Here is a 72089-nt window from a genome sequence, read left to right as displayed (position 1 = left end):
GTCTTTTTAATATACTTTATCCGATTTATGACATTATTTATGTAATGTTATATGTATATATTTAACATTATTTATAAAATGTTAGTTTTTCAATTCTCTTGTAGATTTTGTCAGACAGCTTACCAGATTTGTATTTCCAGCTTGATTTTACTAATCGTTGTGTTCTTATGTTTCACTTTTTGGGCATCAAGAGGAAATGTAACAGTTAAAAAAAAATCAGATAGCTGCTCTGTTTTTTTTAGTAAAGCCTATTTCAAAATCTGATTACTAAAATTTGGTGAGACTACTTTTCTCCAGTGGCAGAAGGAACAGCCCTTGGGTCTCTGTTAACATTCAAATCAGTTATTAAAACTGAGAAAAATTGCAATGGCACAGAGGAATGTACTGGCAATGACCAAAACAGTTTCTGCAAGGCAGGGAAGTTAGCGAAGTCTTCCCATCCTGGATGAATATCTGAATAAAATGTTCATGAATGTACAAATTTACAGTTTCCAGTCTAGCAGATAGGGCATTGCACTTTCTCGTGTAGTGACATTGTTTTCACCAGTATGAACACAAGAATATTTGTCAGATGAGAGGAGCATGTGAAATTGTTGTATGTTGTAGGACATTTGCATCTCTTCTGGATATAAGATTGTCTGGTTTCTAACCAGATCCTTAATTTCTAGTTTATAAGATAATAAGCGACTTAAAGCCAAAGTAGGCATTTCAAACACCTCCTTTATAATTACTGTATCAGGTTGCATTTGATAACACTGGTTACCATTACAGGGACCCCTAACAAGTCTCTGATATAGAGGATGAAGACTGAGATGGGGTCTCTCAACCTTCAGCAGGGGCATCGCTGTTCTCTTGCCTTTAACCAGACAGTTTTCATAAATAATAATAAGAATAAAAACAACCAACAACAACACTTCTGTTTTTCCTCTCAAAGCAGTTTGAATCATTGACCAATGAGTTTAAAGTCATAGTAAAAACTTGCCTGGGAGAAGCAGTTTGGGCAGCCAGGCCATTTCCTTCTCTCCTGGGAAGTGACTGAAACAGCCTTATGGGAAAAGGGGTTGAAAACAGCGGTTCTGGGAAACCCAAAAAATGAGCTTCTGTACAAGGCAGGTGCAATCAAATTTTCTTTCTTTTATTTTATTTTTTTTTTCCTAAAAAAGAGGTGTTCACTTTAAATTGTACATTAAACAAATGTTACTTTATACTAGGATTGATTTTCCATATCAAGATAAGAACTCACTGTTAATAGCACAGTGTGGATGACTAATTACTTCAAACCAGCTACACAACAACTAATATGGACATCTTTAGAAAATGCTGGAATTCATTTAGCCTTGGCTGATTTATTCAATTCACTAAGAAAAATCCAGAGATCTATTACAAGATGAAAAATAGTGAAAATTACATCAATTATTTAAATACTAAGTTCTCATTTTCAAAAGAAAATGTCTGGATGGGAGTGAGCTCAGTCTCCCACCATCGTCTTGGGAAAGATGCTTCATGATCCACATCTTGGGAAAGACATTTCATACTCCACACAGCTTGCATCAGGGCAGCTGAGTTTAAGATTAGGTCTCGCTACTATTCACAGTTTATATTTTATCATTTATATCTGAAAAGCACAAAGGTTAAATGACTAATTTAAACTCCTGGTGGAGGCAGGATAGGGCTGTGTCTCCAACAGCACCAGGCAGGCTAAATTGCAGGTCCATGGAGGCTGCTGCTGATAATTTTTCCTGTGAGTTATCTGCAATGAAAATCTGAGAAATTTTGGCTCGGTCCCATCTCTCACACATGACTACCAAGGAATTCTAAATGACCAGGTACCAGCTCCTGGGTGGCTAGAATTAATTAACTTTTGTGCCTTTTTATTTCTGGTGATTTACTAAGATTTTGTAGCTGGGGAAGATTATGAATATACAGCTACAGAAATACGCTCTTGGGAGCCCTTTTAATTCAATTCCAGAGAGGCTAAGCTATGCCTAAACTACCCCCAACAGATGTCTAAGTAACCTAAAAGAATTACAGTTCCAGAGACCCCTCATGCTCTGCAGGCCGTCCATGCCAGGGCTCCACTATGCTCACGGCTGGAAACTGTCTCCTAGCATTTCAGCTATGTCTTCCCAGATCCCTCCTGGTAAGGCTCATGCTCTTCATCCTTCTCGCAACATACATGAGAATGGCTAATTCCCTTTTTCTTTGTAAGAGTCTTTTAGAAATTTTATTTGTATCCTCCTGCATTTGTCTTCATCTTTGGGTAACCCTCTCAGATCTGTGGTCTTGCCACCTTGCTCTTTTCTCCCTCCTCTGGGAGATGATTCCCTCAAAGTCTTCTCCATTTTCCAAGTGCGTTCATAATTTCTAATTACAACTTTGAAATCCTAAATACAGTTGTCAGAATAGCTTTTCAAGTTATTTGCCGAGAAATGGAAGACAGACAGAACTGTAACTTGAAAAGTTACTTTTCAGACTGAGTCCACACCACTCTGCTAATCCAATTTACATGATTTTTAGTTGGTTGCGGTGGATGAAGCAGCATGAAGGTAAGCTGTGTGATTGAAAGGTATCTTTCATAAAAGCGGGGGATAGGACCTGCTCTCAGCATTTCTCTGAAAGCTCTGCTCTATTAGCATGTGTTATCCCTGCTGGAAAACAGTCTCATTCCTTCTCTGGGTGATTTGCTCCTGTGAGGGTTTTTTACTGCCAAGTCACAAAGAAACAGCAATTCTGGAGCCTGGTTTTCCTTGAAAGACAGTGCCCATTCTTGTAAAATATCTTATTTCTGAGGTAGTTAAAAAAAGGGGAAAGTTTACTCCACAGTGCCTATTTTGAAACCAATTTTTATTCCAAAAACTGTTATTTCAGCCATTTTCCAGTGATCAACCCTATAATGTGAAGCAATTCTGTATCTCATTTCACTGTGATTTTAGATGCGTGTTTTGAATTTCCATGTTTTCTTTTACTTTTCTAGTGAGAGAAAAAAAAGAAAAATCAGAGAATTTTAAAGGAGCATTGACCTTCTTTTGCTGGCAAGGCTTGTCACCAAACCTTGCTATCCTTCCCAATCCAATGAAATGAAGTTTTTTCAACTTTAGTTATAAAAATACTATAGCCTTAGTACAGAACTCAGAGTTTTTTTCTCTTTCTTTTGCACAAATTCAAAATTTAGATAAATTTTCAAATTGCAGAGAAGCAAAGTTAATCATGGTACATATAGGATCACCTTTGGAAAGCATAGTAATAACATGCACAATTTTGTTTGCATGATAAACAGGAGTTCCTTTGCTTCTTACATAAAGACTAGCAAATCAAGTGCTGCTACTCATCTAACCAAGGAGGGGACAGTGGGAATGACACTCAAGTGCCTGAGGCATTGAGGATCTCCTTGTTTCACAACCCCCTTAAATAACCTTTAATAACTTCTGGAGACAACACGTCCCTCCACACAGTATTCACCCAGGGAGATAGTTTGGTGTAGCCCAGCATTGGAATCTCCTCCTGGTTTGAGCATTTTCAAAAGAGTTAGTGCACCTCGTGTCCTCTTTGGTCAGTGGAGGGAACCGAGGGGAAGGTGGTCTCTTCCAGGACACTGGCTGCTTCATGAGCTTCTTACAGCATGCTACTGGAGCAGCTTGGTATGTTTCACATAGCAAAAGGCAGGCAGAGGAGAGATGTGTTTACTGGATTCAGACACTGCAAGGGTGGGACGGGGCAAGCAGAAAGGATGGAGCTATTCAAGCTATAGACACCATGGGCATACGAACAAGTGATGTAAACTGGCCATGAATGAACTTACACCAGGAAAGAAAAGTTTTCTAACCACATGTGATACAAATTCTGGAATAACTCCCAGCTAAATGCAGAAAGCACATCTGCTTTCAAAGCAGAATTTAAACAATATATAGGAGGGATGACATAAGGTAAGCATATAAGCTGCCTTACTTACACGTTAGAATTTATTATTCAGGGGATAGTCTGAACTGTGACACAGGGCGCACATCACCCAAGGCACATTGCCAGCTTCCCGTCAGACACTTTCTGTGTCAGTGGCCCCTAATGCATGGCCGTATGTGCTCAGCTGGGGAGGTCCACCCTAGCCAGTGACCAGATGAATGGGGTATTATTCAAGGATGAATGTTTGAGATTGAACTGGGGAAGCCAGGGTTTTAAAACCATACTTCTGTATTTCAGGTGAGCAACTGTGTTTTCTGTTTGGATCAGCAGACAGGCTCTGAGAAAAATCTCTTGGGTTGATAGGACCTTGCAGACAAGGCAGGTAGGAAAATGCCTGGTTTGAAAATCCTCCTGTGGCTGAGATAAGAGATAAAGCTCTGAGCAGCTTAGTGGCATCAGGCTCTTTCTGGCTGCACACACACTCCCCAAAGGAAAAGCAGATGCTGTGAGGAGTGGGAGGGGTGGAACACAGGCAGGTCCATCTGAATATGAGGAGAAACTTCTTTATTTTGAGGGTGACAGAACACTGGAACAGGCTGCCCAGGGAAGTTATGGAGTCTCCTTCTCTGGAGACATTCAAAACCTGCCTGGATGTGATACTGTGCAAGCTGCTCTGGGTGAACCTGCTTTAACAGGTGAACTAGATGATCTCCAGAGGTCCCTTCCAACTGCAACCATTCTGTCATTCTGTGTAACAGTGACTGATCCAGGCTGGGGTGAGATTTGTGCCACACATGGCCTGGGGACAAGCACAGGAGGTCAGGCACCTTTGCTTAGTGGCTGTGTCTGCTGCCCCATCCTACTTTCAAACACCCATAAAGCCTTCAGGAGAGAGATACTTATATTATTTCTCACTTAACATTCCAGATATTTCCAAGGTGCTGCAACCAAAAAAGGTCTTTCCTTCACCTTCTGACTCATCCTCCCCTGGCGACACTGGAAGAGCGTCATCTGTGTAATAAAATCAGCTGAGCATCCCCAACAAAAGTGGTGTCAGTGGAGCTGGTAGCCAGGTCTCCCACCTCGGAGTGGTGCAGTTCAAGCCCTTGAGGCCATCGAAAACAACAGCATGAAAACTTAAGTGCATATATGGCTCTTGCAGTAGGTTTCATTCTTCAGCCAAATAAGATATAATCATGTTTCCTTTATGTGCTTTTAAAGGCCCTAATCCCTGCACGAATAAAAATAATTTCTCTGGTAGATTAATGTAAACACTTCATTATACAATCAGAGTTTTTACGTTTGAGCCAAAATATTTATGATTTCCATCAGCAGGAAAATACATAACAGATACCTGCCCATTATTAATCATCTTTATGTTAAGAAAACCTTTCATTTATGGTTACCAAGTACATATTGTGTGATTAGGCTATTTTAAAATGTGATGAATGGAAATTTTAACTCTGTTCTGCCAATGAAGCAATTTTTATACTCAGCTCATATTTACCTTATAAATAGCAAAAGCTGACTGCATTAATACTAATAGAATCATTTGTTATTGCTCTCTCAGCACTCCTCATGAAAGCTGGCTTCATTGGATTTAAATCCAGTCAGAGCATTTGCCTGAGAAGGTATTTGTGTGCCATTAACACCCCCTTCCCATGCCAGTATTGGGGTGCCAGCAGGAAGGTGCATTTCTCTGCATGCTATTTCCATGTGGAAAAAAAAAAAAAAATCAGTGTTCTTTTACAGGTTAAATTAGACTATTTCTCCCCTCCTCCCCTTGCTGATTTGAAACGCAGTTTTCACATTGATCTTCTGGATAAAGCTCAGAGGCACCTGTATTACATTTAGTTGACTGTTTATATATCCAGATTTCCACAAGAGCTAAATCAGGACATCTGGCTCACTGCAGTCACAACAATCCTCCTTTCCCCACTTCTTCATATGAACAGCATTTCCTAGGGAGAGCTCCAGGCCTAATGAGATGCTATGCTAGTTAGACAAAAGCTGCTGGGTGATAGTGTGAAGTATGCTGCTAGCATGATTAACTCACTGCAAGCTCTTTAAATCACAGAATTACTTTTCTACCCTGAAATACATTTCTATGCTCAACTCCTTGAGCAAACAGAAGACTAGTTATAGGATGAGGGCTGAAATTTTCCTCTCTCCTCTTAGTTTCCAATAGTGCTTGAGGCCCTGATGTGAGTGGGGATACAGAAAACCCCAGGGCCAGATCTTGCTGTGGACCTCCAGCATCATCTGGAACCATTCCCCAGCTCATGGGAAGTAGGAAGTTGCCAGTCTCATCTCATCACACTTTGCTTTATTTGTCCTTGGATAATAACATCATATGCATACACAGGCAGGGCCACATGCACACGGGGTTGCACTAAAAGCACTCCAAGGAGAGTCAATGGTCGGACGTTGATGTAGCCCGCACCAGGCCCTTGGTGTACGGTTGTCACTGACCCTCAATGTGTGGTTGTCACCAGACTTCACTTGATTTTTCCTGTGGGGTTGCTGCCTGGTTCAGAGCTGGAGTGGCACAAGTCCTGCTTTGGGAACTAGCTGTTCAGTATTTTGTTTTTTCCTTACTGCCATACGCGTGGCCCCAGGCCTTATTTGCATGCTAGCCAAACCCTGTTCTCAAATACTAATTTCCTAATACCTTTTTTTCCTGTGGCATTCATTACCTCGTAATGTGACCGCCTCACAAATATTAATTAACTTACATTCACAAGATGCCTGCGGCAGTGAAGAGGCACCACTGGCTTTGCTTTCACCCCTGCTGAAGCATGATGTGGCAGATGCAAACTGCTCCCTGTCAAGGGCTGGCCTGAGGCAAGTTTGCACTGGGGGCAGGAAGAGTAAGAAGGAAACCCTGGTGAATTTTGCTCCAGTGTGTATGTACTTAAGAGCCCTGCTGAACCCCTTAGGTTGTGCAGGAGTGGCAAAATCCTGCCCCACCTGAAGTCAGAAGGAGATGCTCTAGCTGAGCATTATTCTCTGTCCTTTCCAACATGTCAAGGCACTGGGTTAGGACCACAGCTTCTGGTGCCCGGGGATCAGCATCGTAATGAAACCAAGGGGCCTATCCCCATCCTCTTTGTAACTCCTGCAGCCTGCTCATCACAAGCATCAGAGCAGCGAATTAGATTGTTGGTGGCAGAAGATGGCATCTCCATCCTTTAGAACAAGACTCCAAACAACTGAGCAAAAGTGAAACAACAGACAGCTGAAACCCTAACTTTGAGTTTCCGAGTATCGTGCTTTATTAACTAGTAGAGAACTAAATATGAAACAGTTGGTAGTCACAAAGTGTAGTTTTCAGACTATCCTCAACAGTGTCAGCGTTGAAGATAGAAGTGACTGAAATAGACTCTCTGTTGCTGTATTCTACCCCTATGGTTGGTGGAGGGAGCTGGGCAAGTTGGGTTAGACACTTGGGCATGAGCTGGGTGAATATGACCCTTTTATCCCTTAACTGCAGAGATCAAGGCATGACCAGCCCAGTTTTTTCGAAGTCTGAACAGCTCAGTGCTTTCTGGTGTGGGAGATACTTAAACTTACCTTTGTGCCATAGCAGACAGTTTGGTTGTGGCACGGTATTATCAGAGACACAGAGAAAATCACCACCTCTCTGTGAATGGAGTATGTACGAAAAATAATGAGAAGGACACTGCAAATGGGAAGCAGCAACCCTGAAACTGGCAAATCTGTGGTGTTGTGTTACTGTTCTGGAACATTCTGCTTACCAGAAACGCATCGGCATCTTCGCTTCATGGGTCCTCTCACATTTGGACTCCAGACACTTCATTGCTTTTTTATATTTAGTTTTATGTGCATAGATGCTCCGTGACAGTCAGATTCTAATTAGACAGTGTTATTTAGAAATGTAAGGTTTCCCAAAAGACGACATTTGAAGTATCTTGCTATGGTAATTGGTGCTTTTGCTCGTTCCTAGATTATAGACTTCATAATTATTTCACATCATCTTCCTGCTAGTTGGCAAAAATCTGTTCACTTTTTTGATGGGGGCAGGCAAGAGACCAGCTGCTTATTTATATATATTGGTTTGTTATGCTGAGAAAAAAGAGACATACAATAGCACAAGGTGTCCCATTTCATTTTTTCTGTCTTCTCTTAGAGTATGCATTAGCTGCTGCTGGAGATAACCACAGCTTTCTCCCTTCCAGGTGTTTCAAAATGTCTCCCTTAATATTATGTATATACAACCAACATACATTTCATAATCAATACCTTGACAAAAGAGGTTTTAGAGTTATTTTTTTCTGAATGAATGCTGCCATTATTTTAACACTGAATCATACTTGCTGGATTTTGCATTTACATCACTAACCTGATTTGTACAGCTGCTGAAGTAAACTTGGAGAATTATATTAGCAAGCAGTATCTCTAACCCCTTTCATTTTTTTTTTTTTTTAGCTCCATTAGAGCAACAATAACAAAATACCCTTTAAGATGTTGTCTTTTTTCTCTAAATCACAGTATTCGATGGAACTGAGATGAGTGTACATGGGCCATTATTCCATGGGACGTTAGATTGCTTCAGAGGTAAGTTCTGAACAATGAAAAGTTCAAATAAATAAATTGCAGATCACAAAATCCCCTCATCCTTCCGCCATGTTATTTTCTTCTGAAACTTCAGCTTGATTTCATGGTTACAACAGTAGTATTAAGATGTCTCCAAAGCAACAGTTTATTTTTTTTAAGGCAAATGCAGAACATGGCTTTTGGTTTTGTGCCAGTTTACACTGTCTCACAATTACCTTCAGTTCCCCAGTGCCCACAGTTAATCAAAAATCTTTGGGACAAGGATCTTTTCTCTAATATGTACAATGTCTCTCATGACCTGGTGTCCCTAAACACTAAGGTACCATGCATCATTATTAATTAAATACCCATGCATACAGTCAGGCCAGGACAGAGATTTTTGCAGAGGCTATTGGAGGTTGCAAGTACTTCTTTATAACAAATCCCTGGGGTTTAAGTAGAAATCTAGTACTTCGCTGAAAACCATGAATTTTAACCTTATTGCCAACCTCCATCATCTGTCATTAAAACTGTACTTCACAGAAGCTCATAACTCCAAATGTTTCAACTATGGTTTCATTGTCCATTTTATTGCTGCCCAGCAAGCATAGCAAGCTGTAGAAGCTTAAAAACAAGATTCTCAAAGACTTTTGGGACTAGAGACAGGTGAAGTTATCTCTTGTCATAAGACCTAAAGAGCTGTTGTGAAATAGTGTCATTCCGTGACCCTATTTCAAGAGAGCACCTGGAGAAGCTTGTTTCTGCAGTGGCATGTTTTGCTGGTGGCAGCCTGCACCCAAGGTGCAAGTGTGTTCAAAAGAAACAAACAAGTAAAATACGGCACTGCAACATTAAATAAGAGTCTCCTGGTCTCCCTTGCTTAACTTTGAAGTTGTTATGAGCTTTCTGTTGCTATCATAGAAATGCAGGTGGAAGAGAACAGGTGTGTACATTTCCAGACCACTCTTGTGAGGAATAGGGAACATTTCCAGGGACTTCCAGATCCAGTAGGTCCTCTCTGTCAGGCCATCCCCCAATTAAAGGAGAGAACATTCAGGCTAGACATGAGGAAGAAATATTTTACAATGAGTGTGGTAAAACACTGGAACAGGTGGCCCAGAGAGCTGGTGGATCCCCCATCCCTGGAAACACTCAAGGCCAGGTAGGGGGGTTAGACTTGGTGACCTTTGAAGGTCCCTTCCAACCCAAACCATTCTATGATTCTATGATTCTATGATCCTACCTGTGGGATAAAGGCTACAGGGAGCCAGCTGGAACCCATGGCACTCTCCAGTTCACTAATGGAGGGTGGCCTGGTTTTGGTCAGAAGAAGCAGACCCAAAGCTTGCTCCTTACTACAGACACATCCCAAAGAGCCTCTTTTAAGTGGCTGTAAATCAGGTTTGAAGTTATGGCTGTGACAACCTCTGGTATGAACTCTCATGGTTTGTAACCGATGTCCAGGATCACCCAGGCAATGTGGGAGAGGCTGAAGCAGTGAAGGCCAGCCCAAATACGCAGAGGGAAATGGAAGGGTACTACAGGACCACCTCACAGGACACCAGGCAACAGAACAGGTACCCTTAGAAAGGGTCTCTTCCTAGAGACTTTTTTTTCACCAACAAATCATTTTGCATTTTTGCACAAATCAAGGTGATTACAATATTCCTGTCTTGTGTCTTGGACCTTAATTATACTTTCAATCTTCCTTTCAATCACTTTAATTAATTCATTATTTATTTCTCTCAGAAATTCGAAGGACATGTCTGTGAGAGTAGATAAAATGGAGCTGAGATACTGGATCAGATGCTGGCATGTGATTATCCACCACGTTTAAATGTGGGTGCAGTGAAAGGGAATTTGGGGAATGTCCTCTGCAAACTCTGCCAGGCCACTTGAGATAAGGCCAGAAAGTGAGCTCTGGTCCCTTTATTTTATTTATAAACATATGGCCACTGAGCCCAAAATTGTCATTCTCAGTGACTCCCTATGGCTGGGCCTGGGGACCTGGTCTGTTTGCAGTCACTTCCACCATAAACGTCATGTGCGAATTTTGGACAACGTACCTGGATGCATACTTCATTTCAGTGGTAGTACAGCACACCAGGCGTTCCTGCAAGTTTGAGAAGTGTTCATCTTTGGGTACCAACATGCATATTTATAAATTGACCTCTTATCTCTCAAAATTCCAGTGCTTCTTTCTGTGAAGATACTCCCTTATCTTGTGGTGGGCTTCTCTGGATGAAACATCTAAGTGAGGAGAGGTACTGCAGCAATAGGTGGCTCCGTTGCCTAACTATCATCTACTTAATTGATTTATGAGTGCTAAGATCACAGTCAACTCTTTTCAGATGCTATCTACATATCCTGTGTTTGTGTGTGATGAGGCAGAAGGGATCTAGGATCTCAGATGTTGTAAATCAGGCAAACCTAAACATATTTACACAAGCTGACCATTTGAGTGAAGGCCGCCAGGGTTTTGTTATGGTCCCACAAAAGCTGTGCAGGCAGAACCGAGGAGGTGACATGGGTCTGGGAGCCGTGAGAGACAGGGCAGGACAGGAGTCACCAAAGGGAACCTCATTCAAACGGCAGCCTAGCAGGCAGAATAGCTGGTGTCTTCAGTAAATCAGCCAGCTGCTAAGTTATGGGCAATCATTCACCTAAAATGTGCTTTCACTAAGCCTATACATCTACCTAGTATAGGCTCAAGCAGTTTAATCGTACACCTCACATTAGTATCTGACAGGTGCAACCAAACCTGCCCAGGCACACTGTACTGGGAATGGATTTGGGGTGACGTTACTGAGTTAAGAGGCAATATGTGAAAGGGGAATTCACATTTATTCAGAGCCAAATTAAATTTGTTCAAAATAGCACAGGTTTTAAGTTCTTAAGGCTCCCAGGGTGCTTAATACATTTTAAATGTGTGATGATGAATTAAACATTCCAAGATTTTCCCTGTCTCGTACTGATGTGGGTCTGAGGGGAGATAAAAAGCTGGATTTTATGTCATTGTTATGTAATTAGACTTGTCTGGCCTTTCATTAACCAGCGCAATTGCTCCCTTGGACCTGTCCATGTAGTGTGATTTGTAATTCAGCACAGAATAAGTTTCCTCAGCTTCACGTAATTGCTCAAATTTTTATTTGTCAACTATTGTAGATCACAAGCATTTTCAGTTCTGCATAGACAGGCAAATGCTGCTTAAAACAACCCACATCCTGTAATTCTTCCCTCAGGAGCTTATACGTGAACATTTTCAGTGTACCGATTAATGAGACCACACTTCCCTCTCCCACTCATCTGATTAAAATATTTAAAGGAATACTAGACAAATTCAGATTGTCTAATAAGTACTAGACACAATCTTTGCTGTGTTAGCTGACTCTTGCTCATCTTGATAACAGACGGAGAAGGAATCTCAACAAATCAGAAATCTGCTACTGTCTAAGTCAGGAATGCTCTCCTCCAGTGAAGGGAACAAGCTTTAGCATCTGGTGAAGAGCTGTCAGATTGGACCAAATATTATAAAACAAGTGATGAAATAGGCAACAAAGCTATTATACTGTGTAAATTAAGGAAGCAACTCTCGCAACTGAACTTTTAAAAGGTTGATGATTGGGTCTGCCAAAATGGTAATAGTCTGTGGTTCAAATGGAAAAGAAGTCCCAGTGCAAGGATTTGGGGGTCTTGGCATGAAATCTGTCAACTTCACCATTTGCATGTGATAAACGTGTCTGACATTTGGTAATGCGATGTTAGCACAGTCAGCAGGCTTTGCCCATTTCAGCTGCCAATATGTGAATCACACAGATTCTTCTTGTCAAAGTCAATGGTCTCTCTTCATCTTCCCATCATTTTTGATACCAGCTGCACTCTTAAACACATGACTAATCTGTATACTCCTAGGAGGGGTATAAAATTTACGAGAGTGGAAGAGTGAAGTGCATTAAAATGGGCCACTCTGTTAATAAAGAAAAGCATTTCCGCTACAATGACAATTTAGGAATCCTAATTTTCATATATATGGACATGAAATTAATGGGCAGACGTGTGCTGTTCTCAGCACACATAAGCGAGTATGTTTTGGGAAGGCATGGATATGAACCAAGAAACAGTGACTACTGTTACAAGTACAGGTCCTGCAAATATATATCTACATACTGATTTTAAACTACCTTTAAACGTCCAGTGGAAGAGGATGCATGAGCTGACAGCGACATCCAGGTCTTGCTGCTCAGTTCTGGGGCTTCTCGTCTCCCTGCGGAGATGTCCCCTCTCTGGTGGGTCCTGGGGTCTGCGGGGCGGGAGCAGGTAGCAGGAGGACGACAGGCATTGTGATCTTTGATGCCAGCGAGCTAAATGTGAAAGTGAAGGCATTAATGGTCCTAACAGGTTGAGGAGCTTGAGGTGCGAACCTCTGCCCTGCTACTGTAGCCAATGTGGCTCTGAGCCTTTGTCAAGCCACCCTGCAGCCCTGGCTGGGCACATGGGCTTTCCATAGAGCCCACCGCCAAAGTGAGTGACAGGAGGAAAAGTGAAGGGAGAAAGGAGGGTGAGAAGAAAAGGCCAGGAGGGGTTCAGTGAGAGGAGGTGGAGGGCAGGCAGTGGAGTAACATGGACACAAACAAGCAGGTGGAGCAATGAAGCCATGGGTGTGCAGTGTGCCCGGTACAGCTCTCATGCCTCCAGGCTGCTCTGATCAATTCACCACCACATGGGAGAGATGCTGAAGACTTTCCCCTGAATCGACAAGCAAGGCACAAATAGTTTCTGATGCAAAACAATAATAAAATAGTTGATTTTTACAGAGAAACAATAATATCCATTAATCAAACAAATGGCATGCTCAGGAACTGAGCAGTGTGGGAGAGCAAACTGATTGCAGGAGTTGTCTATTCCTCTTGCATCTCTCAGCATTTCAAAGTGTACATAATACCGAGCTTTATTATTTGCTAGCCCTTTAAGTTAGAATTGAAATGCAATTAAAATAACATTTGATAGAGTTATACATTTTAATTAATGGCCTGCATTACTGAGAAGTTGGAAAACAAAGAGAGCATTGCCCACTTGCAATGAGTAAATCAAGACAGATGCATTCCTGGGTGTCCATACATCAATATGACGACATAATCTAGTAAAGCGAGAAACCCATCTCTGCTGTAATATCACTCGTTTTGCTTCAGAAATTTAGCCCAACGGGTGCATATGATTAGTTGAGTGCTAGATGAACAGCCTCAGTTTTTAAAAAATAGGACAAAATTTATCTAAAGATTCTCCTACAGGGCTCCAGAATGAAAAGGATCTCCTGTGAGACTCGGCCCATCAAACTCCCCTCTCCACTGTGCTGCTGCTTCTTTTGGTTTCTGTCTCTCTGAGCTGCCAAACTGGTGTCTCAGACACAACAATAGCAGGTGGAGGGTGACAGCTACAAGTGGTGTGAGCCCTATGATGTAAAGTCTGGGGTTTGCTCCAGCTCAACAAGTTGCTTGGAGCCTGGACCAGCATGTGCTCTCCCCAGCAAGGATGGACACTCCTGCGAAGGGTCCTGGCTAATCCCCACTGCTCCCAGATCATCCCTCTTTTGGATGACAAGGTGACCCGCTTAGTAGATGAGGGAAAGGCTGTGGATGTTGTGCACTTGGACTTCAGTGTAGCCTTTGACAGCATATCCCACAGCATTCTCCTGGAGAGACTGGCAGCTCATGGCCTGGATGGGTGTACTCTGCGATGGATAAAGAACTGGCTGTAGGGCCAGGCTCAAAGAGTTGTGGTGAATGGAGCCAAATCCAGCTGGTGGTTGATCACGGAGTGGTGTCACCCAGGGCTCAGTACTGGGGCCAGTTCTATTTAATATCTTTATCAATGAAAATCTCGGTGCTGGTGAGGCCCCACCTTGAATACTGTACTCAGTTTTGGGCCCCTCATCATAAGAAAGACATTGAGGTGCTTGACTCAGCAGGAGACAGAGACCTTCGTGTCCAGACCAAGAAAGTCCTTCCCACATATGTGTGCACGAGAGGAGTTGCATGTGCATTGGTTGGGGGAATCAAAGAGAAGGAGACTTTTTGCAGCCTGCCTTCTATCACCTCTGCCTTGTCATTAAAAATGGTTGGAAAATATTTCTCAAGTGGAAAACAGTTGTTTGTATATTTTCGTCTTTGATTTGGTTTGGTTTCCCCCCCCCCCCCCCCAGCATTTAACAGCTCTTTTTAAATGCATCACCAATGTTTTCTAGCAACTGGCAGTCATAGTAACATGTGCCCACTTCAGAGTGCATGATTTATGCCTGAAATCAGAAGAAAGTGGGTGGCCCGTAATCCACACCTGCATATTCACTGGGGAAGCTGCAAAGCTGAAGTACTTAATCTTTTGGGAAGCCAGCTTGAGCATGCAGATCTCCTCCTGACAGCACCTTAGCAGAAACTGGAATATCATATCATCACTCAGACTTGTGAAATGAAGCCCGATCAGGCTTCTTACCAGTTCCATTTTATTTTCTGAGGTACCAAAAAGCTGGAATGGGGGAGACACACATGAAAGGTTACTGGCAGCGGAAGCAAAGGGACCTAATTAGAGGCCTAGGTAAGCGCACCAAAGTGAAAGCAGGGAATTTGGATGAAACAAAAAGACTCTGTGTCATTATTAAAATAAATGTGTTGCTTTATAAACCATGATAAACCACTTAGTAGGGTTATGCTGTATTCTGAACTTTGATTGACTCACACAGTTATGTATTAATTGCCAGCTTTTGTAGCAAGAAAAACAGTCAATCTGAGTCCTCAATCTACGTGCTACCATTGATGCCAAGGAGAAAATCCACTTCTCTAATGATCAAGGACTGAAAGTGAACTTGAACTTTTCAAGAACCTGAGATGGAGTTTGAATAAGAATTCTTGATGAAAATGTCATGAGCCTTTGGGTCAGGTATCCAAGATGACATGCTAAAAATAAAGGAGGATTTCTTCCCTTCTTTTGTCATCTGTCCATACCACTGTGGACACTCAGACCTGACCACTTTCCACCTCAGAGCACCACCCCACTGGCCGCCTTCTGCACATTCGCTGCTTTTGTCCTGCCTATTTTGCAGGTGGAAACCATGAAAACCAGCTGCTGGTGTAACTGGTAAAGAAAAGGCAAGTTCATCCAGTTGGTGTGCTAGAGAAGTGGGAAAATTGCATCATCCTGAACTGACAGTGAAGAAAATCCATTCATCTGCAGTTACCTTTTGAATCCAATCTGCAGGAGTATTTAAGCAGAGCATTTGTAATGGAACAAAATCAGAAACAAGCTAAATATGAGGGGTGAAATAATTCCCCAGGAAGCTACTGGAAGGTCTTCAGTTTCAGCATTTTACCCTTTAAAAGCTTCCCTCAAGAATTGCACCTCCTTTTCTGGCAGCAAGTCCTCACAGTGCTCCTTCACCCATTGCTCACCATCAGCACTGGTTATTTTTGTTGCTCTCATGTCCTGTCCTCCCAGGGGCTCTACCCACTGATGTGTTCCTCAGAGGTGGCTCTGACAGAGAGGTAGCACATGTAATGTAAACAGGTAAAGTCATTTCATGAGTATGTCTGTGGAAGAAACAAATTACACACCTAAAGCTACTCATAGCTATTAATTGGTGCTTGCTAATTGAAAATGAAAAGACAATTTCTTTCTGGACTTCATCCCTTTTTTTTTTTTTTCCTTTGTAAAGCCAGACAACTTGAGTGTCTATCCTTCAAAGATAAGCCTTCAGAGGAAAAAACAGGACCAAAAATGTGAACTTCTTAAGATTCGAGATCTGGTACAAAACAGTAAGCCACAGCTAGACTCAGCTGGGAGGACGGTGACCCCAAAAGTCTGTTTGGGTCCCCACTCCAGCCTTCCCCTAACTAAAGCCACTTATTGTTACAAGGCACCACTGATTGCATCCACCCTCAGGAAACCCCAGTACTATTGACTGATTTCTGGAAGGAGAGGACAGATACCCTACATGTGCCCTCTTCTTACACACCTTCCCTACAGCCATGCTGTCTCCTGGCAGAGCCCAAGCACTGAGCTTGGTGGACCTTTCTCTGGACTTTTCTAGGGTCTCCACTGGTGTGCCAGGCCTTATGTTGCTGTAACAAGCCCAGATTTTCTTCTTGCTGCCTCCGAAAGTGGTACCTGCTCTCCTAGATGTTGCATGCTAGTCTGTGTTGGTCTCAGTTCTGCCTTCCTGTTTGCTTATTGCTGAGAAGGATTTCAGAGGTGTAGGCAAGCCACTCACTGCCCACGAAGGACCTTTGGGCTTGGTGCCCATCACCCACAGCCACGGCCAGATGTAATTCAGCACTTCTTCAGCAGACTGCAGGTTAATGGCAAAGCAGCTGCCCCCAGGAAACTGGAGCATCCAGAAAAAGAGGGGAAAAAAGGACTCCAGGATAATTAAGATGACGCCTTGCAGGACTGACCCGCTGCTGGGCAGAGGGTCCCTTTGCAGGGTCAACTATGCTGATAACACCTGAGGTTTTCCCATGGGCAGCTCAGGGGCTGAACAGGTTAACTGGGAAAAAACACATAAGATCTTTAAAAACAGTATTTGTGGGCAGCCCTGAGCTGTGTAATAGAAAGAAAATCCGGCAGACGGCTGTGTAATCTTGTGATATTTTGAAGAAATCGTGCCCCCTGCTGATTTAATTAGTTTTTTTTTTAGCCTCGGCTCTAAACCTAGTGAGAACATTCAAACATACTGATTAGCGTTCAAGGTCAATAACTCAGATGTCCTGCTCGATAGTAAAAATCTTCTCTTTCAACTCTGAAATAAGATGCTTATTATTGATTTTTTGGGAGCAGAAGGCAACAGATGAACGGCATATCCTTGCAGGCCCAGCCTTTCTGAGACCATGCCTAGCATTTTACATGCCCTTTGTCACATTTAACAGTGAAATGAAAGCCTGGAATAACAATTCAAAAATAAATTTGTGACCAGGGGATTTGCCAAGTTTATAAATCCCCCATGGATGTTTGTGACTTACCTGCATGGTAAAATCATCTAGCCCACCTACAGAGGACACTCATCAGCTGCCCATTTAAAACGATCAAGAGTTATTAGTACAATAAAAAGGGATTGTTGTGGAAGAGCAATCACTGTTGTTTTATGAGTTGTTGTTTTTTTTCTATACCCCAGTATCTCAGATCAGCTCTCCCAATTGCCAGCAGCATAAAACAAAATGCATGTTTTTTTCAGAAAACCTCAGCTGTGTCAAATCTGGCTAGCATGAAGGCTGCCCCCAAAGCTCCTCTCCTTGCAGGTTGACCACAAAAGCAGGAAAGGAATAAAACCCAGTGGCGTGCTGCCATGGGGGTCCAAACTGAGCTCCCGGTCAGCCCCTTGCTTCCATCCTGCAGTGGGGCTGGATGTGGGTTCACAGTCCCCACTCTGCTCCTCAGGCAAGGACCATCGAACCCCCATTTCCCATTGCCCCATTCCTATCCAGCAGCTTGGGGTCACTGGAGCTATGGCACAGAGATGTTCCTGCTGGATTTAAGCTAGTGCAACATTTCTTTCCTGTAAAATCCTCCTTACTGTGCTTTCTGAGCCTGTATTGTTCTCTGCTATGGTTACTGCAACTCTCTGTGACGTTTTCTTTTGCCTTTCCCACTCGCTAGACTGCAAACCTGCCTTCACTAGAAGGTCATTGAGTACCCTCTAGTGGATATTTTTGGAAAATATAACTCAGCTTGCTCTTTATTGGTCTTCAGAGACTTAGCAGCAGCTCTCTGGGAAGGCTTGTGTTTATAGTTAAGATACACAGGGGATGGATTACAGTAAGTACAACACATTCCAACAGTTGCAAACTCTTACAAGAGCTCCTTCTCTTTAGCTAAATCAAACATGAAGGGCAAACAAGATTAAAAATCAATACTTCAGAGAGAAACTGCTTGAATTTTTTTAACCAGTAAGTGTGCACAAGGGCAAAAATACCCGTAAGGAAAAATCAATCTGCCAATAGCATTCATTTTCAGGTTTTGGAATAGCCTGGGGTGGCATCAGGCTCCCAGTTTACATCATCGAAGGACAGGCTGGAAATTACAGCAGGGAGGTCCTGGGAGGAGCAAGGATACATCCCCATGATTCGCCTCCTTACCATTTATTTATTAGCTTTATTAATGATCCGTTTTTCAAAATTAGCTAATGCATTTGCTTCCTGGGAACTGCATGTGGCAGGTTAACCTTCACAAACAGCCGAACTCCCATTAAGCCTCTCATTCATTCTACCTCCTCAGAAAACAGGATGAAGAGGGTCTTTTGCCAGGGCAAGGACAGGCCTCACTTGCCACTTACCATCACAGGCAAACCAGACTTCACTGGGGGGAAAAATATTTTATTCTGTTGCCAAATAAAATGAATTCAGGTAATGATAAAGTCAAACATCAAAATGACAGCTTTCTTCTCCCCCTTTTCCCAGGCTCAGCTTCATTCCCAAGTCCTCTCCCTCCTTCTCCCTCAGGCTGCACGGGCAGGTGGGGAACGGGAGCTGGGGTCAGTCCGTAACAGTTCCTCTCTGCTGCTCCTCCTCCTCATGCTCTTACCCTGCTGCAGCGCGGGGTCCTCCATGGCCTGCAGTCCTTCAGAATAAACCTGCTCCAGTATGGATCCTCGACAGCATGATGGACATCTGCTCCAGCTCCTGGAGCACCTCCTTCCCTGATCCCTTCTTTCTCCTCCTCCGACCTTCGTGTACCCTCTGCTCTTTCGCACGTTTTTCCCTCCTCCTCTGCCCATGCAGCATTTTCTGCCCTTTCTGATACAACTTACTGATAATATTTTCACTGAAGTGTTGTATGGTACTGAATCGAAAAACTCACAGAAAAACAAATATCTGCCTACACAGAGTGTAGACAGACAGTCTCCATGCAGAAAAACCCTCCATGCCTTTCTCCTCTTCGTAATGAGCAGCACTAGTTTCTGCTCCTGTCACCTATCAGTCCAATCCCCCTGTCAGCAGTCTCATCAGTTTGTCTTAGGTTGATGTCAGACTAAATATTATACAATCACCATGCTCATCTTTATGCCTTTTTAATAGTGGCTTAATGATAACACTCTGTAAGGCTTCAGGACTTTCCCTGGTACACAAGCGTGTACTCAAAATGAAGATGAGTGGGCAAATTATCTCCTTGGCAGATCTTCCAGGCCTCCTGAGTATGTAGCAAGACTTAAACCTATTTATGTCTAATACGGATTTTTAATGTCCTCACTTCTAACTCCACAGCTGAAAAATTACTTTTCTTATTTTGGTTGAACATAACATCCTGCTTCTTTCTAAATGCATGACAGAAATATTGATCTGTCGTTACCTTTTCTCCTCCATCTCCTTCGCAAGGGAGTTGCTGCAGCTACCGCCTACTGTTTTTCAGGGATATCCATCAGGCTTTGCCCTTTGCATGTCTCATTTGTCCACAGGAGCACAAGTTCCATGCTGGTCTGCTGCATATTTCACAAAAATACAGTACCTCTGCCAGTTTAAAAGGTTTCTGAACCCCTCCCGGTTGCATGTTGGCTGTTCACCTCCCTTTCTAAAGTTTCCTTGTGGAGCTTGTGGACGTGGCTCCTGAAGCGGAACGTCATGCACCGTTCTCATGTCGAATGCTATTCACTGTTGAACCTTCAATACCTGAACCACCCTGATGGGTGGAGTTTTGTCTTTGCTGGGAATCACCATTATTTCCAGCAATTAGCTGGCTGTCCATTTGTCATAATTTAACAGTAATTCAGACTCTCTCTATATGCATGTAAGTAAAAGAGGGGCCAGTTGAGCCCTGAATGCTTTTGAGTTGGGTCCGTTTTGCCTGTGACAGTAACTGCTGAGTGATGTCCCTGTTTTTATCTCGACCCACGAACCTTTCATTTTATTTTCTCTCCCCTGTCCAGCTGCGGAGGGGAGTGACAGAGTGGCCAGTTCAAGCACCAAAGAGACAGTCTGTTCTACGAAGCACGCAGAAGCATTTGTTTCTGTGTGATTTGAAGCACAAGCAACAAACACCTATGGCAAAACAGAAATTGGCTTAGCCAGCGCTTTAAAGGGTGTGAGCTGCCACACATGGTAATTTCAGTGAGATACTTGCCACCTTCCCCTTTGCAAAAGGCCGCTCAAGTGACTCATGCTCTCACCTACAGATGTTCCAGGCTCCTTAAAACTGCACTGCTCGCTTTTTACCTTAAACCCAAAGTTTTCAAATAGCTTTTAAAAGAGATGCTTTTGGGGCTTTTTTGGTTCATGGAGCCTTTTTTCGAAAGAGAGGCATTCCCATCCTGCACACCAAGAGGCAGGGACGGCTGCAGGATGCCTCACCTCGCTCACGCACGCTTTGCTCCCCATGAAGGGATGAAGCCGGCAAGGGGTGCCTTGCCCTTTTCTGATTAGACTGCGAAGTTATAGTGCTGATGTACAGTTAGGTTGCAAAGTTACAGTGCTGACCTAAAACCAGGACATGTGGACACCCCCTCCTCCCGCTTTCCTGCTGGGCTGAGGAATGGAGCACCATGTGTCCATACCCTGTCTCCTCTTTTTTGTACCGGATGCCCCTGTGCCAGCCTGGCCACTCACCATTTCAAAGAGCCTTCAAAATCTTCCCTAAAAAGCATTATTATTATTATTATTATTATTATTATTATCACCACAGATGGTAATTACTAGGGGAATGAAGGGGAATGAAGAGCTCTGCATCCCTCCAGCCCTGCCAGGGAGCTGTAGGGCACTGACACGGTGGGCAGGCATTGATTCTCATGTGTGTCTGCGCTTTCCCAACACCTCCAGTGACCGATCCCCTTGGTGAAGCCGCACTTCTGGTTACGCTCACCTTTTAAGCCTTTTTCTTACCCTTTCCAGAAGTTGCAACTTTTCTGTTGGCACCTCCACTGCATCACAACCCCCCCTTCTCAAGAGCTGCCCTGCATTTTTTTTTTGCCTAACAGCATGTAATTAATCAGCCCAGGTTTGTACTAAAATACGACGCCCATTTAATAGTCTGAGTCACCAGTAAAGCCAAGCAAAATTAGCTGGTGGGAAGGATGGCAGGGGAGATAACGTGTGCCTTGCCTTGCCTGCACAGCCAGTGCTCTTCAGAGGCAGCCTGGGCGACACCAAGATCCAGCCTGCTCGTGTTTCCTTGTTACTTGGTGATGCCCTGACACGTTTTCTTGCCTTACCCAGAGCTTCTGTGCACAAGCCAGATTGGTCAATCCTTTCCATAAGATATGGTATGAGTTGAGGGTTGGGCTGGGGACTGGGAAACAAACAGAAGTGTGTGGGGGGAACAGAGAGGTGACTGTCACCCCCATGGAAACACCTGCCCAGATGAGGGGAAGGGGTTGGAGCCCAGCAAGGGGATGAGCCTTTCAGGGGGAGCCACCAGCTTTTGTCCATGAGCTGTTGCTGGCATTTCAAACTTTGGGCTGATTTCTGTTTGTAGTATTTCTTGTTTGCCAGCTATGGTACAGTCACATTGTTCATCTTCATTAGAGGGTGATAAAACACATGGGTAAAACCCACAGTAAAGCCAGCTGATCACCAGCACTGCGCTTTATGAGCTCTGGAGTCACAAAATAAACCAGTTGCGTGGCACTCAAAAATCTCCCTCCTGTGTCGCAGAGATCATCAAAGTTAACAAGGAGTTGTCCTTACATGGCTGATAAAGGCTTTAGGGCTTGCAGTAAAACTCATATTATCAGGGACCACTAACACCAGGAAGATGTTGGGGGTATGTACGATTTACTTTGCAAGAGTAGTAGAAAAATACAGTAGATTAATTTCATTTTGACATCAGAAATACAGAAAATAGCCTGTGTAGACTAAACATAAGAGATGATACATGCACCTTGGAAACAGAAGGATTGAGAAAAGCAAAAAGTGCAGTATCATAACTTCAGTAATGGGGAGGTCTGAGTGTGTATATCAAGAAACATTGCAAAAGTAAACACATTCTGATTTTATGGTTAACACAACCGCAGTTGCATTAGAAGCTTTTTAAGCAAAATCATTTTAGCTTTGTATCACGCAATTATGAATATTTCCATATGCTTACTTTTCAGCTGTTTGTAGAAAACGCTTATCTAGAAAATTTTGTGATGTAAGCTAATTACCTCCCAAATTAAAAAAGATATTATTACTAATGAATAAGATAGTAGGATTTCGCATCTGCTTTGAGCATCAGCAAAATATTTAAAGCTACGCAATCTAATTTGTTCTCTATCACAGACCAGAAACTGCAAAAGTGGTGATGGTACGAACGGTGCATTTGCAGGATATTCATTGCAAGAGAAGCTTCAGGCTGCTCTGGGGAGGGGCAGGAGAGCAAAAGCTCTGCCAGTTCCCTGTATGGCCGTGCCCAGAGAGGCAGCAGTGGCCTGAGATCTTGTTTCCAGTCCCTTGGTGTGACCAGTTGCTTGCAGAGGCAGCAGCAGCCTTGGTTAACCTGCCATGGCTGTGGCAGGAGCCACATCAAAGGAGAGAGTCATCACTGCCCAAGCTCTCGCAAGTCTTGTTTCTGGTTGTTTACCAAGTATTTAAACCATTTCGTGAATGTCTCTTTCTTTTATTGGAAAAAATATTAATGAAGAGCTAGCACTAACACAAATTACCTACTCAATGTTTTACAGTTGAATAAATAATCTTACTTTATAGCACTGTCAGGAGGGATAACACTGTTGCTGAGGCATGAAACCACAGTGGATAAAGTGTATCTGCTCAAAATTTACTCGATCCTCTCTCATCCTTGCCTGTAGCCACTGGAAACCTATAGGCCTCCTGCAGTTCAAAAGCACTGCAGCCATTCTAGGCAAACCACAGGTCTTGTCTTCTGGTCTCCTTTCCCTGTTATGGTAAAAAACAGTCCAAAGCTGAACACCCAAGAGTGTTTAATTACTGATGTTGAAAAGCTCCTGAAAGAGCAGCTTTTGCTTTTGGTGTAAGTGGACAGCAGAAAATCCCCTTTAAGGCTGCCCATCAGTTAAATTTTTAAAGCCAAGAAGGTGAAGCTGCAGCAACATCCTACCAATTGATGCCAGAACATTATGTAGCTCTTCCTTAGGAAATATCAGGAGTTAGGAAAGGCTCCAAGCTTTCCTAAGGAAACGCTACAGTGAACAGCATCATCGAGCTGGCTGTGCCTTCACCACCACCACCACTCACCTGCACCCACCCCCATGCAGGGTAACCTGGTCACAGTTTGCAGGTTGTGCAAAACCTGCTGAATCCAAATGTCACCTAGAAAACGTTTTGCAAGTGGATGTGGTTTCCAGCTGAGGGGATTTTCATCTTCCTCACTAAATTGCCTGCAACAGAGTATGCACCTGCTTTTTTATTTATTTACTTATTTAAACTGCTGTTCAGCCAATCCAGTAAGTCCCCAAAAGTAAACCAGTCCCAAGGAACAGGACTGAGCAGCAATGAGGATGTTGGAATTTTAAAAGGGAATCAGGGCCATCCAACTGGTCATGTATGGATTCCTGCTTGCTAACATGAAACGCTGCTTCTGCTCCAGAATTTCCAGCTTCAGGAACTGAAATTCTGGCTCAAATGTCCAGACTGCATTATAATGGTTGAAAAAAGAAAAAGAAATACAATTAACCCACTCTCCATCTTTGATTGACTGTATCATTAGTGGTTTTTACAAAGCATTCTTCACAACTAGAAGGGCTATTTTATCTAAGAAACAAAGAGAAACAGGTTCCAGCTGTGGCTTTAAAACCTGTAACTGATGTTCTTAAAATGCATATATTAGCAAGTAATAACGAGGGCATTTCTTAATTTAGTTGCTTCTGCCACTTAAATAGCAGAGGGCACAAAAAGAATCATAAGTAATAACCTCCATGAGCACACTTCAAGGGTTTTTCTACTTTACCTTATTCCTCAATGCTGAAGAAAGAGATGACGAAGTTGTGTTGAATGTAGTAACTTTTAAGATGTATTTATTTCTTTAAATCAAGGATTTAGGACACAAAAAAGTTTTGGTTTGTTTTTTTCCTTTGTATTTTTTTTTTTTTTCTGAATTCATGGTTCCTAAACATAGCTTTTGCAGATACTAACAGCACACATCTCCATAGCCTGACCAAGCCACAGTGCTGGGAAAAAAGCTGTTGACTGTATCTGCTTTCTGACAGATTATGGATTTTTTAAAAAATTTATAATTCAGATCCAGAATACACTGCTCACCAGGTTATAACAACGTTCATAGCTAATCTTGGTGTCTAGCGTTACGCTTATAAAGGGAGTGCTCAGTGCAGGAGGTACTGTACAGCATTCTCTGCCTGTTTGAACAAACAAGAAAAGAACCATGTTGCCTCAAGATGTTACGCTGCCAAAAACTGCTACACCAAAATTCAAATTATGAAGATAGCCCAAACAAAACACGCTACAGGCAAGTAAGTGACCCCCTTCCATTCAACACATCATCTACTAGAGCTGCTGAGCACACATCTTCCAACACACACAGTGAACTGCGGAGAGCCCAGTGCTGCTCCCTGGTACTCGGTGTCAGGACCAGATGCTCAATAAGGCAAAGTCTCAAGGTGTTGAAAGGATAAGAAATTGCCTCAAACAGGTGCTAAAAAAAAAAAAAATCAGCTGAAACATATTCATGCAAGGTAACAAGTTTATAAAAAAAAAAAAAATAGGCTTGTATATTTGCATAATTTAGAATTAAAGTAGTTGTCCTAATGTTTCCGTTCCTCACAGTGCAAGGATTATAGTAAAACGATATGTCTACAGATTTCAGTGGACTTTAGGTGAGCCCTTCGAGGTCCAAGGGATTTATAGACCTGTGAGACAGATGATTTATGCCAACTGCTTATCACTATAGTACTACAGGTGTATTCCATAGCGCTGGTGCAACCTGGGCATTCAGGACAGTTTAAGCTGCAAGTGTTGCACATACAATCTCATATCTGAGCCCTCACCAAAGGCATATTAAATACTGTCAGAAAGCAAGGAAAAAACCCAAATCTTCCCAAGCACTCATCTGTAGCACAAAGCAGCTTTTTTCTCACTAAGGAACCTGTCACAGCCAACATTGCCCAAGTTCAAAACACATTGCCAATAGTGTTTTACTAAAGTAATTATACCTTCATTGTAAAGTCTTAAAAAAATCTAAATAGAAAAAAAATAAAGCTTTTGGTACTTATTTTTCTATTATTCTCTGAATATCTTTGTGTGCCATGTCAGGTCTAGACAGTAAGCGAGCCCTTATAAATTCTGTTAGCATCACAAAGAGTCATTAGCTAGTTAAAATTCTCACTGAAATAAGTGAAAATTCACCTAGAGAGCAACAGTCAGGATAAGAATTACCTGTGCAAGAAGCTATTTGTACTAGTTACCTGACTTTGAAATAAAAAACAAACATCAGGTTTATATCAAAATTCATGTTTTATTAAACTCTGATCACAGAAGAGAATAGCTCAGTATAAAATCTCTAACAAAGTGATTTTATAGTGCAGTAAACTCTCTGTCTCTCAGAGCCATAAGCTCTGGTTACGAGTGTACAATACACTTTTTTATCATAGAATAAAAAACTTGAGTTTGTCTTTGTAGCCCCGTATTTGTTAAGCAGGAAGACAAAATTTAATAAAAGCTTTTTCTTTTTCTAGGTTATTGTATTCAGAACACTAAATTTTGTAGCGATGCTTTGAGACCATTATATGCAAAATATCGCTAGTACTCAAGCTGCTCAGACTTTGCGGCGGCTATTCCGTGTTTCAGACCATAACAGAAGTCACTTCAAATGCTCCAGTGACAAATCACAGCAGTAAATTATCTCCTGAACACACATGAATCTTCATGCAAGGAGCCACCCTAACAGAGTAGAAAGGCATGCACAGTGCTTAAAGAGAGCAAAGGGGGAAAAAGGGTTTTCAGGAAAAACAACCCCTATCTACTATGTAAAGCCCCCTTTTCTGAATAAATCCTAAAAGGTGTGCCTTTTTTTTCTTAACTTGGCTGGAATATTACCAGCACATTTGGTTAATGTCAAGCAAGTAAGAACTGAAAAGCATGCTAGGCTCTCTACAAGTACTGAATCCAGAGCCACGTTTTCTTCAAGCTCTGTACCTCAAGCTGTCAGCAGAACATGTTCAAACAGTCCCTGCCAAGTTTGGTGCTTTGAGAGCAGCAGAATGGGGAAACAAAAAGAAGAATATTTCTCTTTGGCCCAAGGATTCTCCTGCCCCTTCTGCCAAATGTGTGGAAACCAGGTCAGACACCAAACCTCAGGTGAGAATCTACTGCCCAGTAAGGAAAATTCACAATAGGCTGGATGGACCCAGATTGCTGTTCCCTGTGCCCAGGAGCGGCATTTGAAGCTGCTGTGCCAGGCGATGCCATGGACTCAGAACCCTGGATTGTACAACAGAAACCATTTCAATGTTTTACCCACTTGCAACTACTACAAGATCTTTCCATGAAGTACAAACAGCTCTGGAACAATTTAGTAAGCAAGCACCTGACCTGGAGACACATTTACAAAAAAGAAAAAAGAAACAAAGCAGTAATAGAAACTCTGCAAAATAGGTTTTTTAGCAATTACATAGCAATTTTCACCTTCTTAGAGTTTTGTGTTATTGCAAGAAGTTGCTCAGAAGCTCTGAAGAAGATTATTAATCAGAAAATACAGAGTACATATTAATTATTTGTGAGTCCTGTCAATGCAGGACTACAATGTTTGTCATTAATTCCACTACAAGCATTTGTGGTTAGATAAATAACTCCATTGTAATTTAAGAGAAAGCAATTTTTATGTATTTCAGAATGTACTTATGCACAAGTACACTACTTGTATACTGTTACAGCATCTATAAATAATAAATACACAGCAGTAACAGCTACAGCAATTTAACTCCTGCAATATCTAGAGGCATGGGCAAAAACTAGAGGACCAACTACTCCATGTTCTCCAGCTTTTGGTCCAAGTTATTTCTTGTATTTCTCTAGCTTTCTGTCATAAACACATTCCAAAAGAAACCAGCATAAAGATGTTTTTCTCACGAAACAAATTAAGATGACACCACTACAAGAATAACAGTTCTCAATCTAAAGGTAGGGGTAGACAACATTTATTCTCATTTAGCAGATTAAAACCTACCTGGTATTGATCTGACAGATAGCAGCGATGCCACACAAGCTCATATCAACTCCCACATATGGAAACACAAATAGATTTTTCCCCTCAAAGCTGTGTTGACTGTACAGTGCTCTGGTAGGAACTACTGGCACTGTTTTGACCTGATCAGGCCAGTGTGCATTAATCAGGCCCTGGACAACCGGTTCTGCAGTCATCAGAAGACCCATAATCACAAATACGTTATTGATAGGCACGATTAAGTCAAATGTGATGTCACCGACACATCAGCAATCCAAAGTGTGTGCGCACTCACCAGGCTACCTGGAAGTCCCAAGTTTAAAAAGATTCTGAAAGGCAGAAGTCCATAGAATGGAAGTAACCACCTTCACCACTGACCTTGAGTACATACTCTTGTGGTAACTCCAGTGCTCTGACCTGAGCAAGGAAACAGGTAATAAAACACTTTCTCCAGCCCCAGTTTCCTGGACATTAAGAAGCAAGGGATACAATAAGGAAAATAGAAAATCTCAAAAAAAAAAAAATATTCAGTTTGTTCTGTCTAATCATTTGATGAATCTAACTTGCTTATTTTTAATTATTGGTGAGGAATAAATATTATTGAAAAGATGCCTGGACAGAATGCCTACCAGTAGCATATGTTAATCACCTAAGGGACAAATCTTGCTGTGAACACTTTGTGTACTTCCCAGTTCCAGGGAGGGTGTGAGCCATGGATTGAAGCAACAGCTGTGAATTATGCAAGAGATAATTGACCACACCATATTTTGCTATGATGGCAGACTTGATTCTCTACTCCCTGATACCTGGAGTAGCTATTTGCACTGAGGTGCTAGGAGTGCAACATGGGTGCAACTCAACATTATAAGGTTGATTACAGAGCCCATAGTTGGTGGACTAGCAAGGAAGGAACATACAGCAACACGTAACCATGAATTACACCTGCTGCCAAAAGTGCTCCAGATTCTCTGGGATGACAGACATCACTTTAATACAGGGCAGTGTCCAGCAAAAGTTAAACCACATGGCTAATTTTATTTCTAATTGTTAATACTCCCAACACCAAACAATCTGGAGGCTTCAGTACAGCATGCAGATTCTTTTTCCACCACCTTCTCAAAACAGAAGATGGATTGGGAAGGTTTCTTAGCTAGAACCATTATATTCAGGCATCACATCCCTTTTTCACTTTGCTGATCCTTTGCTGCTTTCCTGTGCATCACAAGTCAAACCAGGAGACCAGCAAAGGACAAATCCATCTGACCCTTTCAGTTTCTCCCAGCCTTAATAAGACATCTAGAACAAATCTGATGCTGATGCATGTGCTGTACAGCCAGAACATATTCCAGCAGGCTTGGGTTTTGCTTAAGTGGAAATCCTATTTTCAATCAGTTCCCTGAGGGTGACTTCAAAGCCACTAGACTACCATTTGGGGGCAATATCCAAAATTAGAAAGTCCCCTAAACCTTAAAATAGGAGGATGTGCCATAAATGTTTGTCTCAAACTCCTGGGCTACATAACAGTAAATTAGCTTCTACAGAATGTATAAAACCAAACAGAAACAGCATGAAAAAGTAATATTTATTTATTATTGTTTACAAAAGCATGAACACCTTGCAAAAGCAGCATCCTGAACCATACATTTCCCTCATCCTCCTGGGATATTGACAGAAAGCAAGTATTTTCTCTGTTCTTTAGGGTTAAACGTACTCTGCTGATGTAAAGGGGAAACACCCCACCAATTCCCACAGAGCTCCGACTGCTTACGTTAGCAAAGGGGGCGACTCAGACTGCAACGCAACGCGATGTAAGATGGGTGACTTGCTCTAGGTGCCAAATTGGCTTAACTTGGGCTTCTAATAGAGATGAATACACTGGCCAGACACTTAATAAGCTCCCCATTCTTTTCAATTTTAACAGAAACACATTTAAGTATCTGTTTAAACATTACAACTGTAATCCCACAGTAACTTCATGCAAGGTTTGACTTTATGCATCATGAACAGTTTTACTCAAGTTTTTAAGAGATAGCGAGTATGCTCATAGCTGTTTTAGGAGTGAGACTTTCAGCAATATAGCTGTGTATTTGTTTCTTACCTGCCTCTCCAGCACATGAGGTGAAAGGTTTACTGTGAAGAAAGGTGCCCTAAGGTTAACATGAAAAAAATGTGCAGCATTTTTGTTTTGCCTTCATCTTTTTCTCCTGGAGCTGGAAGTAGTTAATGGTCATATAATCAAATAGGTCATGCTTTTGAACCTACAGAAAAACATTATTTAAGAAGTGTTTTCTTAAACATTGCATTGATTGCAATCTCTTCAAAGACTTACCTGGAGCAAATTACTCATACTGTTGCTTAAAATGATCCCTACTATAGAATAGCATAATTCATCTCTGAGTTGCAGTTCCTTCCCCCTCAGAATCTACAACTGATGCTTCAATCTTTATTACACTGGGAGAAACGGCTCTGGCTTACCTGCCATCCTGTGTCTAAAATGACTGACAAATACTGTTTATGTCTGCAAGACTTACGTTTGATCTATGGATCAATGAAAACTGCTTCATTTTACTGCTAGAGTTGAAAGAACTGTTCTATTAGCTCGTGACACCTTCATTTTCAAGAAATATAACTTAGTTCACGTATTGAAGGAACCTGCTAAGAACCAATATATGTATGTGCACACATACATATATACACACACATATAGAGAGATAGTTTGTATTTATTTTACGCTGACAAAGTGCTAAAAGAATCCAATAACTGCCACTGCTAGAGATGAGGCTAAATGAAATGGTATCACTTATATGGCATCAAATAATTGTGACACTCTGGTCTAAGAGCTTCACAACTGTTTGCAAAAAGTATCTTTCATTGGCAAAAAAAGTTCCAAATGGTTTGAATTTCAATTTAAATAAATGGGAAACATTTAGTAAAAAAATACCCCACACATGCAAAGTAGACTTCATAATTTAAATTTCAGTTCTGTGTATAGATAACACACACTTTTATATATATGCTGTTACTTTCATGGCAAAATTCTGAGGTGCCTCGGATTCAGTGATGACTTTCATGAATCTGGTAGTATCTCATGTCTGCATCATTGCCTCAAATTGTGAAAAATAAAAAGCTGTACAAGTTCAGCCCTGTATTCTGTGAGTCTGGTTGCATAATCAAAAATACAAGTATTGCACTCAAGACGACACCTACAAAAATGCACATTTAATAAGGCCATTGTATTCAGGATCATGATCAGACTCAACTCATATGAACAATCTAATAGATCATAAATAGACCTTGGAAAGCATATTGCAGAAGATGGACTCAAAACAGCAGTGTTCCAAGAATTTAATAATGGATTTTTTTTTTTTTCCATGAAATGCCAATCTCTCAAATTGGTTTTACCGAATAGGGCCAGACACCATGATGTCTATGTAGGCATGTATTCCCACAGTGCGTTGTTTCACTTTTTCTTGAAAGTTACAAAGTGTCCCAGATTTGAGGGTTGGATTCTACTCAAGTTCTGCCAATAAGGTTCAAGTTGTTATCAACTTTCAGCAGCTTCCATGCATGATGAGAGAAGATTTGACTTTCACTTGTTTAAGTATTTGCCAACATGCAAGACATAATTCTTACTTTACAAAGTGTAGCAGAGATAGACTTGAACCTGTACTGGAATACTTCTCAGTGTGCTCTTTTAGAGCTAGATCACATTAAGAGAATCAGTTTATCTGATCTGGCTTACCGAAAGACAGACAGAGCAAACAACCAGTTTAACACAATACAAGGAATGGTACGGATTTACAAGTTAGCTGTCTGCATCCCATGGCAAAGAGAAAGAAGAGACCCTTTAATCAAAGTGGGGTAAACTACCTTGAGTTTACAGTAGGGTAAGTGTATTCACACCAGCCATTACCTTGGAGAGGCAGGTGTGCTGTAAATCTGCTATCTTGCTTTGTAGTTATTTGCTCCTTCGGCCATTCCAAAGTTACCCAGTCAGCCAGCATTTTAGCTTAGTTAGGGTAGTGGCATTTGTCCAAGAAGGAAGGGTAGACCGCAATCCCTCTTCCCCATGCCACACTCCATAAATACAGAGAGTTATGCAAATGCAAAAAGCATCAGTACAAAGGCTTGAAAAATTGCAAGACACAGTAGATAGGAAACTTCATGGTCGCACACATTACAGTTCAGCAGAGACATTATTTCGCAATGCTATATTCTGCCATAAAATCCACAGTGGTGGTAACTATGGAAGAGCTACCTTCCAGCTGTATCAACTGCAGCACTAGGAATTATTTCTGAATACAGCAGATGACAGCTAACCCTTTTTCTCCCAGGACCAGGTTTTTGGGCTTAGACAGATTTTAATATACAGACAAGAGACAAACATGAGACACAGAAGATGTGACCTGATGGATAATCGAGATGCAAAAACTATTAAATGTGTCACATGCTTTACACCTATAGCTCCACGTACTTTTTTCCTGCAACAACAGTGTCACTTGCCAGATGCAAGTTTGTCAATAGTTATGAACATGTTTCTGACCAGAGCTGGGAGGAACGCATTTAGACAGCAACATAGCAGCTCTTGCAGTGATAAGCAAAGAACACGGGAGTTCAGGATATGGTTTCTCATTTCACCCATCTTATACCCATCATAAGCTGGAGTAGCTCAAAACATCTCTCTAAGTAATCACATTACCTGGAGGCAGAATAACTCCTATATTTTCTTCACAAAAGGAGCAGTAAGAAGTCCATTAATGTAGCACATAGGATGAAAAGCCATCTAAAAGGCTTCTACTTATTTTAGCAGTTTTGACTAAAAAATTATTAGCAGAATCACTTTGCCAGTTCGGCTGAAAAGAACCAAGAATATTTTGGAAACAGAGCTTCAGAAGCCCATCTCTGACATTCACATTAAAACGGTGGCCTGAATACTAGCAGTATTTTTTTTTTTTGCAAGTGTCTAAACAAATAGAGTTTTAATGGGCATTAAGTCGTAGCAGCATTTTCAACATATTATATTTGCTGTATTTAGCACTTTTTAACTAAATTCTTTCTCCCAGTAAAGTGACTATCTTGTGGTTAGCATGACTACCCATACACAGAGCATTTCTAAAGGGAATTACATATTGTTGTTTTATCTCCATCGTAACATTATTATACCATTTTCAGTATCAGTCAGCACCAAAGGTTTAATGCAGGTCACGGACAACAAGCAGCAGGCCTACTTCTATTGCTTGTTCCAAACAATGTATTGTTTCATATTTATACATCCTTAAAATTTTATCTATACTAAAAGTACCACTCCAGAATTTAAGTTCATATTGAAAAGGTTATTGATGACTTGAACAAAAAATAACCCCCAAATTCCTTTAACTCCCACAGGAAATCATGTTTTGTCCTGAATTAGTGTTAATGAATATTTATATTAGAGGACACCATATTTGACAAACCAATTATTTAATGTTCACTATTCTTCTCAGCAGATGAAGAGGTAGGTATATTTCCACAAGAAAAAAACAAAAACAAACAAAAAACCAAAAAACCCCCAACTGTAACAGACACTCAATTAAATCAAGTAATGTCTGAAAAGTCAAACACTGTTCTGAAAGCACATAATATGTCTGAAGATACTCTCCAAGGAGGACAAGAAAAGTTGCACATTCTGATTAGATAATACACCATAATTTCAAATTTAATAATTTTCTGGAAAGAAAACACAAATATCCAAATGCAACTTCCTTCCCCTCCCTCCCCCAGAGAAATGTGGGTGCCAACAAAACTGCCTGTATCAATGGTAGTATTAACTTTTGGACTGCTAAACATGGAATCAACTGCAATTCTTCCTTACATTCACCAACACCAGCAGTCTACAAGTTTACACAGAGACCATATGCATGATAATTACATAATTACGATAGAAATTCAACTTTAGTGTTGCTCTTAGAACAATCTTCATAAATAATGAAAATATCTGTGTTCTAGCTCTTCAGTAACCTAAGGTTAATTGGTACAGATAGTGTTTTTTTCTTCCTTTTATAAACCAAACTGAAGGTTTCTCTCTGTCAACAATGGTTAAGGCCTGGATCAAGTTACTCTCCTTTTGCTTTTCCCTTTTTCTGCTTTTTTCCATTTTCCACTAGTGGATTATTTTCTGGTTTGCTTACTCCATTTGCAACAGCACCATTTGCTATTTTGCCATTCTTTACGGGTTCCTTGGGCAGCTTATATGTCCGATAGTAGAAGTTACCAAATAGGAAAATGAAGGTGACAGCATAGAAAATTACACCCCAGTGCATCCATTTAGGGAAAGGACAATCAATATAAATAGACAAGGCTGTGTGGCCAATAGTCACATGGAACTGCACCTGAAAGACAGAAAATATAGAATCAAAGAGGTCTGGATACATTCCGTGGGTCTGACCACACCAACATATACTGATGCATTAAGTTATGAAAACTGCTGCCGTATTTAGCTGTCACATCATGCATGCACACAAATGCTTGACCAGGCACATCAAATTTATTTCAGTACCTGGCACCAGTTTTCAGAAATAGGAAAATGAGATCTGGATTTTCTCTACCTTTCAAACATGTTTTTGTGATTCAGTTGAAACAAAGTAGTATTAGACTTAACTTTTTTCTATGCTGCATATTTTTTGAGACATGGAATAAACACCTCCATGTCCAGGAAGTATTCTAACTTGAGCTGTGAGTATCAGACAGCTGAGAACTTTTGGAAGGAGCAGCATCTGTTCCAAAGCTCTGCAAATGCAAACTGACTCAGAGGTAATACCTCTTGAGGTAAATGGAGAAATATTACTTACCAATTGCAATATGGTCAAGTATCGTTTCCACCACAGGTATTTCTGAAATTTAGGGCCACAGGCAGCTAATCCATAATACATGTACATAATGACATGAATAAATGAATTCATCTGAGCTCCAAAAAAAGCTGTCCAGGAACAGAAGGGAAGATTGTAATGTCATTAAAAAAAAAAAAAAAGAGAGAAGTCTTTTCTAGTATTATTCATGTGATAGTAAACATTATAAAGTGCAGGACACACCAGGATTTCATCTTTGAAATATTCAATAGTATAGACCTGATTGCCAACATGTGCTGATAAAAGTAACCGTTCATGCAAGTAGTACATCACATCCTTCACAGAACTACTTAAGTAAAAGCTTTGAATACGATTTTTGTTGAACAGACCTAAATAGCATAGTTTCCACACTAGTTATTGCAGTAGAAGTGCAATTGTTTTGCTAAAGGATTATTAAAAGCTCTATTTGACAAGTATAAAGTATCAGGTTCTGAATTTAAATATTTTAAACTGTATTTAGATGCACAAGTTTCACTACTCAGCAAGAAGTCAAGAAACTCATGCATAAGTCTGCTTAAATAGGCAAAAAAAAAAAAAAATCATACAAAGCAAAACTTTACTTGTGGTTATAAGACATTTAAGGGCATTGCCACCTGAGCTTGTCTAAATTGCTCATCCTTAGTTTCCTTATTCATGACTTAAAATATCCAGCATTCTTGAATATATACATGTATGGTATCACTTCTTCCAGAATGATCCATGCTGAAAACAAAGATGACTGTTCTCATTTGCATTAAGATCTCTTTGCTCTGTCCAGATTAGCAATCATTTAACAGAAACAAATCATATCTTGTTAAGTTATTCTTACACTGCCAGAGAGGCTCAAAAAGGCTCTGATACGTAAGACTGGGGCAACACAGACCATAGTTGCAGACATCAAGCAGCTCAGCTGCCCTTGTGGTCTAGACCCTGTTATAATAGGGTCTAGTTTATAACAGATCTGTGTACGTAAGCAATGTGTTGTCAACTAGAAAACAGAAGAACACAGATTTATCCATATTTATGCAGTTGCTTCACATAAATGCAGAAGAGTAACCACTGCTTTTCCTTCTGTAGGGGTTAGAAACTAAGAGGCAGTGTGACAACACCAAAACTTGAAATAAATTTGGAAATAATTGCAACTGTTGTATTGAAAACTGCTGATATTCAGCACAAAAGGTCTGAAAAGGCAACAAGGGACCGGGCATTTTGAGGTATCCAGGGAATTTCTAAGTAAGGTTACAGTAAGCAACCAGTCTCAAATAAAATTATTTTATGGGTGCAGTGGCCGATAAAGATCAGGAAAAGTCTGGTTGAGTACCTGCATCCTGCAGATTACTTGGAAGAAATTCAAGGATAGTCAGAGATATGAATTTTAAATATTTCTTCTTTTGAATACAAGTAACCGCTCAGTATTAGATATCTATAGTTTGGTGTGGCAATTACTATATGTTATTTTCAGTGTCTTAAGCCTACAAAGCAAAGTCCAAACAAAAAAGTATTTTTCTTGAACTCTCAGCTCTGTAGAACTTATAATTTGAGAGAGACGAGGCAAAACAACAGGAATAAGGGTATAATGCAGGCAAGGATTTGGTAAATACAATGGAATAAAATTCTTTTATGGGGGCTTTGGAAAGGAAGCGAGGAAAAAAAAAAAGGTTGATAATGAATTACAGACTTGTGTCATTATGAGTAGGTTTTAAAAGTTAATTGACAGATTCATTGGCTCACCTTCAGGGGAAGGTTTCAGAATTTTATACATGTCTCTTTATAAAAAAGAAAGCAAACCCAAAACTCAGATGCAATGACAAAATAATGCTGCCATTAACTCCATTACATTTGCATACAGATTGTGGCATGTAATTAGATTTTGCAGTTCTCTGTATGTGCAAACATTAAAGTTGGGCAAGACACATTCATCCTTCTATTTCATACAGAACAAGGATAATTTTGAAAACAGAACTTCAGGCTTGCAATTGATGCCCATGAAAGAAAAAAAAAAAAGTTTTGCAATTCATTAGATTATTGCCCTGTTATCTTTTCCTCCCCCACATTTCCCACAGAGGAAGACTGTATCACTAAGCTATGGCACTGCTTCAGTGCTATTTAAACTGTCCTGTATACTCTAATGTTAAGTCTACAAAAACTTTTTTCCATTGCTCCCAAACAATAACCATTGTCCCTTGTGTCCAGTCAAAAAGGTATGGAAGGAAGGGAACTCACCTTGTCCACCGGCAACCCACTTAATACCAATCCACCACAAGGTAAACATGGTGAAATGGTGATAGACGTGAAGGAAACTGATTTGGTTAAATTTCTTCCTCAAGATGAAGAATACTGTATCCAAATATTCAATTCCTTTAGAGACATAATACCACCATAATGCAGCAGCTATCTGCAATGAAAAAGAAAAAAAAAAGAAAACACATAAGTTTTAGGGATTCCAAGCTAAATGGAACAAGATTCTCTGCTGTAAAAGGATACCTCTTCCTTCCCCAAATCCTGCTAAATGTTGAGGTAGTCATGAAACACCTGATGATATGAGAACAACAAAAAAAACAATAGTCCATTTCTCTATTCTGGACATAGAAGTATCACTCTGAGTCTGCTGCTAACAAATCACAAATGTAAAAAGGAGCGATCATCATTAAAAGCTGTGCCACCTCTGAACAATTTACCAGTTAAACATACAGTTTGTGTCCTTGTTCTCTATCCTAAGCTTTGCAGGAGAATACTACCGGGCTTCCCGTACTAAGGAGGCAACACTTTGATGTGGTCAGAACAATGAGGCAAGAACATTATGATAAAATGAAGCTGCAAAGGTCGAAGACTTAACATAAGGTTCTTTCAGTAGCACAGGCATATGAGTGGGAAGATACCAAATCACTCTTGCAAGCTAGGTGCAGTACGGATTTCACATCTCTCAGAGCAATAAGACCCTTGTCTTCTTCTGGCCTGCTCAGAAAGCAGCGTTCCCCCTGCTTTCCTGAATGGCTCTGTGCCATTCAGGAAAGAGAAGAAATTACACCATGGGAGCCACAAAAGCTGCAGAGATATAACCCATCTATCCAACAAGGCAGTGCTACACACCCAAAATTATTTTTCTAATCCACCCATCACCGTGAATCTTGCCCAAGATGCAACATAATCATGGCTTTCTGCCGAAATCAGGATATTGTTTTACCAGGAAAAGCTCAGAAGCTCTGCGCAGCAATTTGCTAATACCGTAATATGGGAGTATGGTGGTGGCAGGTGCTCCCTTCCAGGTCCCAAAGCACAGCAACAAGTCTAGTTTCTGGCATCATAAGTCATCTAGCTTGTTATGCAAGGGTGGGACCAGAACATATCCCAGATGGTGACTCAGAGAATTTAAAATAAAAAAATAAAAGGAAAGTTGGAAATGGCACCGCCAGCAAGGAAAGCTGGCAATATCACAACACACCTATTTGTAAGAAGAAGTTCACCTGGTCTTTCAGGACTCATCTGATGGCAAATCAGTCTTCTTACCTTAACATGGTGTGAAATTACTCCACCACCCCCTCAGTACCCAGGGGAGACAGAAGAGAAAAATTTACGAGAGCAGTAGCTTCCCTTCCTAAATACACAAACACTGTTAGGCAAGTAAAAGAAAGGGGAATCAGGAGAACGATCAGTACAGAGCAATGCTACAGCCCTGCATGGGGTTTTCCTCTGTGTCCCCAAACCAGCAGGAAAGGAACGCATCTCTCCTCAGAGTAAGTTTGTCACAGCCATAACTGTACTGGTGAACATTTTAGGAGAGATTACAGCAGAAGCAAAAAAGCAGCATGGGAGCAGAAGAGTGCCACAGATCTGCATTGCAGACTCTGCAGTGTCCCAGAGGGACAGCACAGCTTGCTGTTGCCAAACTGCAGGCTTCTATGCATCCATTAATGAATACCCTTCTCATTTCCTCGAAGCGATTTAGCCTGCTTCAGTTCTCAGGAAGAGCAGACAGATTTTGTCAATTGTATATAAAAGATACCAATATCTGTCAAAAGTGGAGAGAGGCTTAATGACAGAAAGCGACTCCCACAGATCTTGAAGTTCCCAGACGCAAGAACCATCAATATATATGTGTTACTCAATATTCAGTACAGTTCTGCCTCAAGTGTTTAATAACACCCACATCAAGGTTTTGTCTCACACCCAGGAATTAGCATACCAGTTCAGCATCTTTTACAGATCTTTGCTAAAGCTGCATCTCTTAAATAAATTAAGATAAGCATTCTTTCATCTCATGAGTTAACAATAAACACTTTGGACTGTATCCATAGAATGACAAGCCAGCACTACAATACTCAAGCTCTTACTTCCTTTTCAGAAACTTCTAAATCATCTGTAAGTCAATTACAAGCAAACGACCATAAAATGCCTTATAAAGCTGATATGCATTTTGTTAAAGAAACGGTGGAACAATAAGCCAAATAGCCAATTTCCTGTATGACATAGAGCAAAATGTAAGCAGACAAAAATCCAACAAAAAACCTTGTTTCAGGCTCAAGATGCCACAGGTTCACTATACATACCTGGACAAGTCATTTAACACACCTCATTCTTTTGAATTCTGCCTACCTTGCACAGAAAGAAATTACAGCCCATGGATCAAAATCAGTTGAACTTCTGATCAAAATGCTTCTATCACTTCAGAACAAAAATAGCCTCAATATCTTTGCAGGATTATACCTGCTGATTTTTGTGTTCCTGTAGATTTTTTTTCCCCCAACAGCTCTTCTGCCCTCTTCCTATCATCAAACTTTACTAAGTTTGTTCTCAAACCTGACAGGTTTCATGTACTGATGACATGTTTCAGTGCTCCCAATGACTTAGGCAGATGTTTTGATCATTAGATTATAGATGCAGAAAAAAATGAAACATATGTTAAGTCATTTGCCCAAGGCCATCCATGCAATCAGTAACAGAGGACAGAAATAAAGTAGAACAATGCACCAATATGTAAGCTATGATGGGAGCAGATGGCTACTGTTAAGCAACTTCTGCAAAGCACCAGAACTTCGGACCTGACCTGTGGTCTTTCTTTGGATACAGCATGAAAGACTTAGCTTAAAAGAAAATATGCATTAAAAAGGCATATACCTGAAATGAATAACACTAGTCACAACCATACCTTTTTTGGCAATTTTTATGTGTACCAATTTAAGTCTGTTGAAACACCAGATGGCACAGAAAAATTACATTACAGCCCAGAAATAGGGGGGGTCAATAAGAGCTCCAGCTGCATGACCTCTGCTTGCTGCAGGGTGTTTGAACTGAGGGCTGTTTTAACATGGGACTCCATTCCTGCACACTCCTTCCCCATTTCAAGTCAGAGACAGTTATCCATTAAGTAGTCTGAAGGGACAGGTACTTCTTAGAAGATACTAAGTAACATGAAAAATTAAAGTGGCTTTTAAAGAGAAATCTTCCCTGCTTCAGATACAGAATTCTGTTTACAGGACTCTCAAGTCTATTTTGTTAAGTCAAGTTCCCTTTCACAGCATTTTAAAGTAAATTATTACATTTATTACCTAAGAGGAAGCTGCTCAAGCTCTAGACATAAATATAAACAATGCAGATTACAATTACAATACAGAAGACAAACATAGCTCAGCTTTATGATTACAATCAGCACATTTAAAACTAGGAACTGATTCACACAGCCTCAGATTCCTAATTCTCAGCTCTTCAGAAATGCTAATAAAATAAATTAACCTGGACCTGGGAAACAAGGACACACAAATGTAACCAGAGGGGTGACTACTTACAGACACTAACGTGTCTTAAGTTAGGCAGTTTAGGAAATTGTTCACTCCAAATAAAAGAGTACTCCAAAGCACGGATTTAAGACCATGGCCCTTTGCATTTATCATTTGGACTCATAAACTATAACTGAGAAAGTTATTCCAAGATGCAGCTTCTGCTCCCTCAAATCCCTTCTTGGGGATTTCTTCCCCAAGACCCATTCTGGTCATCTGCTACTATGATTATTTTTTTTTTATTTTAATATAACCAATTACAAACCACTCTCCTCAACTTCCTGCCAGCAGTCAGTAAGGTGGCAACATACTACCCCCAGAAGATAAGTCTTTTAGAAAGGAGTTTATTTTTGCAAGTATTTCTGCAACTGTGGAATCTAATTTCCATCCCTGCTTGCTCCAATCGTCCATTGCCTAAGTCGAACAAGATTAACAGGTGTAGGTAGGTTCAAAACAGTAAGCAGGACCAATTTCATACTGTGTGTAAACTACCTACAGAATTGTCAGTGAAAGCCAGAAGCTTGATAGAAGTTGAAGAAAACATACAGACAAATTAATGGAAGAATAGCCCTCAAAAGCTGGCAAAACAGAGGCTGTCTGACTTAAGAAGTCTGTGAGGTACAGATTGCTGGTGTTGCCAGACGATACAGAGGAAGTGCCAACACATGCCTTTACACTGTCCCCTTGAAATCACTGGCTTATTGTCTTGATATACGATGTGGGTTAAAGAAGAGAGGAAAGACATTCTCTACGACCTGGGATAGCCAAACTTTTTATTTATTTATATATATATATTTTTTTTTTTTTTAAACTGTTTACCAGCTCTCCGTACTCCCTTGAGGAGTTCTTGAGGTTTCTTGACCCCTAATTTTGAGCAAGAGCTTTGCTTAAAATGTACCACTAAATGGCAACATGATAGCAGCACATTCCCAAAAAGACAGAAACAAAGTTCATACCAGGGCTTTTATATTGCCATTTAGACTAGCACATGCAACTAGTTTCACGTTTCTCAATATTTGTGCCAGCTTTCTAAGCCCCACAATGAAGTCATACATGAAGCTGTGGCTTTCCAGAGCATGTTCCACAATGCCTTCTGGGCTCAGCGCTCCTTTTATGTGAGATCGTCCCAGCCTCCTTTATCTGACTAATAACAGGATTTATTTACTCATTCTCTTACAAATAAAGTTATTGCATTTGTAATTAATTCTACTGTTGCAGGACAGCATTCCTCTTCAGGGAAAACCCTGTGCCAATAGATACTAGATATTTAGTATCCAGATCTATTAAAAGGGTGTGACAGATGTGTTACAAGGTTTATCAACTCTGAACTCAAAACTGCAAAAGGAAGCCGACACTTACTTACATTTTAAAATTGCTTATATTACAAAAATTACAGTGAAAGGAATCTTGAGGAGGTCTGGGTTTGTTCATTGTTTTGGGGTTCTTTGTCCTACAGTGTCAAAACCCAACAACATACCTTTCTAAATGCAGAACACAATGCACTGTAAAGCAGGCCAGAAATGTATCCTCGACTCTTTAGTTACATAAAGCACACTTGTTGCAAGCATAGTTTTCTACTTGTCACTTACCTAAATTGAGAACTCATTCACAAGCACCAGATAGCAATCAAGATAAGGGCCTTGACTGATAACATACTATACAGTTGCTGCAAGAACTTGAGAGAACTCCGTTTTCCCTGCTTCCTCAACTCAGTTGCAAACTGAACATATTACAATTTAAAACTTTATTTCTAAAGTTTATGCAAATCCACAAGTTTGCAAAAACTCAAAAAAAAAAAAAAAAAATCAGGAAATCCAAAAAGTAAATACTGCTAGAGCAGCATTTATTTTCTGGAGATATATGCAATAATGCAGGTAATTTTGTCTTTGTTTCATTGTATAATAATACTTTGTTTGTCATAATGAACAGAAGAGAATTCTTTTGAGTAGGTCTGACCCCTTCACTGCCTTCCACAAACAAGTGCATCTAAAAGTGAGGCTATGAAATAGAATTTTTGCATACTAAAAGTCATTAGCACTTGTACTTCATTAATATAAAAAATCCTTCAGTAGATGCCATTCCAGATCTCAGTGTCATCCAGCTGAGTACAAGGGTGTTCTATTTTGCTTATCTATTGAAAAACCCTGTCAAGCATTTGTTACACTTATCTAGATTCTGTTTTTAAACAAAATTCTTAACAGAATTATTCTAGTGATTCAAATAGTGAGTGCACAGCATGGGGAAAGGTAAAAGATAGGTGACTATTACAAGGCAAATAAAAATCTACACACAGAGTTGTTCTGCAATATCAGCTGTTACACATAAGATGTAAGACTCAAACACATCCTTTTCACTACCACCCCTGTCGTGTGCACAAGCTTCTGAATAAAACTACACATGAATAGCCACCTTGTAGACAGCCATTTTTTGACATGTGTTACAAATATTAAATGTATTTATACTATAACACACTTTAATTATATTTTCAGGAACATGTTCTAATCTGTAGATGAAACCTGCAAGTACAGCTGAGAGATTCTCAAGTGTCAGCTCTGCTGGAAGATAAGGCTTAATACATGAGCTAATCAACAGCATTACGGAAATTAACAGGCATTTGCACTTCTATTTTAATTTGAACGCTTTCCAAAAAACACACATTTGAATTCTAAGCTTCGACAGTGAAATGTACTGATGTTTGCCAGAAGCCAGCAAGACTTCATGAAGCCAAACATGGGTAAGGGAGACAAAAAGTTGCCACACCAGTAGGAGTGAAGTGCAACCACAGTATATGCTGATAAATCTTCCTTGCTTTGATCTAGCTAAAACACTACTTCACTGTGGTTACCCTGGTATCATAAACTTCTGCAAGGTCTAGGAAACAAAGTATACATACAAAGTTTATCTTGGATTGTACAACCACAGATGAAGCCAAGGATGGTATCTTCAAGACTATCCTTACTTATAGCAGTCAGATGAAAGTTAATGCAAATACATCGATGCACTTTGATTAAACCTGCTGTGTGCAATATATTCAAACCTGAAGTGGTCTGTGAGAATATAACGGGATACACTCATGGCTGACAGCAGAACTTTGAAAACACTGTTTTCAGACAAGACTTAAATGATCACATAGTTCTATATGTTACACACATTCATATACAAATACAAAAAAGAAATACTCACCCTAACTTCATAAACATTATCTGAATAATCCACAGTCTGGCAGACATAGCTGTAACCTCGAGCTCTTGATGACAAAAACAGCTGAAAATATTAAAGTCATATATGAAGGGAAAGATACTATATGAAATATGTTCATAACAATTACCAGCAAATTTCTTACTACATCAAACTTACCTGAAGAGAAATATTAAAAATATCCTTATCAGTCCTGAGAATACTACTGGAGTAAGCCAATATTTAGTTCTAACAACCTTTTGTTACACAGTACCTATTTTTTTTTCTTGTAAATTAAAAAGAAAGCACTTCTCTTTCCTTCCGTGTATCTGCCCAGATAACTAGAGCCCTGTACAAATTAGTAAGAATTCCAGTGTGACCTTAAGCTGTTTAAACATGAGTATTCCCTCGGACAGCTCTAGCTTCAGAGACAGAAAATACCTAATTGTTTCACTATGAATAACAGAAACGCTATTCCCATGATGGATTTGAGAGAACTCTCTCCTAGAGACAGGGATTATATAATGTGGATCTACTGTTCTCTAAAACAGTAAATCCAGGGGAAAACAACAAAAAAAAAAAAAACAAAAAAAGGAACCAACCCTGAACAGCCAATGCTGAGCACCCATAAAACACGTTGAGAGAAACTGCATGAAGATAAGTTCCCCGTTTCATGCCAACAGAAAGAGCGTAAAGCACACGAAGTGCTCCTGTAGGGCCACTCCAAATCAAGCATGTTGCAAGAACCTGAACAGGAGATAAACCTGATGTTTGAGCAAGTTCCCTTTGGAAAGAAGAACACTTGCTTAATGCTGTACAAGGTTCAAATTCTAATCTTGACATTCACTAATGTTATGATCCAAGAGTGTTTAAAGTCAGGTAATCTCACCCTGTTAAGAATAAAAAAAAGATGGCAGTGGAACAGACATACCCTGTAAATTGTGAGTTGTAACAGTAAAGAAGGGTGATACAAAAAGATCTTCAAAATAAGCATTGGTAGGCATTCACTATTCTTACTGCTAATCTGACTTCCATTTATTTAAACTGAACTGAAGTTTACTTTGGTATCTCATCTTGCACACAGCACTAGGATAGTCAGATAAAACAAATACACAAAACTTTCTGAAACTCTGGACTTACTTCAGCACATCTGTTAAAGCAGGGAAGAACTGTCCACAGAAATGATTCTAGGAAAGAAATTGAACTACTACTGCATCATCCAAGTCCATTTACAAGCTGCTGTAACACCACTGCTCCTAGCGTGGTCCCACACAGGTACATTTGATAGTATCAGAGAAGAGCACACTGTTACAGAAACCAAGCGATCGCTACTGCAGTCTACTGGGTAATTTGACCAAGGCTCCCTTGGCAAAAGGCAGTAGATTGATTTCACTAGACTGCTTCAAAGTAGAATAAGAAATTCAAGGTTTTGTGGCAAAATAGGGCAAAATCCATCTGGGACTTCTGCATGTTCTAGGCAAAATTCGCTGCTAATTTGAATCTGAATTTGAGTCCAATGTAGGGAAGCCTTGGACTAGACAACATAGGAGTACTTAATGAACTTACCATTTTAACATAAGTTATCACAGATGAACAATACAGCTTGCCACGAGGATGATTATTTTAACAGCATTTAAAGGAATTTAATATTAAAATTCTGTTCTCAGCAATACCTGGAAACTTTATAGTCCCTCACAAAACACAATCTGTGTATAATTTTACTCATGACAATTACATTACTCAAGAAAATCACAACAGTGGCACACTGGTATTGTACACCCCATGTAGACTGAAGCAGAAGTTGTCCTGTTAAAGGGAACAACTGAAACTTGAACACCTACCTCCTATCAGTCTCTAAGATCAAGAGAAGACACTTCTTGTAAATGTCGTATCCATAGTCTTAACATCTATTGAATAACAACCTGCTATTTGAAATAGCAGGAAACAAGAACCTCTGTGTTTTAAGTTATGAGCTTTCAGCCTATCAGCAGCAAATGTGTATTTGCAGTCCCATTCATTTTTATGTTAATTTAGTGATTTGGAAATGCCATACAAACACATATATTACAAGCAACACAGGTTTGAATAATCATTGACCACAAGTCTGGTATAATTCAGCTTATGAACAAAACAAACCAATTTAAAGGAATAAGTGAAAAGGACAGACATGGCAAAAACATGGCAGAGTTCATTTCAGAGGACTTTCAGTTTTAACCCGCCAAGATGATTGGATTTCTTCCATTCTCACAAATATCCTTGAGAGTCAGCATTAAATTCTGTCATACCTGGAGCATTTTACTACTTAGTTGAATAGTGCAAGGAAACAATTTAGACAAAATGATGACTGAGGTGTGATGGCTAACATTTTACTGAACCATGTCTTAAAAAAATTGCTGAAATCAGTTAATAATTTTATTATAGAAGCTCTAGGGATGCAGATCATCCTCAGATATGCCATGCTTTCCTGGCAAAAGTACAGAATGGTCCAGGCAGAAAAAAAAGAGCTCTGCAATGCTGTAATTTTAATTGCTCTGTTCATTTGTTTACTTTTGGAAACGGGTTTTGCAAATTTATGATCAATCTTCCTGGAAGAAGACAATTCAGATGAGCAAAGTCACAGCAGTGTAAACTACTCCTTAGCATCAGCTGTATTCTGGACAGCTATCCTTGAATCATGATTACCAAACTGTTAAGTAATACTACTTAGCTACTACTAAAGAGCTGATCCACTGCATTGTTACTAGTCATTTCCTCTGTACAGAAAACCTAAAAAGGGAGAAATGCAGCAGCACTGAAATTTATTAAAATTAACATACTCAGAACTTTGGAAACCAAATATTAGAAAAATGTATCCTTTTTATTTAAAGATACAGTTCACTTCATTTTTGTTCTTATTCTAAAAGATAATTTACAGACAAGACACTTTTCCTCACTACATACAATGGACATCTGAATTTCTAAAAAGGATAAACACATTGAAGGCATCAAACAACTCAGTTTCTAACAAGAAGCATTTTGACACCCATTCACATTATTAAAAAGAAAAAAAAAAATTAGTTACAAGTGTTAAATCTCTACAGATTTTAGTTAATCTGTCCAGTGTTTACACCAACATCAATCTAAAAAGAACTTGGAATAGCTAGTACACTAATTCTTTCTATAGACTCATTCAGGGCATTTATTCTTAAACAGAATATACCTAGCTACAGAAATACATTAAAGGCAAACTCAGCTTTAAATGTCTGTGCAAAACATTCACCCTCAATAGACATCATGAATATGTAAGATTACTTTCATTTTGCAAACTGTAGACAGCCTCAGACTTAAATAGGAATTCCCTCCTGTGAGAGGGCATACACACCTCTTTGAAAATGAAGAAGTTGAGCAGAACCATCCCAAAGTTGTAAACAACCAACAGGAAACGTAACTGGAAGGGTTCTCTTGTCTTCATCCATTTGGGGCCCAGCCAGACAGTGAGGAGATAAATAGTGCTTATAGTCAGTGTTGGAAATGGAGACTGCATCAAGGGCCAATCATCAACACGTTTGTCTGAGGAGGGTGAAGCAAACAGAAGGAGTCAACAAGATCTGAACAAAATGTTTCATTGTACTTTTAAGCATTGCATTTGTTAAGTATTATTCTCTCCTGCAATAGATGTATCCAATAGTAGAAACACAATACACTCATTCTTTCTAGGAAGTTTAAAGAAAGTAGTTTCAAAAAAAGCACACCACTGTATCACATTACCTCACACAGACATTCATTATGTGATGCAAGTTCCATTGTCCTGTTCTACAATCCAAAACAGTAAAGCAAACAGAATCACATAAGCCCAAACCCAACACACCAATCCCCCAGAAAACAATTTTGCTTATGATGAACAGTGACTGCAGTGGCAACATAACCAAATACTCTACAACATGACAAAGGAAAGATACACAAATCTGGCAAAATACTGATAAAATTAATAGCTTTTATTAGTTTAAAATTGAGTACTAAAACGCCTCCAATTAATTTTATACAGGTTGTATGATGCTAACCAAGTACCTTTGCTATTTGATGTAGGTCAGACTCATATGTTTCAGACAGAATACAAACATCACTGGAAAACAACTAAATAAAAGAGGTCAAAGGGATGGTTCTAGGTAGTGAAATCTACACTGCAAAATGGGAGACAAAGGTTTTGTTTATAGTCTACTTCAGTCATTCATGGGATCCAGAGACACACATACTCTAGCACCCAGAATATGCTATACTAAGTTCTGGATCTGTAAACAAACAAGAGCAAAACAAACAAAAAACCCAAGCCAAACCAACCAAACAAAAAAAATCGCTCTTGGCCTGATGAACCAGTGACATCTAGGATTAGAAGATGGCTCTGCTACAGTGACACATCCTTACACAGGTGCTTCCTTCCCCCACCATATGAAGGCTGAACTCTAGTTATAGCAAGAGATAAAAGGTAACTATTACCTAACTATCGATACTTCAGGTACTGCACAGCTCTATGATACTAACTGGGTTATTTTCCAGATGCTTAGACCACTTGGAGCTCAAATGGAAATCACACAACAGTGTTCCTTGGGAAGCTCAGACATCTAAACCATCTGCCTTCAGTAATTTGTGGGCAAACTCACAAATAGCAACGCAGCTGCCCACAGACTTACCTAGAGTGCAATTTTATTTCAGAGAACTGTTTTTCTTCTTGGTAACCCAAAGACAGTGGGGAAAAAAACCCCTATACCATAAATTCATTCCTGATCCCAGGCAAACCAGCAGGTAAGTTAGAAAACCCTACTTATCTAAAAAATGAAGAGCCCTGATGCAATGAGTAAAATACAGAACAGCAATGCCATTACTTCTCCTCCACTTCTTTCTTGTTTCCTTGGTTGCCCTTAAGATCATAAATTAGAACCTCAATTTAGAAGATTTCATGAGACCCTCTATTCTAATAAACAACACATGTTGTGATCTACAGAGAAACAATGTGCATGGCCCTGACTCTTCTTGCTTCCAGCTGATTTAACAATACTTGATCTGCACATTGCAAGTAAGATGCTAGGAAGCCTAAAAAGAAATGCAAAAGAAGCCAGCCTAGCTGCTTCCATTATGGCTGTTCATACCAGAAGGGAGAAGTCATCCTAATGCATGGAAACCTTCAGCAAGGCTGATGCTGCCAGAATGACAGGAGTCAGCCTTGTGACCACAGCCACCAACAGAAGCCAAGGGCAAGACATGGCAAGGAGTACAGGAAGGAGTGGCAAAAAAGTCAGAGGGATTGGCTGGAGAAACATAGACAGTGAAACAGAACTCAAGAAAGTGGGAGCAGACAGTTGCCTCTTCCTTTTCAGCAAGTTCCTGGAACAGACACTTCTATTACAATATAATGTACTGCCTGTCAAACATGAGAACAATTGCTTTATACGGTAAGTACAACGTCTTGGAATGTAAAGAAACAGCCCCATTTGCCAGACCTCACAGAATGCTACTTATTGAAGCTGAAATCACACTGCTACATTGCTATTATGACACTGCTGTCTCCCTTACACTTCAGTTCCTGCTTCTTTTTATAACAGCAATTGCTCTACCAATCTGAATTTTAAAATAAAAGATAACACCATTTAAAAGACAAGAGAAATTGAGAACCACAACATCCACCCGATATGAAGTAATGAGCAAAGACATATCTGCACCAAGCGAGAAGAAAGGTGCCACTTAATTAAGAGACAATGTGTGACATGCTCAAATCAAATCTGCACCTCACTTCAGACACCTAAGTGTGCAAAGGGTGAAAAGCAGGTGAGGCAAAAGACCTGACTGCTTTTCCAGCCTTCTTGAGCTAAGCAATATAAAGAGGCAAGGACATATTAGAGAATGTCCTCTATTTTCTAACCCAGCCTCCTACAGTATCCTGAACACTAAAATGACAATACAAAGAACGTGAAAAAGGAAGATTTGACTTTTACCCAGGAGGTGAATGTTACCACCCACTGCTGAAAACAGGAACCATGACCTATTCCAGATTTCTTTTTGTAGCAGGAGACAAAGATCTCTGAAGAGAAGAATAAGGATTCACTAGAGGGTGAAAAGAAAGCATCAGGACTGTAAACAATTGTTTCACCTACTTTCTACAAATACTACAAAGTGAAGAACTGGAGAAAACCAATAGATAAATTTAATTAACTCTGACAACAACGTAACAGCACCTGGGCAACTGTCATTAAACTTCCATACCTGTATCACGATTTCAGCCTGTTACTTTGCCTGTGCAGAGGCTTTCTGCACAGGGAGTCACCACATCTCAGAGATAAGTCTTAAAGTATTTATACTAAAAACATAGCTTACTGATACAGATCACACAATACATTGCCCAAGGAATCTATCTGATTGGGATTTTGAGGGCCTGACCTCTGCTAGGACAGTTAATTACACTTTGAACACAAAATGCCTGTATGAGAGCAAATACAGAAGGCGATTCAGTTCTGGAGTACATCCTGGCCAAAACAGAAGCATATCAATAGTCAGGAAGTTTATTCTAATCCCTCCTGTGCTAAGAACAACACCTTGCATTTATTTTCAGGGCATCTTGGAGATTCTGAGCATGATAACTTTTTACTAATCCTGTGGCATGAGAAAGTATGCTACTATTAACCTGAGAACTTGCTAGATTTAGAAATTTCTTCGTCACAAGACCTTGTCTAGAAATGCACAGTAACTTGTTGAGTTTTAAATCAGCTCCATACACCATTCTTGTTGCACAGGTATTACATTACAAAACCAATTTAATTTCAGTTTACCAGGTAAGCCTACTTGTCCATCTTCTACACAGAAAATAGACAGTTACATGCAGACCCTGGTTCCAAGCTTCTTTTCACATACCCTCTTTCAAACCAAGATAAACTCACTCTCGAGTCATCCGCCTAAATGACAAACCTCCCAAGCTATTCCAACATCCTCCCACTTCCCACCCTGTTTTAGTTAAAATAGCACAATTTTGTGTCCTACTTGCTACCTAGTGCTGATGACCACAAATTATTTCAGCAAATTACAGAGAAATGTGATTGCTTAATGGGACATATGAGTGCATCAAATCCTGAAGTACTTCACAAGCAATAGGTACAACATTGCCTGAAAGATGAAAAAAGCTTGAAATAAAAAGGTTAGCCCCCTGAATTAAAAACTCCCTCGAACTGCTTTGAAGCAAAATGATCAATGCCTTTACTTGATTGGAATTGACAGAGACTGACTGAATCTTTCAGGGGATTAATGTGTTTGCCTTTCAAATCCTAAGACCCAGATTCTAATTCGATCACAAATAAAATGCCTATTGTGATGGCACAGCCTGTAGTACAGTGCTTTTTTTGTCAGGTGAGAGACGTTTTAGAACAAACATTTAAAGTTGCACTCAATCATAAAGGTGAATCCAGAATAGAATAAGGCATCTGCTAACACGTTCCTAATAGCAAATTCCTGTTATGTAAGGAAATAATACGAAATATTTACACAAACAAGGTTTTCCTGTCATTTTGTGTACATACATTTTAAAGTTTCACATTTCAAGAAGAGAAGAAACAGAAGAACGTATACTTTTTTTTAATAGATAAAAATAACTGAAATTGCCTTCAAGCACCTACTCTTACAGGATTTAATTCCTTATGTGGGGCAATTAACAGGAAATACACACATAAAACCCTCTGATTTCTTCCTCCAGAGCAAGACCAAGAGCAGGACCAGCGAAAAGGACTGAATAACCTACCTCGTAATGTCCAAAGAGGACATAATTAACCTATATTGAAATATGGAAAGCGAACGAAGATGAATTTCAATAAATAAGGCTGCACTGATGGTGATCTAGAGATAAAAATCACAAGAAACTTCGGTGAAACATACTGTGTTTTAATATGCCCATGCTTCTGTTAAATATGGTTCAGCATTTCCTTTCCCATAGAGAGTATTTTAGACAGTTAAATTTCCTGCATGCTACTGAGCCTGTGACCAATATTTTTTCTTTCCTGAAGAAGTGCAAACTTTAAAAATAAGCAAATGCATAACACAGTTGCTCTTGCATTCATTAGAAGAAATCCTGAAACAATACAATGGTGCCTATATCTGTTTTTAATGCTATTTTTAGAGGGAAATATTTCATAACTAAAATACATGAGTTCTGAAATTCCCTGCATTTGTATTAGATTCAAAGTCAATACTTAGTAAAACTTTATTTTTAGTTTAACAACATACGTGTTGCTCAGCTATAAGGTTGCTACTCACTAATTTATCTGGAGAGCCTTTCGAAGTTATTAATAGCTATTGATACTATTCTCAGCGCAAAGACACTTACAGTGCCAATCCAGCACATCCATCTGTCCAATTACATTTCTAAAGACACTGCAGAAATGATGGTGACTGTTTAAAAGTGGTTCTTACAGTGACAGCTCTCTGAAGATCATGCTGTTTATTTTAACAAGTCCTCTCAAAGCCCAATCTCAAGCAAAATTTCTTTAAACAAGTGAAATACTAATTTCACAATATAAGGAAGGCAAACCAGTATTATCTAACTGGAGTACTGTTCTATGAACTACATTGTTTTAATTATCTAAGAATTTCATGTTAGCTCCACTAGCACTACAATTGAAGGATATTACAAAATGAAAACACATATAATATAAAGCAAACATTTGAGAACCATTACTTCATGCACCTTAAAATGTTTACTAACCTTTCACATTAAATTCCTTTGCAGTATTTTAGTGGCCCCTCTTCCCTTTTTCTTTCTGGTTATGGATTAATATTCTATACAACATAGTTCTCTTTCTGCATTTGTATGAAAAATACCGTCTCGGTCTTGTATATCCTTACAAGTGGATACAAGGCTCTCTCTGGCTATACAACCACTGCAGACTGGCTCAGTTGAAAGTAAACTCGAATAAACATCTACATGTTTGGACCCTAGGCTTTTAAACTAAATGAAGTAATGCATCAGAATCACTTAAATGTACATTTACTGTTACCAGTTCGTAGAGACTCCAAGAAGAAAAGCTCAGTCTTTGAGTAACTAAAACCTCAAAATGTACAAATGGAACAACAGCTGAAGCTATAAACTTAGCCTATAGAACAGTACACAACCCACTGCATGTGCTGTACACTTGAGACTGAAGACTGTCGAAGTACATTGCAGAGTCAAAACTGAGAGGCCATATAACTTTGGATGAACACCTACAGGAGCTAAAATTTTCTCTTTACTTATTTATTACAATTTTAATGGAGCAGTTTTCTTGGTCCAAAAAGAATGATTCTTTCAAAGGTCGTCAGTGCTTGAATTAACTTGTCTGCTCTGATATTGATTATTTATCGCACATATTGCATTCTAATCCTCAATCACCCCAGCTTATCAAGTTTCTTTATGAGAAATCCTATGACAGAGGATTGAAGCTAGTGCACAAACTAAAATAACATGCCTGTAGCCTCACTCCTGTTTCAATCAAAAGAGCCTATGTCGTCCTAGGAGGGATTATGCAGACAGAGAGCTGCTGCAGGAAAGCAAAAGGACTGGGACACCAGGAACGTCCCATTTAATGCTTCTTTCTCGCCTTTATCTCACGTATCCTACTTGGCAATGCCTGCAGTTGTCTGGCACTGTGGGTATTTCTAAGGAGTCTGACAGGGTCAAAGATACCTGTACCTAACTCAGGAACATTGCAGTCTAGTATAATCTACAAAACAAAGGCCAGAAAGCTCCCCCTAACTCACATTTTAGCTAAGAGATCTTCCTTAGAAGAATTTTCCATTTTACTATAGGATATGTCTTTTCAGAGGCTCAGAACTCAGTAAAACATATAACAGTTTGCTGTAAAATGTTAACTGACCCATTGCATAAATTTGCTTCCTAATCCAAAGGAATTAAATTTTAACCAATTTGTGATACTTCTGTCTGCAAGACTGAAGACACAGCTCTTTTAACAATTTTTTTCCTCCTCATTTGAGTAGTTATAAACAGCTATCAGGTCGCTCGCTAGATGCTTTTTTTAGATTTAAAGAAACACCTTATTTCATTGATCTGAAGACATATTTCCCAATCCTCTAATCATTTTCATGGCTCTTCTCCAGATACTCTACAAACATTTAAATCAGCCTTGCACCTCTTAGACATGGAAAATTAACTATACCAATCAAGTCCCTGCCATATTCCCTCACAGAAGAATTCTGTATTATCACAATAACATCACAGCAGCAGTTATGAGTGGGAAAAAAACAAAGAGGTGAGTATGTTACTGGTTATGATTGCCAAAAAAACCCAAAGAGGTGAATATGTCACTGCCAAAGCTAAGGATGACATACACACAATGCTATATGGATAAAGGTTCTCAAAACCTGGCACAACAAAGCACAAAAGCTGGTCTGATTTAGGTAATTTATTTAAATACAGAACAGTACAGAGAAAACATATTTACTTTTATCTTCAAGAACTAATGGAAGTATCTGAGTTAAGTATTTTGTCTATCCTCAAGCTTTAACTAGCTAAGAACAAACTAATTTGTTTGGGCTGAGAACAAGAAACATTAAAATTCTATGGCAAGCTATGAAACATCAAGCTAAAATGCAATAATAAAAATATTCAGCCTCAATAATGAAAGCATATACTCTGAAAAACAAAAGCCACAGATTTTAAAAGTTTGTAGACAAAGCTGTACAAATCCTGTTGCACTCCGAAAAGAGATATGCCTTCTTCAAACCCAAAAGGACCAGACTAAGAGAGAATGCCTATAACCAGCTGTAGCATTGTTTCAAATTTTGGGACTTTGAAATTGATGTTGAGTCTTTTTTAAACCTATATAGAGCAACATAAAATACAAATACCATAGAGCTAAGAAGAATATCTGCTGCAGCTAACGAACACCTGTTTAGTAGGCATGTGTTCCATAAACTCCCATTAAAGTAATAGGAACGCCTAATCCCAATTTGTTGTTAAAATTCAGACGTATTTTAACTAGTACTCCCGTTATTCCAACTAGCGCTCTAGTCTTCTTGGGCCTCTCATCACTCAGTCACTAATACCATACTGCATTTGTGCCTGTACACAGTAATTACAGAATACACTTACTTCAAGATAAGCATAATAATGGAATTATTACAAAGTTCAGGAGCCATATCAACTCACCAACAAGTCTCAGGATTTTCAAGTCTAAGAGACTGCCTTGTTCCAATTATTTTTTATTTACCTCCTCTGTTGATTATGATTCTTTGTAAGAACAGTGCAAGCACTCTGCTTCAAGGAATAATAAAAATATAATCCTCATTGAAGCTTACACAAGATTTGCAAGATGGTAAGCCCTTGAGGCATGCAGCATTCTTCCGTTTGTCAAATCTTATTTTTCCAAACATCACAAAAGCAAGACGCATTCCCTGAGCAGTGACACCTGCATGCCTTTTCTTAAATGTTACAAGTTAGAGTAAACAGATGAAGAAAACAAGTTAAAAACAAACAAACAAAGACAAAAAAAACCCCAACAAACACCACACACAAACACTAACCCAAAAACAAACAAAAAAATCCCACATAAAACCAACCAACACCAAACTGACCCATGGGATGCAATTTTATTAACTACTTGCAGAACTCTATGATCCAGGCCATGCCCCCGTATTTCTAAAGAAATAAAAGTGCTGCATAAAACACAGTTCAACAAGCTTTCCTTCTACATTGTTTTCTTTATTGAAACTTTTATTCAAACTTCTCTGGTCTTAGCCAAAACTGTATTTCTGAGAGCTCAAACTGGATGTCATTACTTCATGCAAAAGTGGCGGGTTTTGGTACTACAAAAATAAGTTGTAGGGGTATCAGTAAGCAATAATACAAACATAAGATTTATGCACACTCAATGTTGCAACAACAGATTAGACTATTGGTCCATCTAGTATGATTCATGATTTTATAATGTCAAAGAATAAATCTTCCGAGACAGATTTTTTTTCTTAGATTCCCTCAGTTACAAGCTAACATCCTTGAAAAACGTGAAGGATTATTAGTAACAGTTTAATAATAACTCTGCAAGGCCTTATCTACTGTACAGAGATGTGTTACATACTCAGCGTACACAGGACAGTAAGTTCAGCACTGATACACGTCTGACTAATGTGCTAACACAGCAGAAGGGTACTGATGCTGAACTACACAGCAAATATAAACAACTTATATCACTGATCTCATAACTACTGGGGCTACAGATAAACATTTAGAGACTCCTAGATGCAGTGTGTGAACATGTATGAAAATAAGCAACAGCAAGTCTACCTAAAAATAATACCAGAAAGCTATTAGAGAACATTTGCGAGAAGCTGCACAGAAATCTGATAAATTACCCCCTTTTTCTTGTTTGTTTGCATCAGCACAAAGACGCTGCTCATCAATTTGGTTCTACAGAAGGATGAATGAAGTGGGAATTCTGTTTTGAGTAAAAACTACAAAAGGAGTTATTGAAATATATTAGCTCTTCAAAGTGCAGGGGCAGAAGTAAAACAGTTGTAAGGTACAGCAGGTCTTCTGTCAGCGTAACACAAGTACTTCATGAATTGAATGAGTGTCTGAGTCTTTCACTGACTAAGTACACAGCAGCAAAATCAACAGTTTGGCAGCTAAACAATATCATACCATAACGACTGCTACAACTAAAAGTCTTTTCACTTCTACAGTCATGTTACCATTCATGGTAACACATGGCCTCCAAATCTAAGCTTCTCCAATAGCTTCTGCAATACAGTTTCTCACTCTAGATCAAAAATTCATGGACTACTGAAACTGAGATTAGACAGAGTAGAAGAAAATCTGGCCTAAATGTGAAAGCATTTTGGGTTACTCCATGTGTAATTATTTCTATTGGGCACATCTGTTCCTGGTAAAACACTAAGTATTAAATGTGAACTCTAAAAATATGAAGTCTCCTTTTTACAGTCCAGATATTCAATTTAGCACATGTATATACCTTTTTTTTTCCTTTTGAGTAGTTAAACCATTTAAAACCAAGGTGTTACAATGCTTCTTTAGGAATAGAAGGACATAAAATCTTATCTAGCGAGAGATGATTTACTGGCTCAACAGAAAAAGTAAAAGATGTGTTATAAATTCCCTACTTCCAAGAACACACTGTGAACATTCAGAAAGCCATAAAGCAATCTCTTATATTTGCTATAACTGGGAGAGGGAAACAAGGAAACGATATCTATAAGCAGATAAAAAAAGAAAAAAATTAGAAAAACACCATGGTCAAGCATGCAATCTGAAGCATAACATATACACGAGCAGGAAGAAGACACTTCTGAGGTACTACAGAAAAAGATGAGAGGAATGGGAAAATGACAGAAGCAAACCAAACAGTCAAGAGTCCATGATTATGCTGAAACAGAAGAGTACATGTGGGGGTTGGATGGATGGAGTGAAACTAGGGAAGAATCTCATGATACAAGCAGACACAATGCCATAGAGAAAGAGAACACTGTGAAGCAGGAGTTAAAGATCAAACCACTGAAATTATTCAAGTACATAAAGAAAGGAGTTGAGTTGCAGGCACACAAGTGAGTTAACCTGATACAACCAAGACCAGTTAATGCCCATGGGCATGTCACCTTCCATGAGAGAAAGGTAAACTAGCTCATGTTTATCTTGGGATCCAAGCACACACAATGGAAGTTAAGACAAAGCACATTGCACTCAATTCATCTCCAGGTTTGCCTTGGAGCTACATATTGCTTTACTTACAGTCTCGGATGCAGTCCTGAAAATCCCCACAGAGCTGACATCTAAGTCCCAGCAGGCCTGAATTTCAGAGCTGCTTTCAGTTATGTCCTTAAAATTCCACAAGACTGTGAAGTCCATAAGCTCAGAAGCACTTGAGTCTTGACAAAATTGAGTGCAGTTGTACTCACTTGCCACCTAAACAAGATCCAGAAACTACGTATCCCCCAGCTACATCTTCCTAGAGGAGATGTCAGATAGTCCCCCATACAATAGTTCCTTATGAAATGCAATGGCTGCTTCAACTTCGTTTTCAAATACAACCTGAGAAAGCAAAGCCCTGTCATATAATGGCTGGCAAGTGAGAGAAGTCGTACCTCATGGATCAGATCTGCTCTTGAAAGCACTCTGTCCCAACTTCCGTGCTCCAGGCACATTCCACTCATACCAACACTCTTTAAAAGCCAAAGCTATACATTTTTTTTTTTTTTAATAGCCAATTCTTCTTAGTTAAATGAACTTTCATTTAGCTACCATTTTTCAGGCCATTCATGTTTAGCCCCATTTCCCTTACCTCACAGACCTCTTAACACACCACAGCCCTTCCCCAGCTAGTGCTGCATCCTAGCAAATTCTTCTTCCCAAAGTTCTCTCCATGTCTGCATGGAGCCTTTCCATTCATCCACCTTTCACCTAAGTGCTCCCTTAATCCTTTCCATATGAATCAAGTAACTCCAAAAACCTGTCTGGACTGGCAGAGGAAAAAGTGGAGTCTTGCCTCACCCACTCCTGATGGCTCCTGATCTACAAGACCTTAAAAGGAACTACAACCTGTGTTTCCTACACCTTCCTCTACCAATTGTCCTTCTGCAGCCTTTGACAATCTTTCCTGGTTGCACAGGATAGTATAGCATAGCTGCCTCAAATAGAACCTGTTCTGGTCTTCCATAGCGATAACCATAGCCCTGCTAGATGCCTCTTCACCCTGAGCACAGCATAAATAATGACTACCATGATAATCTTCTAGTCAAATTTCTCCAACTAGAGACAGCTACCTACAAAGAATAGTTCAACCACTACACTCAATCAATTTATACAACCACTGCAGTCCCCAGGATGAATGTATCTGCTTCATGCCACAGATATTTCAACTGCTCAAGGATTCTTCATCTCTCAATACAGAATGTAGTTCTAGAACCACATGCCAATTTGCAACTCATTAATGGCAATCCAGCCTTAGCTGGGATGAACAATCTGCAGAAAACTCCACAACAGTCATTTATGGTATGCTACAATTTTAAAGATCATTTCGCCTTCTGCAGTAGGTAATAAGGTAATGCAATCAGCTTGGTTAAATTCTGTATAAAGCAGTTTCCCAGCCTTTTTCCATGGAATCTGTTTTAAGAGCATTTGTAACATTTCCTCCAGAGATTTCAAGACATGCTACCTACACAGCCTTAAAAAGAATTTTCAGAAGTCACTTTCTTGCCATTTTGTCCAAACAATTCCTTTTGCTTCAGGAATATGTTCCAACAGAAGTTCATATCACATTTGTGCTGGTGCTCTTTGAAGGCATTTTCTGTTTTACATTTCTGCTGGAGCTGAGAGTTGCAGGTGAACACCTGCAACTCCTTCTCCTTTGCTTTAGGAAGGAGAAGTCTTCCACTCCCTACTCAGCTCCTCGTCCACAGCATCAACTTTTCTTCAGACTTTTCCCCTCAGGCTTGAGGGCTCGAAGCTTAAAGATCCAAGAATCTCTAAGCACATGTTTCCACCTCGGTAAGGTATTTTTCTGAGTGATTTTTCCATTTCCAATGGTGGTTGGTATCTGTTTTGGTTTTAATATCTGTCTTTCAAATTCCACAATTAAACATGGGGGGAATTTCCCTCAAACATCCGGCAAATTGTCTTCAATATCAACAGCTCTTTTTTTCTTCACTAATGAAGTCCCTCCCTTCACTGACAGGCAGTCAAATGTGATGCTTAATGAAATGAATCTAGTAAACGGGGATGCTCCTATTGCTCAGTTTGTTTGACAGTAAACTCTCATAATCTAGACTTTAACATTCCTTACTTCCCTCATCAACTTCTCCAAGTGCTGCTTCTGCCACAGGTTTTAACCCGTGTTTCTGTCAAAAGATAGCTAAACCAAATTACACCAGCTTCTCCAGTTTCTGGTGTGTTTCTTCCTGTCTAATCCTTGTGTTTCACACAGTCATGATCACAGATCAAAAAACCCCTGCTCCCTTGAGAAGAAAATTGTATCTACAAGACGAGTATTGTGCCAGATCACTGAGTCTGGTGCTCAGACAGACCTCTGAAAGATTAGGAACACATTCTGCTTTGTTTCTGTGAACCGGGCTTCATGAACCTTCACCTCGCCCTTCATTCTCTCTTCATTGTCACTCTCTCAAGAACTTTCATTAGGATTCTTCTTACCTCCAGCTTTGGCACAAATACAAGGTACTACTTGCACTCAGACAATCCCACTGCTCTGCCGACCACTCCAATAAACCTCCCTCAAACATAAACATTCAGGATCCTTTGGCCACACTTGGTTTCTACATGGGGACAAAAAGGAGGGAAGAAGACGAAACACATTTTCTTGCAGTTCTGTTCCCTGGACTGAAAAAGAAACTGAACCTGAACTTCCAGAACATTTTTAACTTAGTTTCAGGATCTTCTTGGCAAAAGTTTATGGCAATTTGAGTTCCCATGAAAGCTGCTCCAATTGATCACTTTTAAGGCAAGCAGCTGTTCCCATCCTCATTGCCTTACACTTCTGACCCAACTGATAAAAGCTACAACTGATATTGCTCCTCAACTAGATGCTACTTAGAAGACTTCCCTACCGCTAAAGTGAAAGTTTGCATCTTTCTCCTCTCTCCTCCTGATGGAAAAAGTCTGTAATCTTATTAACTGTAACAGCTGTAAATAGTTGCTGTTCCAAAGCAGTTCCACGTGGCCTGGGATGGCCCTGCCTTCGAGTTCCAAGAACAGTCATTCTCACCCAAAGTCAATAAATCCTTCTATTCTTTCATTCAATACATCCAAATGAAATAGTTCCTCTAAAATAAATCTTTTTGATACAGGGTTTCACAAATCTCCTTTTAGAGACAGTGTCTCCTACATCCCCCCTCCCCAACTGCCCAACTTCACCTGTGTTTTGAGATTTCCACATTCTTATTTCCTGGATTGTGTCCAGAGTTATTAATCTTAATAGTTCTCCTGGACTCAGCCTGGAACCTCCCTTTAAGTTACTTGCTCAGTCATCTAATCATATCCTTAATCCTTCTTGGCAGATCTAACCTCAACCAGCTACCCCAGCAGAGAGAAAGAAGGAAGCTCTCTCCTATATATTACACGTTACTGGACTCGTGCCCTTACAGAAATAATGGCACAGAATTCCTACATCATCTTTCCTGATAGTAACTCTTCTCCCAAATACCTTTTTTCTTCCTCCCGATGACTGCTAAGACCAAGTTTTTAGCTTTCTAAACTACCTCCTTTCACTCTTTTTACATGAATATATGATTACAATGGATTTCAGATTTTCATGAGGTCTAAAAAGATAGCCAAGGAAGGAGGGGGGAAAACAAAAAGTAGTATTTCAACAAAATTATATGCAAAATCATATTAGGCGAAGGCTGAAAGTTTATTTGATAACACATATGGGGGAAAAGGTCACAAAATAATGTTATTACTCCCAAATACAAGATTAAAAAGCAAAAACCCACGCAACAAACAAACACAAACCAGCTTTAGCTACTGGGCTTAATGCTATAAAAACTGTGACATTGTTGAAAAAAAGCCCAGTTAGGCTCATCATATACTTGGCCCTTTGGGGTTCTTTTTTGTCTCAGAAAAGGTCAGATGCTTTTTAAGCAGCACAAAGCAGGAGAGGACAAAGCCCAAATCTTTACAGTACAAAAATAAAGCAGCACAAGACTCAGCGGGATGTTCTGGCACAGCTCTACACAAGTCCCATCACAGGAGTCTGGGGTAGCATTATAAAAAAACACCTGCTGGCAGGACAGTCCTGCTGAATACTAAGAACAGAGCTAATGACACACTTGGGTGTCAAATAAAAAAATGGCAGCAAGAACTGGAGAGAATAAGTAAGTTCAATTTCATATGAATGAGAAGTCTTCGTGTAGGAGTAGTAGTGGGAACAAAATTTCTTCACATTTTATTGTGTAATTTTGCTGTGTAGTAGTGTTTCTGTATGATTTATTGTGCAACGCTATTGCATGGCATCATTTGTTGAGCAACACTGCTGCGTGGTATAGTTTTTCATTTAATGATATTGAACGTTAGGCAATGGTCTTGCATACCATAATTTGTGTTTTCTGTTGAGCAACATCACTGCCATAGTTTTTGACTCAAAGGTGAATTACATGAACTCACATAACAGTGCTGAATTCATGATTTTAACATATTCACTCAAGAGATGGCAAATGGAGATGATTATTTTTTTCTTAAAAAAAATATATGCAGAAAAGCAGCAAACTGAGCAGGTATTTAAGCAGAACTTAAGGCATTAAGACATGACTTATTTAAATCGCAAGGCAGCATTGCCTCATAAATGACAATTTCTTATCCAGAGCTACCCTGTAACTACATTGTGTGACACTACATGTTTTGCATGGACACCTGACTCTAAAAACTACAGGAGGACCTTGTTTTACATACTGCTGGGTATAAACAAGATCAGTAACATGCTTTTGACGTGACTTAGGCTTTATGCAAAACTATCCTTGCTGGAACCCACTGAAATCCAGACCCTGAACAAGAAACTCTCCATGTCTTATACAAAATTCATCTGATTACTTCATTATAGTGGAATCCTAAGTTAACAGCAACACCATTCAGCTTAGAGCAAAAATTTAAAATGTTGCATTAGTAAAAGACTTAAGCATACTTTAGATGGCATCACAATGTCATCTTACTACTGCTTAACATGCTCCAAAGAAGCAGGAGGAAGAAATAAAAGTTTGCTCTATATGCAGTATTACTGTATGTTACTTAGCTTTATGTTCCTTACATAAACTTGCCTTCTCATCCCTCTTTTTTTTTCTGTGATCATTTTTGCTTACAACAAACATGGTCTACATACAGACTTAAATAACGTGTTTGAAGTTCAGGAAATATATGAGAACTTGAAGTATTTTTCCAAACAAATCAAGCAATCCATACAAATATCAACTTTGTACCCACATCTATTTTTATATCCATCTGCAAATGCTAGACTGGCTAGAACAGCATCTCTTTCATGCACTACCTGGCAGTCTATGAACAATTGTATGTTGCAAGAGGCCGAGAAAGAGCGCTAACACTGGTAGATTACAATGCAGTGCTGCTGCAAGCATTTTTATTTGATCTTGTATTCTGGCAGGTTTTAAATACAGAAAAAAAAAAAATATGCACACAGGCTTAATTTTTAAAATATGGCAAAAAAACAGAAGATAGACTGGGAAGGCAAATTGTGACCAAAAAAACAAAAAAAAGTGAGTTCCCTCCATCTATAACATAAGATTAATTTATTATCTGACAGATGGCAGAAGGGAGGGGGGCGGAAAAGAAAAGACTGCTGATGCAGTGAGCTTCCTGTCTGTAATGAAGGCCCCACATTTCCACTTATTTTACTGCCACAAAATACATCCATAGTTGCATTCACTCCAGAGTCTTGCTCTGTGTATTTCTAGGTCTAAAACAAAATAGCCTTGACCTCATCACTGCGTGGACAACCAAAATATGAAGAAAACATCCAGAGAAGTGATCGTCTGTCAACTGCCCAAGGCTACTCACAACAGTAACTATGAAAGCTGGGACTCTACCCTGCTCGTTTTGTTTGACCACAGAGAGAGACCCATTCATGCTGACCAAGACTTCCAGTGCTACTGGTCATTGCAGCAAGTTACCATCCCATTTGCCGTCCCAGCAGTGAAAGTTGCTTTTTTCACATTTCTCCGTATTCCAAGATATTTTCCTCTTCAGCATCTTCCACACTGCAGCCATAGGGTGTCAGTGCAAAAACGGAGCATATTGAAAACGGAAAACAGAAGAACCGACCCGTACATGCTTAATATAAAAGGAAAAGCTTCTGCACTGATGGTAACAACCATTTCCTCATTTCGCTTGCTGAACTCCACGCGATGCTGCCACAGGGCTCCCACCTGCCGCAGAAGCCAAAGCACGAATGACCGGAGGGCTTCGCTTACCTCCGACATCCGATTCCCGGCCGGCCGGCCCCGGCCACGCTGCGGTGAGGGAGCCAGAGGAAGATCGGCTCCGGAGAGCAGGTTTTGCTACATCCAGCCCGCAGGCGCCCGGGGAACACCCTCACCTTTGCCGCGAAGCGATGCCCCGCACGCCGCGGGCCGTTACTCGGGATTAAGGCAGATAAATAAACACAGCGCCCAAGCACACCCAGCAGGACGAGCAGCGGGTGCGGAGGAGCTGGACCCCCCGCCGCGCTCCCAGGTCCGCCCGCCGCCTCGGCCCCCGCGCCGCGTCTCCCGGGAGACGGAGCCATTTTGAACCGCTGCGCCTCGGTGACCGCGGGCGGGGGGCGCCGGGCACGGCGATGGCGGTGCCGGGGTGGCCGCTCTGTGGCGCGTTACCTCGGATGCTCCAGGTCCAGCGGTAGAACTCGAGGGTGTCGTTCACCACGCTGGACACCAGGCCCACGGCGCGGGGGGGCTCGGCGGCGGCGGCACCCATGGTGAGCAGCAGCAGCAGCGGCAGAGCCGGCGAACCTCTCTCGGCGCGTGCGTCCGTGCCTCTGCGCCGGGGCGGCTGCTGCTGCTGCTGCCCCTTCTGCAGCCGGGGATGTGATTTAAATCTCTATCTCTCGGTATCTTCCCTCCAGACTCCGCCTCGCTCCCGTCACCGGCTCCCGCGCCCCGCGGGCAGGGCGGAGGGCGCGGAGGCGGGGAAGGCGGGGGGGGTTGGAAAGCGGGATGTGCAGTGCGGCGGCCGCGGCTCCGCAGCACCGTCCTCCGCTCGCCGTGCGGTGCGGTGCGCTCGCGCCACGTGACGGCCGGCTCGCTGCCCGCCGGCGGCTGCCCGCGGGGCGCCCGGCCCGGCCGCGCAGGCGCAGTGCGGGCGGCGCGGCGGGAGCAGGTGCGGGGTGGTGCTGTGGAGGGGACACCTGTCCTCCCTCAGTGGGCGTCCCGGGTGAAAAAGCAGTGCTTATTATCTCAATTTGCCTTTTGTTTTCAAATACGAATGTTTTTACCAGGCAAGGGAATAAATATTTCAGCCAACTTTTATTTCCTTTATTTTCTCTTTGTAGCAGTTTGGATTTTTCTTCTTCTCCCCCTCGTCCCCGCCTTGACGGACAGGCCGGACACCGCCGTGAGCGGCGCTCGCTTCGCCTCGGGGTGTTCGCGTGGAAATGTCGGCTTTTCAGCGGGCTGCCCCGAGGAGCCTCTGCCAAAACCAGCAGCCGATAGAAACAGCATCCGTCACAGGGTCTCGCTGTCCCTCAGCCCCACTGGCAGCGCCTGGTGGCATTTCCCTGACCAACAACTTGTCCAGGCTCCACCATATGCCACCGTGGTGCCTTTCGCGCGCTCTCCTCTCCATCTCCTGGACCACAGCCTTTATGGTCACATCAGGATGCAGAGAGACTTCTCCACCCAGACCATTGCTGGGGGCTGCAGGAGAAGGGGGCCCCATGGCAAAGGCTGGCGGGGCTGTGGGTGCAGTCCCAGTTCATCCATTCTGCACCCTGTGTTTCAACCCCAGGAAACCCTCTGCCTGGTGTGGGTGCACCAGCTGCTCCTCACACCCTTTGCCTCTTATCTCCTCCTGCCAGCTCGTCTCATGCTGTCCCTCTCCCATGATCTGCATAGTGTGGATGGCTGCATGACACCCTTGGCATCAGTTCCCCCATTGAAGGACAGGAGGGGAGCTGCTCCACCCGCGTTGCAAGCTTTTCTCCTGGCAGACAGCAGATCAGATGGTATCTGCCTTTTCCTCCCGCAGTGCACCAGCACCTGTGTCACTCGCTGTAGCTTGGTAAGCACAGCTTGCACTCCTCCTCCTGGGTGAGTCATCCTCTGCTCAGCTCCTGGACCATCCCAGCTGCTGCCATCCCAGCCCTATGGATGGGAGAGGCACACTGGCCATGGCTAGTTACGCCAGTGTGAGCAGAGCCGCTGTGCCTGGAGCTTGTAAACCAGCAGGTGTTTGGGAGTAAGGATCACCTGCACTGGGAAAAGGAAGAGGAGCTATGTCAACCCCTGGAGGCCCAGATGGATGGGGAAAGTTCAACAACCCAAAGCTGCCTGAAAGTTGGAGCCAAAGCAAGCTTACTGCATGCTCATGTATGGACAGCTGCTACTTCTCTCATGTGAGAAAAGTCACTCAAAACTCTGCATGAATTGCACTGACCTGAATTACATTTTATTTTGATGGCACTGATCATGCCAGGAGGTCCGGTGAGAGCTCTGAAATGGATCTGTCGCTGGGTAGGGCACCATGAACGCCAGCCTGCTTCCCAAATGGCCGGCAGACAGCATAGTGTCTGTGGTTCCCATGCTTCCTTCAGGTGAAACCACTGCAGCGGATTGTTGGGCAGTTAGAAACCCCATGTGTGGTTGGCATTGTCTAAAGCATGGCTTCAGGACATTTTTAACATTATCATTTAAGCCAAAAGGAGAACAGAAGAATGAGTCATAATCCTCCAATTGGTATATGGTCATTTGCCTTGGCCATAGGTTTGGAAGAGAATGGGCCACTGAATGAATCAACACAACAAAGGATTGCACTCCCCTGCCACACTTGATGTCAGGCAAGATGTGAACTAAGCAGAGTGCCACCAACACAGAGTAAAGATCTGCAGTCTATCAAAGAACAAAAAGAAACAAGATATATTAGCAATAATGATAAATATCCATAATAATTATTATTTATATTGCAGCCTACATATGCTTACTTCTTTATTAAAATGATTGTTTATTTATTCTATGGAGGTTTTTTTGCACAATTGACACCAATAATTATTGTTTATAAAGTATTTATATAATCTGGTTTACTGTTTCATCTATTTCAGATTAGATACCTTTTCTTGATTACAATTAATCCCTTTGTATTGAAAATATGATTGTACATAGATAATTTTACAGAGTGGTTAAGCCTTGAGAAGAGCCACAACAGAGCTGCAGAGTTTGGAGACCAGGGAGAAGAACAACAATTTAACCAGAGTAACTTCTGTTGTGCTTTGACACTGGCTTTGAAAACGTGATGGAAGTTACAACAACCTATTCTCATTAGTTTACCTTTCAGCCTGTAAGCTTGTGAACATGGTATTAAAAGTAAGTCTATGTCTGAGGGCTTCCAAACACATTCCAGCTAGTTTCCTAAGTTTTTGCACCCAGCAGGATGTGCTGGTTCTAAGAAAGCCAAGACCTGTGTCTTTACTTAAAGAGAGCAGAAGAAGGAAGGCATCCAAAGGTATAGCATCAAAGCAGCGTCTGAGGAAATCTGCAGCATGGTAGTCAGAAAAAGATGATTTTTTTTTATATTAATTAGCCAGTGTCGTAATCTTCTTCTTGTTAATCCACATGTTCCTAAAGTTTGGACATCTCAGATGGGCAGGTCTGTGGCAGCTGACCCCAGAAGAACTCAGGGATTCCCAGCTGTGCTCCAGCTGTTTGTCCAGTGCTCCAGGGTGCTTGTGCTGGCAGCAGGCGAGTCTGTGCTTCAGGAAAGGTGCAGAAGGTAACAGGAGGTTGTGGGACAGCCTGCTCCAAGGAAGGTCTCCTCCCACTTCCCATTCAATATATAAACTGTATTCCAGACGTTTTTGTAAACAAAACCAACCAACCAAAACAAAAAACCCAAACAAAAAACAAACAAAAAAACCCCACGAGATACCTCATTTCATAACTATTTCAAGCCATTTTCTGCTTCTTCATGACACAAATAAATAGCAATAGAAATGTTACAAAGTCCAGATGATCAGTGCATTTTGTAATGCATGTGAAAGAGCATTTACTCATTAATTCAGAGAAGCGTACTCTAATGTTCAATGACTGAGCAGATGCTTCTGCACTAATCAGAAGTATTCCCATTGAGGTTTTGCTTCAGGTTAGCAATGAGGTTGTTGTAAGGAAAAAGTGAAATACAGGTATGTTGGATAATATTTGTGAAGTGTAGGAAAAAGACAGCAGTCAGAGCTTTGTGTGTTGCTGCCAGTGATCTCTCAAGGCAGCTCACTGAGAGACAAAACAGCAGTGAAAGAACTTTGCCATGCTACAAAGAGAATCACGACAACCAGGAACTTTCCTGGTGGGAAACCATGAAAGTGCTTGAATCAATGCATTTGACAGAAGATTCAGATGTTACACCATGCGGTAAGGGACAAATCTATTCACTTACCAATAAAGAAGGCATGCAAAGTATTATACGCATTAAGCATGAGTTTTGATTACTTTAACAACTGAACTATCATATTTTTTCATTTTATTTCATTAGTGTTTTAAGAGGGAAAATTATGAAATAAATCAGCATATCAATTTGCAGTACATGGGATTTTCTTGCACAGAAGCTTTCTAGGCAATATGCCCTATAAAGACTGCTAGCTGTGCAAAATAAAGCTTGTCTGATCTTTGAATCAACAAGTACAGGATTAAGTGTATTCACATGAAACGGTACAACTGTTATCTGCCTCAATACAGACGCTGGTTTAAGGCAGCTTTATACTATACATGCTTAAAATAAGCTGTTTTCAAACAACCATGATTTTTTTTAACCTGACAATGTATCTTTCAGCACTATTTTTTTTTTTTTTGTTTGTTTTGTTTATTATGTAATATGTTGTTAACTCCATAATTTGAGGTGGGGTAAGTCAGGCACACAGGGATTACACAGTTTTTGCACAGGGAGTCTTCCATAGGATCTGAAACAGATCCAGCTCTTTTTTCTTCTAAACCATCTGCTAGATGCCATCTGTCATTTCATACATTCAACTGTATCAGAACAGGCTTTTTCCAAACCTAATATATTGGAATGACGCATCAGAAAGCATCCAGGGATGTTAATACTCAGTGCAGGATTTGGCCAAAACTTACCTCTGATGTAAGTTTCCACCAGGCTACACCTCACTTGCACCTGCCAGCACCAGCACTGAATTTGATTTCTGGTTTATACCAACTTCACATTTTGAATTTCAGCCATTTTTCCTGTGGCTCTATCTGAAATATCAGAATTAAAATATGTTTAATATCCTGGCTTAAATGCTCAAGGACCAGATCAAACAGAGAGAATTCCTAGTGAAGTAAATACACAATTTTTTCCACAAGACTTTACATACATATTGACATTTCTTCTCCATTTTTTTTCCCAAAAATTTAGTCACAAGAAGAAGAGCAGGGAAGTGGTGGACAGCTTTATCCCAAGCTACATCAGGTTTTATTCCCAAGTAATATAACTATGGTTTGACTCCAGGTCATTCTGTTTACAGGCTTTAAGCTGTAGAACTAACCGCATTTACTGTAAATCTGGACAGTGACTGGAAGCGTTGGCCCGCAGTGCTGGGCTGTTTCCAACTTAAACCACTGCTGTTCTATACTGGTCCAGGTGGGGAACCATTGATCCAGTGCCTCCCCACACTTTTCCAAGATATTCCTTTATAACTGATTCCTGTGTGGGAGATTTAACCCTAACCAAGAAGCTAATGTGTGTACGCAGTATATGAGATGTCCTATATACCCAGCAGGTATATGTTCATAGCTTTACCTGTGTTTCAGCATCCTTTTAAAAATTAGTGTTTCATGGACATAAGGATGATAAAAATGTGTATGCATACTGTCTCATTCTGCTTTACTGATACTTTTCTTATATGGTTTCATATACTTTTACAAAGCTAAGATTTTTATCTGCAGTGATATCTGTCACAGCATCTATCATTTGTGAGGTGTGGCGAGCACGCTTTTGCAATGAGGGCTTCAGATGTGTACATCCTGGAGAATGGCTCTGCCAAACTCTCAGCTGATGTTTTGAGGGCACTATGTTGAAACGACAGCAACATGTATAGTCAGATCTGCAGCATGTCGCTAACTACCAAATCCAGCCTTTTCCATAGGTGTGTGTCACTGGTGCTGCACCCACTCCACTGGGTGTGTCAGCCTCCTGAAGGCGTGAAGCTCTTTGTAGGGATGATTTTGCACCTTTGCTTCTGCTCTAGTAATGGCGCGAAATGTAGGGCACAGTCCCCTGCAGAGGCCGCTTGCAGCAGCAGAGCTAGGTGGAGGGCTACTGATTACGAAAGCTGTGTGCTAATTACACTGTCCCCAGCTGTGACTTTGTGAGTGTGGGTGGTGACGACAGTGCTGGGCATATCCTTTATCTGTATGATGTGAGAAGAACAAAATTGTGGTAAAGGACTTACATAAAGGCTGTGTCAGCCCCCGGGCCTCTGAACTGGTGTGACCTGGCACACACTCCTTCCACTCTGCCAGGGGGATATTCTGTAGATCCATGTGCTCTTGAGGGACAACCAGTCCTCATTAAAGGCTCGTGTTGTCCTATCCCCAGGAGATCATGTGGAAGTATTTGCCACAGGGTTATACATTTTATAAACAGCAGGTTCACCATATAACACCCTAGTGAGATAAGCAGGTATTTTCAACTTCATTTTATGTATGGTGAAATCAAGCCTAGAGAAAACCAATGACAGATCCAGCTCTTTGGAATGGAGTAGAGCAAAAATGTTGGGATCTCCCTTAAGTTAGCTAAGTCTTGTCCACTCACTAGTATGAGTGTATGGTTCACTAGTTTTCCCAACACCATATTCAGGCATGATCAATTAGTGCATGAGCTCCAGGACCTCACTTTGAAAGAACCAGAAGAGACACTGGGCAAGTTGTAGGCAAGACAAATACATATAAGGCAGACTGTTTCCAACACTGTATAGTGAGATTCCAAATTTCTCACAAAATGCGTAAGAATTTTCTTGTACATTTTCATGCAGTAGCTGCTCTAAAGCTTTCTAGTTGGCAGGGCTCTCAACAGAAATTTTTGTAGTAGCTGTGTGCGTGTATAACACAATGATGTTTTAAGAGAACAACAGGAGCAGAAGAAGATAACACAAAATAAGAATATTCAGTTGTTGAAATCAGAAGAACAGCCATTACCTTGTAAATTACCTCAAAACTGCCTTATAAAAGGTCCAAATTGCCACATATCCATCTCTCCAGCCTGGGGATAGGCAGGGAAAACCCCTAGGGAGGGCTGCACCCTGCTTCCTGCTGGGATTTGCGCTGCCTGTTGCAGGGTGTTGCAGCGCTGGGCTTGCTGTCGGCCTGTGAGCCATCCATTCTTAGTCCAAGAGGCAATTAATACTCAGAAGTTTTTACCAGGATTACAATGCTCTGCTGGGAATGAAGTCACCTGTCCCCAAGGTAAGAGTCACTCTACATGGCAGCTAAATAGACTCCCAGAAGGAAAGGTGACAACCTAAACTGTTGTGCTTTTTAAAAGGCAGCCGTTGCATATGAGTAGGTGCACAAATTATACATATTTTATCTGCTGACTGCATTTTATCAACCCTGCATCTAGCCACAAATCTTTGTTTTGTCTCAGGTCTTATCTCAAAATTTTAGGTCTTATATATGTAATGGAGCAGGATGCTTAAACCCAAAACCTGGGAAGCCTGACTAGAAGAGGATCTGTCTGTTAGAGGCAATATTAAAGTGTGCTCAAATGGCAAAGACCAACCAGATGCTGTAATATGTGCCCAAAAATCATAGTAACGAAGGTGCTCATGGACACAGAATAATAGCTCTGTATCTGAAATACCTCAAAAATTCACAGCTGGGACCAATATTGTTTTACATCTCCATTCATGGCTCTGATAGTGGAACAGTGTGTGCTCTCCGCAGGCTCACAGATGATATCCTACTGGGAGGATCAGTCATTGTTCTGTGTGATACAACTCCCATTGGACGTACCTTGACAATCTGGAGAAATGGGTTGACAAACCTTTTATGAAATTCAACAAGGGAAAAGGCAGTCCTGCATCTGAGATGGAATAACACCATGCACATGGTGGAGACTGAGCCAGAAAGCAGCTGGGGGTCCTTCTGGACAACAAGCTGAACATGAGTCAGCGGTTTGCCTTGGCAGCAAAGGTGGTCAAACACATACCGAACTGCAGTAGTAAGAGTATAGCCAGCAGGACAAGGGAGATGCTTCTCTTTGTTTGTCATTTGTGCAACAGCATCTGCAAAGATGTGTGCAGTTTTGGGCTCCTCATTACAAGAAAGATTTGGACACACTGAGCCCATTGGAGGACCCCCAAGATGATCAGAGGCTGGAGCATGTGATGTAGAGGGAAAGACTGAGGGAGCTGGGCTTGCTCAGCCCAGAGAAGAGGTGGCTTCAGGAAGAACTTGTTGCTGTTTACAGCTACCCCTTGAGCCGGTGCAGAGAAGACAAAGCCAGATGCTCCTGAGAGGTGCACAGAGGAAGGATCAGAGACAATGGGCAGAGGTTGCAGACAAGAATAAGATATTCAGAACCCAACCAAATGGCTTCAGCAACCTGCTCTGTCTTCAGAGTTGTCCAAGGTTTGAGCTTAGGACTGGACTAAATGATCTTGAGATCCCTTTCGACCTAAATTCTTCTGTGATTTGCCTTCAACTCCAGAAGTTAATTTCCCCTCCCTCAACTCCAGATGTTAATTTTCATCACTTTTAGTAAACTTCAGTGCTCCAGTCTGAGCAGACTGATGGTACTATTTCTCACATCATCCCTTGCATAGACTTGTACAACTTTCTATATATTGTTAATACTTTTAAACTTGTTCTTAAGAACATAGCCTAATGAACTGCTAGGTAATGCAGGATGATATTACTATGAAGTAAATGTAAGTACATCCTTGCCTGCATGTAGCAGCTTCATGTTATTCTTTTTGTCTGTGTCTCATTGATTTAACTTTAAATTTCTGAGTTGCCAAACTGCACATGGCAGCAGCTGAAATGA

At 40.7% G+C, this 72089-nt stretch overlaps 1 protein-coding gene across 1 annotated transcript; it reads right to left on the bottom strand.

The window, feature by feature from the left end:
- Positions 1 to 29125: 29125 nt before the first annotated feature.
- On the bottom strand, positions 29126 to 64150 carry ELOVL4 (ELOVL fatty acid elongase 4). The gene is made up of 6 exons (XM_065835694.2): positions 63719 to 64150; positions 46731 to 46918; positions 43376 to 43456; positions 36642 to 36813; positions 34383 to 34510; positions 29126 to 33923 (listed from the first exon to the last, which is right to left on the bottom strand). Exons 1-6 carry the CDS (start codon positions 63816 to 63818, stop codon positions 33648 to 33650), a joined length of 945 nt encoding a protein of 314 aa, XP_065691766.2. The 5' UTR covers positions 63819 to 64150; the 3' UTR covers positions 29126 to 33647.
- Positions 64151 to 72089: the final 7939 nt, after the last annotated feature.

This window comes from Patagioenas fasciata, chromosome 3 (assembly GCF_037038585.1).
Source record: "Patagioenas fasciata isolate bPatFas1 chromosome 3, bPatFas1.hap1, whole genome shotgun sequence".
In the NCBI taxonomy this organism is placed as follows: domain Eukaryota; kingdom Metazoa; phylum Chordata; class Aves; order Columbiformes; family Columbidae; genus Patagioenas; species Patagioenas fasciata.
The sequence above is the reverse complement of the archived record's forward strand: the minus strand, read 5'-3'. Positions and strand labels throughout refer to the sequence as shown.

Bases quoted from the DNA above. Each gene is read 5' to 3' on its own strand.
- ELOVL4 (XM_065835694.2), bottom strand. From the start codon at position 63,818: ATGGGTGCCGCCGCCGCCGAGCCCCCCCGCGCCGTGGGCCTGGTGTCC. The intron at 36,814-43,375 runs GTGAGTATTTCT...TTTTCATTGCAG, and splicing joins ATAATGTTTATGAAGTTAGG to ATAGCTGCTGCATTATGGTG. The intron at 33,924-34,382 runs GTAAGTAATATT...TCTGTCTTTCAG, and splicing joins ACTTGACCATATTGCAATTG to GTGCAGTTCCATGTGACTAT.